General features: G+C 31.6%; 1 protein-coding gene across 1 annotated transcript; it reads right to left on the bottom strand.

The window, feature by feature from the left end:
- Positions 1-28,523: 28,523 nt before the first annotated feature.
- On the bottom strand, positions 28,524-66,099 carry LOC142320183 (arylsulfatase B-like). Its single transcript, XM_075357867.1, has 10 exons — positions 65,998-66,099; positions 64,065-64,217; positions 63,225-63,384; positions 59,236-59,462; positions 47,553-47,814; positions 42,083-42,240; positions 39,595-39,730; positions 36,597-36,788; positions 29,651-29,924; positions 28,524-28,965 (listed from the first exon to the last, which is right to left on the bottom strand). The coding sequence occupies exons 2-10, from the start codon at positions 64,176-64,178 to the stop codon at positions 28,812-28,814; spliced, it is 1,677 nt and encodes a 558-aa protein (XP_075213982.1). The 5' UTR covers positions 64,179-64,217; positions 65,998-66,099; the 3' UTR covers positions 28,524-28,811.
- Between the last annotated feature and the right edge of the window lie 5,990 nt (positions 66,100-72,089).

The raw sequence follows: 72,089 nt of genomic DNA, 5'->3' as shown, positions 1-72,089 counted from the left end.
CTTGCATTTGACAACATTGCACATAATTTATTTAATGATCTGGTTTCATATTCCATTTAGTTAATTTAGTTTCATTTAGTTTTGGTTCAGCATTTAGGAAATGCTGAACTACTGAAGAAAAAGCATAGGAATTAGCATTTAATTAAAAAGAATTATTCCTTTTCCAAGAGAGCCCAAAATGATAAAAACAAGAATACAATTAAATTTACAATGATTTTTATTGAATACAAGAATAACAAAGACAAAGAACTTGCAGTGCAAAGAATAATAATGAATTTACTAATTTTGCTAGTTGTAACAAAAATTATATTTTCAATGGCTACTCATAAAATAGATGGCAGAATACAGTATTCAGTGTTCTGTTAGAACTGAATAGATTCTCCATTCTGACAAAACTGACCCATAAAGCCCTGTTTCCACTGTTAACTACTCTCATGTTATGTGAATAATACTGACCCATGCATTTAAAATTATTTTAGACATATAATATTTTGAAAAGTCTTTAAATAACTACCAAACAGAATGGACTGGTTTACCCTACACTCCATCTACCTTTGATCTCTTGATTGAGGGTATTTTTTTAATGATACCATATATGTTAATTTATTGTAATTTTGAAAAAAATTAGTGAATTAACAATAAATAAAAGGACAGATTTGGACAGGAGTTTGATTTTTTGTTTGCTAATATTCATCAAGTGAAGTTCTAGTCTAGTTCTGTTTTCATTTCTGTTGAACAAAACTTTTTGTGTTGTTCTGGACCAGACAAACATTTTTGCAAACTATTTAGTATACTATATAGTAGTAGTTGAGTTGTAGTTGTAGTAATAGTAGTTGTTCTGAATAACAACTTGCTTGTGAAATTTTGCTGTAAATGATGATGAGATACTAATAGAAGCACTTTTCTCCAAAAGTGTTGCACAGTGTCTTATGGAGAAAAATGTATGAATCATATGCAATTTAAGATTGATACAATTGTTTTAAATCAAATTCTCTAAAGTATCAATCACTCAAATTTGATTGATTATTTCATTACTATACTACTACATACTAGAGTACTACTATATACTTTGCTGAAGCATACAAATCTTGTGAAACATTACGTAATATGAAACACAACACAAAAGTGGCTTACTTGATTTTATTTTCTCTATATTATCAATCATTACACTTCACTAAATTCTTAAATTCTTTCAACTTGCTCCTGTTGTTTTCCCTTCTACTGTTAACTATTTTTAATTTTTAAAGAAGTTATAAACTTCTTTTTTTCATCAATTTCTATATATGTTTCATCCTCAATTTTCTGACTGATGATTTTTATCATTTATCAAACCAAATAAATTCTCAATCATTATTCCGTGTATCTCTTATACCTATGTTTATTATGTATACAGTAGTATCTCTCTCTCTCTCTCTCTCATCATGAGATGAATCATCTCATCTGATCATTTCTGAACAAGATCTCTTCTTCTTTTACTGATATCTCATTTCCTTAAATATTGAACATTCCATACCCTGATTTTACAAAGGAATAAAAATTATTTTAAAAATAATTATATTCTACTATTAGAATATCTAAAGCCATTGAAAATTAAGTAGGGTGATAAAATATGTAATAATGAAATCTTAAAACGGTCAGAAACAAGATTTATAGTAACATTTTTTTCTAGAGATGATTTAGGTTAGTGACTATATATTAAGATTAAAATGTAAAAAACCTTCAGAGGAAGAATTTATGAAATCAATAGCTTAGATTGCAGGGTGTTGTTGTTAAGTTAAGGTTAAAAGAATTAGCTCAAAACAGAAAGAATGGAGAATAGTCTCAGACAAGTCAAAATATGTAATATTTTCTTTTCCATTAGTGCTCATTTTATTAGAATGTATATGCAAACTGCATTATTAGGCAATTTATTTTTAGGAAAGCAAGTGCATTCTTATATTTGGAAAATTTATGGTAAAATTTTTGCTTATTATTTTAATAGCTAAGGAAAATTTATTTCTGAAAAATGTGTAATTTTTTTTTTCTTATTTGATTAATAAATTTTTTCTCTTTACTATTTGCAGTCATGGGTTATACCATTACAGTGTGATAACGACTAGTGATGCAGACCTAATCTTTATGTGATATAAATAAAAAAATTAAAAAAAACATATTGAAAGTATACAGAAAAAACATTTATTAAAAGTATTTGAAATAAATATACCTAACACCGTTGATTTTTTCTTCTGTTACAGGTATGACATTGGTCACTCACCAAACAGATTAAAAAGTGTGGATCACTTGAACAGTGTTAAAGTAACTTAACTGATTATTGTTACTAATAATTGGAGGGAGAACTACTTACTTTGTTACTGATACTTTTTTTGGTAGTATGTTACATGTGTTTTTTACAGGTTCATCAGCATTTTTATTTTTTATTGTAAATATTTACATGTTAGAATAAATATAAGCACATTAGAAATAGTTTAAGAAAAATATCATGTTCCTCCCAGTAGACCCCTCAGTAGGTTATTTATTTTTATATATTGTTGTATGTGTGTTTTTCACGTTTTGCATGTATTTTATCTATTAGGTTAAACGTTACTTTTAACGTAATAGATAACTAGCATTTATTTGATTAATAACTCCCCTTCCCTTCCCTGTCAGAGAAGGGGAGAAACATGTCTTTTTTTTGTTACAGATACATTTAGTTTTTATTAGAATTAATTAATTTAAGTTGCATTAACCAGTGAGGAAATGTATTGGATATTTTTATTCTTTTTATGTATTTATATTTCAGGAGTAATTGATTTCACTTTAATTATTTTGATACATTTTAATCAATTTTCTACAGAGTATTTTAAGTTTTTCTCAGATATGGACAACTGTGGTATTTTGAATAATTGTTAAAAGGCAATTAAAAGAGTTATATTTAATGGTTAAATAAAAAACAGAAAATAAAGAAAAATTTTAAAAATCTGATTTCAGATAGAACAGAATTTTTAAAATATAACCTTCAAATCGTCAAGTACTGAATGACATCATGTAAGAATACAATTTTATTGTAATTAAGGTTATAAAGGACTTATAAAACATATCTCTATCACAAAATAAAAAAAAATTACTTTTGTTTAATAAGTGTTAATTTTTTATTTCTTAATTTTTGAGAAGTTTTAATGACATAGAAGTTTTGATTTGAAGTATTTTAGAGAATTAATTACACAGTTTAACTACTAGCAAGATGCCTATGCAACGATATTTTTTTATTTAAAATTTAATTTTGATTCAGTATTTCTTACTTTTTCATACTTTAAAGGAAGAAGATATGGATTCATAGAACATATATCTGGAAAGGAATGTTATAAGGGATATCGTGAAAATCTGTTTTTAGTTCTATCTTGGTAGTTCAATCTTCTTAGGAGTTCAAAGTTTTTCTAAAAACATATTTACTGCAAGTAAATAGCATCTAAGAAAACGTAGATGGTAATTCTCAAACTGTAGCCTGTTTAGCTAAAATTATAAAAAAATGTTCATTGTTCGGTTTGCAATAAACTATGTGGAAACCTGACAACCAGTTGGATTAAAGAAAGTAATTTTAAATAGTTTTGTTACTAAATCTTCTGGATCATCAAAGAACAGCTAATCTATGTTGATGCTAAACACTTTCTCATGCAATTACAGGAGTTTGATAATTAATAATTATTAACAGTAAGTCCTAGGTGTGATAGTAAACTTATCCCACATAACCTGATTATTCAATAACGCATGGAATTTTTTAAGGAGTAAAATCATGGAAATGGAATGTTTTTAAATAATTTCTACTGATCAAAACCACAAACAGTGAACTGGTCACTGTAGGTTACCTCAAGTTAAAAATGTTGGATGCAATTCACTTCATGTTGTGTTAACAATTTGTATTAGAATGAACTGTGTCTATAATGTCAATAACATAATTTATAAATTATATTATTTTTGTCAATTTTTTTTTTTTATTTATTTTGTTTTACAGTCACATGTGTGGTAATGTGTGGATATATCATCCTACCTTTTAAAAGTTTACACACACTATCAACTGTTAAGGGAACTAACTGAGAACTTCTTCTTTTATTACTGTTTTTAAATTTATTGTATTTTAATAAAAAATAAGACACATTTTTAATGATTTTTGTATTTTTATGCTAAATACAATATTGTTTTCTTTTTCTGAATTATATCGGATCTCACGAGTTATACAACCACCACTATAAATATATAAAATAAAATATTAATGGACTAATTTTAAGAATAAATTAACCTTTCTCATGTTATAATTATAAATATAATCTAACCAAACTTAACCTACGCTCACTAACCTTGATTAGCGAGCATAGGTTAAGTTTGGTTAGATTGTATTTATAATTATAACATGAGCAAGGTTAATTTATTCTTAACCCTGGAGTAGTCGCGCGGTTGACAGTTGTCACCCACCTGCCATTATTTAAGGGTTATTCCCTTTCCATAACCCCCACCATTCTGTCCCTTTCAGTATCTTTCAAGAAGACCCTATTGTTGGAATCTACATTGTCGTCGTTCAGTTTACCCTTCAACTAAGAAAGGTATTTCACCTCAAACTAGTTTGGTTGACAAGTGTCCCCCACGCGACCTTTTAAGTTATTTTACCGGTAAGTAATTTTTTCTTTAATAATTTGTTTTATGAGATAGATATTTATCAATTTGTTATTTTTCATCTATTTTTTTTTTCCTTCCAATAGAAATAATACCTAAACCCTATTTTATTTTTACATAGAACATGTCACAAACTAACAAAAGAAAAGTTGAGTACTCATCAGATCCCAAAATTTGGCAGCAGTGGCTCAAAGAATTATCTGATGAAGAGGAAGAAAGGGATCCCGAAGAATCGGATTCAGGCGAGATAGATCATCTAAGTAAGAGTGATCACAATACGAATTCCGAGCAGTCAGCTGATGAAGACGATGATTACGAGGGTGTCACAAAATTCATTTTACCTCGGAAAAGATGGCAAAACAAAATGGTTGAAGTGTTTACCTAAAAAAAAGTCAAAACCCGCTCAGAAAATATCATAACGCACCTCCCTGGCCCAAAAGGAACAGCCTCGAAGATAAATTCAGAAGTCAAATTACTTGACCTTTTTTTAGATAGCAATGTTTATGGGTTGATTGTGAGTTCAACAAATATTTACATAAACAATTTCAAAAGTAGATATTCACGAGATAGAGATGCCAGGACAACAAATGAAGTTGAGCTTTGAGCTTTATTTGGTCTACTATATTTGATAGGGAGTTACGGGATGTCCAGGACTAATGTTCAAAAATTGTGGGACAATTCCAAGGGAAACGGCATGGAGTCATGTTATCTTTCAATGAGTAGGCAAAGATTTGCTTTTCTACTGGGATGTTTACGATTTGATAATATGCATGATAGAGCTTCACGTAGAGAAATTGATAAATTTGCTCCAATCAGAGAGGTGTTTGATAATTTGAAATTGTAAATAATAACTTCCCCAAATTCTTCATTCCCATTCAATATATCACCATAGATGAGAAATTATTAGCTTTCCGAGGCAGATGCCCATTCAGGCAATACGTTCCAAATAAGCCAGCTAAATACGGCATCAAAACATTTGCACTAGTAGATGCTAAAATGGCATACACGTTCAACTTGGAAACATATGTGGTTGTTCAGCCGGACGGTCCATACCGGTTGAGTAATTCTCCAATGGACGTTGTACTGAGATTGGTGGAACCGGTAAAAGGATCCCACAGGAATATAACTGGAGACAATTGGTTCAGCAGTATTCCGACGGCCAAAAAATTGTTAGAAACTAAAGGGCTCACATATGTTGGTACCCTCCGGAAAAACAAAACTGAAATCCCCAAGGAATTTCAGCCAAACAAACACCGTTAAGCATTCTCGTCAATGTTTGGTTTTCAAGAAGACTGCACACTAGTTTCTTACTGTCCAAAAAGGAATCGGGCAGTTCTTCTAACCTCAACATTACATCACGACAATTATATCGATGAGGAAACAGGTGAGTTGTCTAAGCCTGAAATCGTAACATTTTATAACCACACTAAAATTGGGGTTGATTTACTTGACCAACTAATAGCGAGGTACAATGTGCAAAGAAATACTCGTCGATGGCCAATGGTTGTGTTTTTTAATCTCTTAAATATTTCAGCGATCAATGCACTTTGTATTTACAAATCGAGTTCAAAAAATAAAGTGAGCAGAAGTATATTTTTACAAAATTTGGCATGGGAAATGGTTAAACCACAAATTCAATATAGATCTACAATATTGCAACTACCTATTGAATTAAGGCGCCGGGCATGTATCCTTCTTGGTACTTCAATGCAAGAGCCAGCATCAACAAAAGGAAGAGAAGGTGCTAAAGGACGTTGCCATGACTGTGGGCGACACAGAGATAAAACCACAAGGAAATGGTGTGATAAATGTGAAAAGTGGATGTGCAATGATCATTTAAAAAGTGTTTGCCAAAATTGTTTTTAAAATATATTTGTATTTTGTATTAAATTTATTATATTCATAACAGTTAAAAATGTGTTTGCTTTTATAATAGAATCTACTTACGGTAAATTTGTGACTTTTACTTATACTTAAAAATGCTTTTGTTTGTTTTTACAATATATTTTTCAAGTTATTTCATGATTGTTTTTATTTATAAACCCTTTCTAACATTAAAGTAAGGCATAAAGATTAATAATTAAGTAATTAATTAAATTATAGGATACCAAAAACAAAATCATTCTGTGGGTGACACTGGTCAACCATGCGACCATTCATGTAACTGTTAACCACACGACTACTCCAGGGTTAAATTAGTCCATTTATATTTTATTTTATTTTATATATTTATAGTGGTGAGACCTATTTTATCTCTATTCCTCCTCCCCCCATTCTTCTCTTTCTTTTAGAAAGAGAAAACACTAGAAAATCAATATATTAAGAGTTTAATGGTGACTGTCAGTTTGAGAAATAGAAAAAAGAGGGAAAAGAATGGGAAAAGAAATAAAATAATTGAGAAAAAAATGAAAATTCTGCATATAAAATAAAAATACAAAAATGATTAAAAAAAGTGTACTTTTTTAACAATAAAAAAATGAATGGTCATCCTTGAACTAGACTTTGAAGAATCATTTTAGATAGATTTTGTTCATCTTGTCTGCTGTCAAGTACCTTCCTCATTTATTCCATTATTGTTCTGTTCCTTTATCCTTGAATCTGTCTTCTCCAAGGTATTTCATGGATTTTAGCTTGATGTCTGCTGTATCAAATATAATTACAAGGAAAATTTGATATTCCTTGTCATTATATTGATACTCATTATTCCACTAGTGATGGTGTGTCATTACAAACAAACAAATAATATTTGTTTATCATGTTAGTCTGGTTCATTTTCAGTTTACAAACATGTTTATAAAGTTCTATTTTCTTGCTTATGATGATTTTTTATCTTATGTAAAAGAAGAAGATTTCTGAACAACTTGCTTGTGAAATTTTGCTTTAAATGATAATGAGATACTTACAGAAGCACTTTTCTCCAAAAGTGTTGCACAGTGTGTTATGGAGAAAAATATGAATCATATGCAATGTTAAGATTGATACAATTTTTTTAAATCAAGTTCACTAAAGTCACTCAAATGTGATTGATTATTTCACTGAAACAGTTTCACTGGTTATGAGTGCATCATACATTGTTATAACAACTAAAGAAAAACGGTTATACTTGGAAGTAATAGTGTTTCAAGGAGACTGAAAAAGAAAAGAAGTGTAAAAAGATATGTGGGAGCTGCATCATGATAATTCTCTCTTACTTTCAGTGTCTCTTTTCAAGAGCTTTTGATAGTGTACAGCAAGACTGTTATATTTGAGCCACTCTGTTCATTTAATTTGGCACCTGCTAACTTCATACATAAATGCCATACTGAAAAGACATATATTCCAGATGACAGAAGAAATTAAAGGACATTTTTCTGTTGCTGTTACCTGAACATTAACACCAGAATAACACTTTCTGTTTATGTAACTGTCACCAGACATGTTTTATTTTTTGTACGATCAAGGGCATCAATTATGATTGGAATTTTGAATCTATTTACTTCAATTTTCATTTTCTTGAGCAATTTCAGCCACATTTTGTAGAAAATTAATCCATTCCTCATCTTTAAAAACAACCTTCTCAAGAAAATAATTGAATGTTTTTGAAACAGTACTTCTATGTACACCAAAATTCTTGATAAACCATTCAAAATCCTGGATCTGACAGATATCTGAGAAAATGTTTTTATTTTTTGTTGTGCACTTAAAAGCAGCTCATATAGTTATATCTATTTTAGGTAAAAACAAACTTGTCTAAAACTCAACCAATTCTCAAAATTTAAATGTTTTTGTATTGGTCACCGCCAACTGTTCTATGCTCCCTGCAGTCTATTACATTATAAAAGTTCATAAATGCAGCCATTTTAGTAATCGACAAATTTTTTTAGTACAGTAATTTCTAACTGTTAAATGAGCTTTAACTGTGGACAAATTTTAGTAAAGCATATTCTTTATTCCCTTAAATTTCATATTTTCTTATTAGTATCAGTAAATGAGTAAAATTTCAATAAATGCCGATGGAGATAACTGAAATAATTACTTTTTTATTCAAAAATACTAAGGAATTGACTTTAAAAAGACTAATAACAGTATTTTTTTTATTATTATTCACCACCCTCAGTGTGCTAACATTTTGTGCTGTTAATTTTATTCACTTTTATGTCTGTTTGCATTGGCATAATCTCAGTCCAACCTCTTCTACTTCTTGCTCTCTTTGTATTCATACTTTTAATTATAAATATTTCTTTTTTAAATTAAATGTAAAAAAATTTTATTAATGAATAACTTTTTTTTGTAGATCATCTCAGAAATGGGTGTGTGTTTAGCCATTTGCACAGTTCAAAAGTTAATCTTGTCTAATTTCAACCTAACCAATCCTAAGATAGTATTATTAATTTAAAAAATACATAAATGCAAATAATTTGCTTGGTAACTGAGGTATAGTATAATCATTTTGAAATTACATAACTTTTGTATGGTATTAAATGAGAGACTCCCTCCGTAAATGTTAAGTAATAATACTGAACCAACAAACATTTCATTGTTTTATAATCATACAAAATTTGTAAAAATATTTCATTTTTAATTATAACAGTATTATTCAAACATTTTTTTTTTCAACATTTTAAAATATTATACTTGAAAACTTCATCTTCACAAACAATTTTGCTGACTTTTTTAGCATAATAGTAATATCTCCACTTTTCATCCAGAAGGTTCTAGGGGGGGTTGAACCCTGGTTAGAATTGATATTTATAAGCTGTTACAAAATTCATATACAATGTGTTAATAAAATGTGGGAAACCTTAAATAGCTTCATTCGTTAAACATTGAAAAATGATCTATTTTTTGGTAAAAGTCTACCATTTGGGATGTACTGAAACCATTTTTGAAATTAGTGGTAAAACAATATTAAATAGCTTCAATTTGGTAAGGGTTGTCATAGCCTGAATTGTCATATGAAGGGTTATCATATGAAAGCCCCTAGTTGTTTGGGTGAGACGGTTTCATACTAAATATTATGTTCTGAGATAGGAGCTTCTACTAAATCTTATTTTTCTATGTTTAACATTAAAAAGTATTTTTAACGGTTTGGATATTTTATTATCACTTTGTTCATTGGTATATTTTTTGAGTGCTATTATGTATGACTGAAACTGTCTTGACGTAATTATTAAAAATATTTTACTGTAAAGTTTGCTCATTAGGTCGTTCTAGCGGTAAAATTGTCATTACAAATCAACTGTTTATCAGCTGACTATCAAAGTCAACGTTTTTAAGGTTCAAATACTAGTAAATATAAGCTACCTTTACTTGGATTTGAATCCTTGACATTGGATGCTGCTATTTTTTAGATTCTTTGATGGTCAGGGTTCAATTAACCTCACATCTCAGGGATGGTTGGTCTGAATCTGTACAAGACTACACCTCATTTACACGTCATTTTCATCTTCATCTCATTGGACCATCTCTTTGGACCATCTCATTTGGGGTTGCTTATTCTTCACAATTTGAATAGATATTGCAACATATACATTAAGACTAGAGAAAAACTATAAAATTTGATCTGGTTTGATGATTAAATAAAGTTTTATATTTTTAAATAATTTTCATCAATCAGGTCATAAAAAATTATACATAAATACTTAACTTTTTTACAGATTTTTATTTAATTGGAGAGTAAAAAATTAATAGAAAACATAAATCAGAATTGAGTACATCTATACAATTTGATTCAAAACTACTGTAAGGATTGGTTATCGATATACTACTAGAAGCATATATTTAAAAAAATGAATAGTTATGAGGATGAGCAAAGCTTATGGAAAAATTAAGAATTTACATTTTTCATCCTTAACATATTTATAAACAATATAGAATTATTTTATTTACTTATAGCAGCATGATCAAGGTTTATCTAATAAAGGAAACTAATAAAGGAACGATGAGAATGATGTAGACTAATTCAAATCATTTTACCTCAACATCACTAATAAACTACTATCCACTGTTCAAAAAATAAAAAATAATAAAACAATGTCATAAATTAAAATGTTTTTAAATTCATTGTCCAATGAATTAATATAATTAAGGTAAATTAGATAATTTTTAATTATAAATGTATTGTTTAAAATTCAACATATCAGGAAATAATCAGGTTTAAAGTTATCAGGAAAAATGAACAGGCTTTTTTTGTTCAATGAATTGTAAGATAATTAGCACAAAAAAAATTCATAAAATATAAACATAAAAATAGAGTAAAAATGTAGAAAAAATAGCACATTATTACAAACAACAAAGAACTATAAAAATAAGATTAGATTTAAAGTTTATGCCTAAAACAGCATAGATTTACATGATGAACTCTTCAACAGAAGATATAGCAAGTATAATTTAAGAAATGGAGGATTAAATAAAACATATTAAAAAAGTGATTTTTTTTTTATATAACAGCAGTAGACTGGAATATCATAGCAGGAACAGAACAAAAATTTTGAAACTATTTAGAGAATTTGAGCTAAACTCAAAAAATAAAAGAGAATTAGGAAACAGAATTTTTGTATAAAGAATATACTAATGTAATCGAAAAAACCTTAAATAAAAATCATAAAATATGATATAAATGGGAGAGCTATAATAAATATAAATAAAAGTATCAGATATTCTGTACCATCTTTAGGCAGAAATTTCAAAACCAAATTACAGATTGTAAAATGTATTATAAAGATTGTAAAACTCAGATTGCAAAGTGCATATCAATTCTGATACAGTTTAGTAATGATTAAAAGTTCAAAAAACTAAAGAAAAGTTTATGAAATAAGAGATAAAATACATCATACTAAAAGAAGAGAAATATGTGGAGTTAAAAAAATTTGCACACAATATATGTTCAGGTCTAGAAGTTTATATATCATAATTGTGTAGTAATAAGAGAGAAATCATACTGAATAAGAAAAGATTTTGGTCTAAATCATTGATTCTCAACTTTTTCTCCCACCGCCCACAATGAGAATCAAAAATTTTCTAGCGCCCCAAAATGTTTAAACTTACCACCTGTTAAAAATAATCATTGCAATTGCTATTTTTAAAATGCGCTCTTAAAAACAGCAATTGCAATTATTGTTTTTAAACCTAGTATATCCTATTTCTGAATTGAAACTTGCATTTTAAATGAGAGAAATTAAAATGCAAATTAAATGATATTTGTAAGTATTTTTATTAAAATTGCTTTCAAAAAAATTACAATTGTATTTATGTGGTTATATAACAACAATAGTGATAGCATATTCAATATAACAATACAATAATTAAAACAAAGCTTCAATTGAAAAATTACACTTGCATTAATGTGAAGGATGAATCTGATGTGCTTTTGCCTCAATTTTCTGTGGGTCTTCTCTACCACCCCACTGAAGGTCACCAGCACCCACAAAGGGGCGTTATCACCCACTTTGAGAATGAATTGTGTAGATGAAGAATAATGTTGGTGGAAGAGAAAACTAATAGTTGACTGAATGTTTAGAAATAAGAATAATAAAATCTGATAAAATGCAAGAGGAGGGGAAAAATTGATTTTTACCCAATAGAGAAAATTCTATAATCTGAATTCAACAAAGATTTAAACAAAAATAAATAAATAAGAATTGATATCTTAACACCTGGACTATTCTGCTGCCTTGGATATGTAGTATTGAATAGACTGTACATACTATTACTCATAGACATCATCAAAAACATATTTAAACATATAAAGAAAAATCTAATCTGCTTTCAGATTACTAGAATAGTTTATACAAGAATAGAACAAGATGTAGAAGCTGTAAATTAGATTAAGACAGACTTGGTTTGGCAAAAAACATGGAAACACAAGAAGGAATTTTATCACTCTGATTAATTTTATAAGGCATTCTAAAAAAAAAAACTATTTATATATATTAAAAACTTTTTCAAAATTTTGAATGATGCAGAATCTTTTTTTTCTTTTTTTGGTAGCAAAAAAATATTTAAAATAAACAAAATAAAAAAAAATGTATGATTTTTATGAAAATCTGGTTGTTATAATAATGAATTGAAAGTGAAGATATAAAAATTTATAAAACAGAAAGGAACAAGAGAATAATATGCCTTGTCTCTCCCTTTTAATTTTAAATTGATTGTGGAAGAACCAATAAAAAACTGGAATAAAAATTGAGAGCATAAGACAGTAAAATGTTTAAGATACATTGATGATGTCACTTAACTAAAACTGGAAATGAACTAGAAGAAAAATAAATTATAGACAGATTTTACGAACAGAAATTCAAATTCAAAATTAAATTGAGTAAAAAATGAAGATATTGTTTAGGTAGTAAATTTAAAATTATACATAAATTAATGAAGAAAAGAACTTGAACAGGGATTTAAAAATTAGAGAAATTTAAACATATTTATAGGGAGTGAAGCATATTATGATACTGAATCAAATATGATTATGAAAATCATAAAAACAGTAGAAATTTTGAAATCTGATGTTACAAGAGAATGTTGAAAATTCAGATGGATTGGTAGAATATGAAATGGAAAGGTTTCAAATTAAAGTGTTGAAGAGAGAATTTTAAGGGAGATGTTGTAAAAAGAACAAGATTTGGTGACCATATATTAAAGTACTCAAGCATAGTTTGTGCATAAAAAGAAATTTTGTATTATTGATTGTAATTCTGGTAATTCTTGAAAATATCCATGTTGATGCTAATGCTTTATGACAGCAAAATACACACAATAGTAAAAACAGGATAAAAAAGAATAGAGAATTTTGGAACATGGCAATACAGGAGGATTTCGAAAATTAGATGTGTCTGTAAAATCTTAACAAAGTGGTTTTAATGGAATCTTCTCTGACAAAATCTTTTAAAGATCTAGAATAATGAACAGTATGTTAAGACATCTGATTTTATTTAATTTAAAGATAAAAAAACTTAAAAAAATAAAAGCCATAGAGGAAGACATAGATTGGAAAACATAAGATTGAAGTTGTAATAAAATCCTTTTTTTATTCCCAACTACTTTTTATTACAAATAGAGTAGCTCCATTCCAATAACACTGTAGCTTTTAAATACAATTATAGATGAATCATAAAAGTATTGTTAAAATGTAAAGACAAGAAAAAGTGATATTGACTTGCAAAGAAAAGATAATAAAAAAAAAATTCTACATTTCCGATAATTCTTTCTGCTAAAGTGATCTTTCAGTAAGCCAACAGCCAAAATATCACTATTTTCAAAAGTAACTACATTTAAATTCTATTAATAAAAAACCTAGTACAGAGTAAAATACTTTTGGAGGATCCCACATCCTCAGTCATGATTGAAATAATTTGGTTATTGCATAATAAAAAATAAAAATAAATGCTAAGCTGATGATAATTGCATATTAATTTATAAGAGTGCTGTTATCTGTTACAGTTTTATGAGAATGTCTCCCTCTAACTATCTGATGGTTTATCAAACTGAAATTTTGTTTGTATTTATATATGTAATATTTTTCTAATATATTTAATTTTTTGTCATCTTTAATAATTTCTAATATTTCTAAATTTGTGATAATATAAGAAATAAAATATTTATTGTTTATTAAATGGTCTGCCATATTAGATAAAACTGATTTATTATTTTTGTAAATTTTGTAATGTTCAAGAAATCTAGTTTTAAATGATCCATTTGTTTTTGCTATATACTTGTAAATAACATCACAATCATTAATTTTTTCCCCTTCTCGCCTGAACCAGACCCACAGTTAAGTATAACACAACCCAGGGGAGTGTCCAATACTCTAATGAGCACCTCCCCATCTACCAGTTGTACGTCCAGCAGGACAGGTCGGCCAGTATTACATCGGCCAAACATTGCATTTAATTTTATAAATTCCACACAGATTGTTTATTTTATTATTTTTATTTTTTAAATATGCTATTTTGTGGTTATTCTCTTGATATTCTGAACTATGGTTTATTTAATATAATTTAACAGTACAGAGAAATAATATGAATCTTCAAAAATACTAATTACAGTAAAGTAATATACTGTATGTTTGTAAATACAAATATATGGAAACTGAATGGTAAAATCTTACTCCTCATATCTCAAAACAAAGGAAATTGAATTTCACCCATTCAATTAAAATGTAATTTTCTTATATATATATATATATATATATATTATTTTAGGACTGTGTATAAAATTTGTTGCTTGAAAATCTCAAAAAATACTACATAATTTCATTGAAATTTAAAAGACTGAAGTCGTTCTTTAGTTATGCTCAATTTAAGGTCGGCAATAGACACGATAAATTGAGGTTGTATTGGTGTATTTTTCATACGCGCTTGTACAGTGAGTCACACTGGTGAGCAAGTTTAAACTTGAGGCTTGTGTTTAGGGTCTACTGATTAAAATATATTTTAAGATTAAAAAAAAATTTTACCTCTTTTAGTTTTCCCATTTAATGTATGTGTTATAAAATTTTTGCACAAAATATTATACAAAATTGAATGTATTTCATAGAACATATATAGTTCTTTATACTCTGAAAATCAGTGCATTTCTGACTGCAAAGTAATGATAGCATCGGAAAGAAAGTCAGTCTTCATTTTTAATTTGTGTTTGCAAAAGTTAGACATCACATGTTAGCTAAACAATTCTAAATTCTTTCAAATTCTGAATTCCAGATTTGTATGACTTCAAATATTTGGGGAACAATGAATGTTTTAATGATCAGTTTGTTTCCCCCATTCATATACTACTACAGATTATTTTGTATATACTACTTTCATTATATTTATTTTGTAGTTTTCTTATAGAGATATTTTATTTGCAGTAGGTGTACTATCTAGATAGTATTCTACCTTATCACATTCATTTATAAATTTATTTACATCAATACCTATAAAATTATCTGTTTTATATATTGTCTAGCATCTTCAGCCTAACACCCAATTGCAATGTCAGATGAGAAATTTTTTTCAGTATGTAACAGATGCTAAGCCTGACCTGAATTAAAATCACAACTTTCTGACTAAAAAAAGAAATACTGGTACTGTCACATAGACCAGCAGAGCTTTTTACATTTTATATTTCTTACTATAATTTTAAATTAAATTTGTTATGATTTTGTTGTTTTTGTTTACGCATACATCTTTTTAATATATTATCTAAAAAGTCATCACAACCATTTGGGTTTGCAATTAATATAACTAGTTTTAATCGTTTAATCATTTACTGTTTCCTATTTCTAATACACATGTATGCCTTATCAATCATAAAATATGTAAGTTTTATTTAACCATGAATGATTTGAGCTTTTTAACTGGTTAGATTTTTATTTGCAACATACAAGAACATGGATAATAAAATAAAAAAAAAAACATTGCACAGAATTAGTATCAACAAATTATTCATCAATCAATAAATTAATATGCAAATTAATTTATTATAAAACAGGTTAATAAATTAATCTTTTAAATTAATATGTTTATTTGTTTTGCTATGGGAAAAAGTTTTTCTTAAAATCATTTTAAGGGAATATACGAGTATATCTAAAAACAATATAAAAAAAAATCTAATGTCTACCATTTATTCAGAAAAAATTGTACTAGACATATTTCAAATGTAGTTTTATAGCCTGGTATTTTAAATAACTTGAAGTAATTGGTAATCACAACTTGGCTGAATCAGTGGACACAATCAGTTCCACTTCTAATCAATAAATGGATGTGTAATGAATAAATTTAAGTAATAAATATTGAATAATTAACAAAACTAGGAAAACAAAAAAAAAAAACAAGAGATGCAATTATTTTAAAACAGATTTTTATTTGTCTCATTTTATTTAATATACTCTACTTTGCCTGGATGATGCCAGCACATCAGGTAATCTTTGGCTAGTTGTTGACTTCCTACTCATGGATGACTTCAGACTAACAGAGCATATAGAAGAAGTTGAAGTTGATTCTGAAACATAGATACAGCACAAATTAAGCTCACTGCTGATGTAAGTTTTTAAAATTAATAACATAATTTCAGACATCAACCACTTTATTTAATACCTAAGCCCCCTCCGTACATAGCCCTCTTATTGGCTTTACCGGAGGTCATATTCAGTACCTTGACAATGACATCTTCTAGTCAAGCCTCAGCCAGGATGCCACTGATGCGAATGCCGCAAGTGACATTCCCATCGGTGTCCTACTAACATAAACTCCAAACAAAACACATCTAGCCAAGTCTCAAACAAGACTGATTGACATTCTAAGAACGAAGAAATTGAACTCTACCTACCCGAAAGGTAAAAGTGAGTTCGTCACACAACGAATCATAAAACAGAACACAAAAACACTAAAAAAACATAACAATAAAAATAAATAATGTAACATTACAGTAACATAAAACATAACTAATGAAAAACAAACAAATCTATAATCAAAGAGAAACAAAAACAGCAACAGTTTAACAAACCATAAAACAAAATAACAATAAAACCAAACATAAACACAAAGAAGGAAAGTTCAAGTGGAACATTACCCCTTCAGCGATCTTTTTTTCGCCAAATATGTAACAAAACTCTTTACGATCAAGCATTCCATTGGCTTTTCCAATTAACACGGAGATCAAATGTCGACCCGATAATATCAAGCCGATAAATGGTCTCTGCGCGCATTAAGTCACCTAGCACATTCATGTACATGATAAGCCAACAATAATCCAACAATCTGCATTACGGACACATACCAGAGTCCGCCAGGCCGAATTTCTGTAGTCTCCTGAAAAGCGCTATGCCCTGAAAGAAATTGCGTCACATACTTGTTTGGCTGTACCTAAGCGGTGTCCCGCAAATCAACAACATTTAGAAAAATCATGCGTATAACACCCACATTCAAAAGAACACACGTCTTTTGAGCGTGAAAACTAAACTGAATGTTTTCAGTTTTAATAACAGGCACGGTATTAGCCGTCGTAGTCCAAGCTTTATTGTGACAGCTCTACTTTCAGACATTTCTTTCATTCCTTAGAATGAACTGCTGGTATGAAAACTCTACTCAAAATATACAATATAACTGCTTTAAATATATCTTGGATAAATGTGTGAATGATCAACAATAATAATCAGTATTATAAGCGTTGTCTACATCAGATAACACCACCTAATTCATTGAAACTTTAAACTGTAGAAGAAAGTTCTTTTGGTGAGTCTAAGGAAGAAGGATGACTTTAGGGGGAAAATTAGACAAGTGTTCCGAATTCAGTTCTTTAAAGTGGCAGAGTTAAAGACATGTTCTATTAATTCAAATTAATTTACTTACCTTTGATTTTATTTATTTATTTACTTCTAAATAAAAAAAAAATTAATTGGAAGTGTTCATTTCATTTCTCTACTTTTGTATCAGATTATTTAAATTTTATGGTAAAATATTCACAATTCTTTGCAAGTTTTATCAGTTTTTGTGGTGAACATTGTAATAGCATTTGAACAAAATATGTTTTGTTAAAAAATGTTCTTTTTTGTCTGTTGAATTAACATTACTCATTAGAAATATATTTTGGTAATTCCTTTTAATAAACTAAGAAAGATTTAGGAGATATGCGATTATAAGATGGTTATCATTGTTCTACAAAATGACATACAGATTGCACATGTAAAGTTGAAGTGCATCTTTTTTGTATGGGTATGAGAAATTCGTTTCATCCCCGGATATTCACCTAGTTTATATTTTTATTCTTCAAAGACATACAAACATTAAAGAAGTTGTAATATTTTATTGAAAACCCTTCTACTTTAAATGGCTTTTGTGTTTTAACTGTTCTCAAAGTTTCTTACAAAAACTGGTTTTGTCTATAAGTAATAATGTTAATAATAATCAACTAGTTTTTCCAAATTGTGTCACTGAAAGGAAATTTCAATGTGTCATGGATTTTTTTCTTTGTGATAAAAGTAACGGCTATAAACCTAACACAGAATGTCAATTTTAAAATTGCATGATGTGCGAATCTAAATTCAAAATTTGACATTTGATGGAACTATTTCAAATATTTGCCATAGAAAATTTTGAATGTATGATTTCTGACAAACCATTCATTTGAATCAATAGAATAAAGCACAATGTTTGTTACATTAGACTCTCCACACAGGTAAACATTAGGCTGTAATGCTCTGACAAACATAGGGGTTAATTAATCCAATAATGGCATTATTGATTTTAAATATATAGAGACAAGTGAATTTGAAATGAAAAAATTTTAAAAGCAACAATGTATAATATATTATTCCCGGTTTTATATTTGCCAAATTGAAAAAAAAATAAAAGTAATTACAAAATTAAAAAATACAAAATAGTAACAAAATAATTTTTTTTTACCTTTAGGCCTGCTTATTTGCTTTTTTCCCCATCCTTCAAATGGCCCCCACATCTGATTCCAAAGTGGCTGATTCCGAAATGAAATCTTCCAATCCATCTCTGCAATAGATAATGGAGGATGCTTTACTACTGGCATTAGATGCTACTAACCCAGGTGATACAGTGAGTATTGCATGGGGCAGCTAAAGAGTTTTCCCACTCTTTTAGAGGCCTCCGAGCTTTCGCGGGCTCTATTGATGTTTGTCTCTCCCTCTCTTCCAGCTATCATCACGTCGTCGTCTTCCCTTATTCCCTCTGTGGGGATTTTCTCTATTTCAAAATTTACCGTCAGTGCATTATGTTCAGAATTCTGCTGTTTAGCTTCAGTTTCCTTCACCTTTTGACTGGTTGAAGGTAGGATCAATTTTTCAATTGGTCATTGATTGTACATTTGACCATGTTCGCTAGAGCTGGTACCAATTCAGGGATTACGACTTTTGGTTTAAAGGAAGCTGCAGCAACTTGAGGATAAGACAAGACTTTCAGTGACTTTCCTAGCTTCAGTTCAGAATAGTTGACGTTTGGAATGGTTTTTATCTCTTAGATTGCTAATTTCTTGTTATAAATCAGACAGTTTTGCGATCTCGCAGAGTGATGAATCAGCTCTGCAGATCCCAGCACGGCTGATTTAATGGGTCACCATAAGGACAGATGTGTTTTCTGATGCATTGCGCCACTGCATGTTCAAATTTCTGATATCCAAAACACTGAAATTGAGTCGGAATGAATGGACAAACATCTGTTTATGAAAACCAGACTTTATTTTTTCGGGACATATGGGTTTGTTAAATGTCAAGACATGCGACATGGAGGGTACATTTTCAGGATATATAGGTTTGTTAAATGTCAAGACATGCGACATGGAGGGTACAACTTCAGCATCCTGTGTTCCTCCATTGCATCCTGTGTTCAGTTGACGACATGCTACAATTCCTTGTCCATAGAGTTCCTCTACAATTTCATCTTCTGTGCTGTTCACAACTACATATATATATATATATATATATATATTTATCGTATACTCCCTTGGAGGTATTTAGCGTAAATCTAAATATTTATAAGTCCCATCTTCTTGGCCTTGAGTAGCTGTTATTGTAGGCGTTGATGGTTTCAACAAACAGTCCCATAGCAAACTTCCTTGTCTCCCCAACAGGTTCTCCTGCAGCTTCTTTGATCCATAAGGACTGATGTTAAAATTTCCTTTCCTCTTTATCACCAAATACTATGGCAACGCTTTGCTAGCATTTTGGTTGAAACTTAGTTCTCTCCTTTTTTTCAGTATGGCCAAACTCAACGCTCCTTCACTTCGCTTGAGAAGCCAAAGGCTCTCTTGGATGAACGTTTTTATGTGGACTCTCTGCCTCAAAATAGTGAAAGTTAAAGTTTCCATGAATGAACTGACACCATTCAATATGTCGCAAGGTGCGGGTGAAGAAGCAATTGGATATGCCCAGGATCTCCCAGTCAACCGCCTCCTACAGATTCAACCCGAGTCGGGGAGTCAGGTACTATCTGACCTGCTTTACCAATACCCTAGTGCTCACACATATTAGTAAGAGCTCCAAAATACACTTTCCCATGGGACAATCCCTGCCAAGAACTGAAGTAACTGATTCATGTTGAATGGTGCAAGACTTCGGCAGAGCAAGCTCACATCAGCTCATCCGAAGCCGGTTTCCATTACTGGGAAAATGCACTCCATGTCTTCACTCTGCTCAATGGTTGGTAAAAATGGATCACGGTCATGCTTCCCAGAAACAGCGCTAGCACCGTTAATGAGAAGCACAATTGCGACCAGCTTGAACAATCCTGTACTCCACAGGGAAGCTTCTGAGTAAAATCATCCCTCGTTGACCGAAATAGGTGAAAGTATCAAGTATTATGTCGTTGCCCGAACCGGACGTGTGTGTAGATGTAACTGCATGGAAATGGGGTTTGATTTTATTCAGGGTATTATTAGTATTATAACTTTGAGATGACGCACATCGACTGCTTCAGTCATTTTGTCCTATGAGAATGGAAATTTGTAGCATATGAAAAATGCTATGCCTGATGAGGATTCAAACCTGGGACCACCAGAAGAAAGGCTGAAATGCTACCACTCTGGCGTGGAGGTAAGCAAAAATTAGTGTTCCCCTTGTGGGATTATTATATTTACTCCTAATTGGTTAAAATACAAGTTATAGATTTTTTTCAGTAGGTCTCTATATCTTACACTTAAGATGAGGGTTTTTAGTGAGTGTTAACTTTTTATATAATAATAAATGTGATATAAAAGAAATAAGAATACAAAACTCCTATGGAAATATTGAAGTAGTAGGTATTAAAGTAATGTAGATTGAAATAAAAATAAGTTTAATAGAAAGATGATCATACAACTTTTACATACAGTATATATTTTTCTTCTGTAAACATACTTATTTTAGTTATAATAAAGTCTACTTTTTTAGATAAAAATAACAAATTTATATAGAAAAAATATTATGCTATAAAACTTGTTTCGGTGCTTTAAAATATTTTACACACCTTAACTACATGGGATAGCAAGAAATTCTAAGATGTGGAAATAAATTATGAATACAAATAGTTAGCATTTGATTAATGTAATATTTTTAAATAGTCAATTAAAAAAAAACTGTATACCTAATATTTTTTAAATTTTCATTTTGTCTATATTGTAAAAAATGTATCTGCGTAATATTTACTTATCTTTTATATAATCGTAATTTTAATTACAGTTATAAAAGAATCTGTATTATTTTAATGTGTAAATTTTTTTTTGCAAATGAAATATATATAACTGATGATCAATTAAAAAAAGACAATCTCTTAATAAATATATTTCTGCAATTAATAATAGAATTATTAATTTCATTGATAATACAAAGAATATTTAATAATCCTTGTTTTTTACTGCAGGAGGCTGGTTGCAACAGAACGGAGCCACTTGCATACAGCTTACTCTCCTATGAAGATGCTACAGGATTTTTTCAGTAGCAGAATCATTTCTAAATGCTTATAGCCACCAAGATCTATTGATCTGACTAGACAAGAATTCCTTCTGTGAGGTTACTTAAAAGAAATTGTCTACCGAAGCAACCCACACTCCCTACAAGAATTGAAGACAACCACATTACAAATACAATCCATTATTACAAACTAACAGTTAACAGCTAACAAGAGTAGCCAGGAACATGGTTAAATATTTGACAAATATATAAAAGTGGATGAACATCATTTCAAAACCTATTGTAAATTATTACATGAGTCTTTGACAGTAACTCTTATTTCTAGACTAAACTAAGTGATAGGGCCTTTTTTAAGTTAAATAATCTGAATAACAAGATTTAGTGTGAAGTTTATTTTGAAAGACTATACTGTTTATAAAGAACTTATGAACTGTATTACAATTATAAAGTAGCAGCAAGGTTCAGACATGTACTCTGAAATAAAAATGGTACACGTGTTTTGAAGTGTTTTTAATTAAATTTATCAATATCTTGTTTTGATATGTGGTATTATTTTTTTTGTGATCATAATTTATTATTGCAAAGTTAGAATTGTTTTTAAAGTTATTATTAATGTAAATAACCAATAAACTAGAGTTATTGCCACAAGCTGTTACATACATAAATAAGATGTAATAGATATGTTTTATTTACATATATAAATAAAAATTGTTAAAATATATTTATCTATAGTTATATTTGCTCACATTGTGTAGTTAATTTATGATAGACAGGTGTTAATCCTTTTATTTTAACAAAACTAAAAATTGATAATATAACTACCTTTTCTTTTCTAAGCATACATTTTTGCAAAGAAGTATGACAAGAATTACAACTTTTTAGCTGCAGCATCTAAATTCACCTGCACAACAGGTGCAGCCACCATATACTTACCACCATATACTTAGAGAAGCAAGAATGTTATAAAAAAAAAAAAAAAAAAATTATATAACCTTATAGATCCTGAATAAAATTAAATAACTTGACACTATATCAACTGTAATAATTTTATTAATGTTTCACATAATAATTTAATAATACTGAAAATATTGCAATGAAGTAAGACATTATTGAAATTATAATAATAAATAATATTGATATAGAAAAATGATTTGTATTAAAACAGATATAATTAACATGTCATTGTTGTAAATGTAAATAAAAACTAATACCCAGTTTGTCTTTTGCTATTGACCAAGTGAATTTTGTGCACGTGCACATTGATCTGTGATGTATTTAATTATTTTTTTCCATTATCTTATTCATCAAGGCAGGTAGTGTGAATCAAATTTATACTAGATTAGAAATAGCTGATATGCATTTAATATACAATCTCACATATTGCAACACCTTTGAGACAAGACGGCTGTGTCAGGAACACATTCCCAATCAAGTGTTATCTTCTCCCATAATGTTTTCATCCATTCATAGACAGCTCAGAAACAGAGGAAGCTTAAAATCTGAGATCTGGAAAGCATGGTAAATAAGCACAACCATGTTTAATATGTACACTTGATTTCAGGTAAGGTGTTAGACAGAATTGTCTAACCTTCACAAAAAATACTAGAGAGCTGGCCCTTAGAGTTCAATGTTAGGAATACAACAGTTTGGAAGGTTTTGTATGAACAGCAATCCATACCTATCACCACTATCAGTGAATACAAGCTATTTTATGTTGAGATTATACTCACCATGTTCAACTATGCCAGTGGATTATCCGAATATGTACTAATCCACATTTTTTTAATGATATTCTCTTTACCGATGAAGCCAAATTTACAAAATTGGCCAGCTTTAACATGCACATGTGATTAATTGAAAACCCTCATGCCATTTTAGAGAACCATCACCAATATCAGTTTTAAATATATGGACTGGTATTCTGGGTGACCACTTATTTATCTATTTTTTTACATAAAACACACAATGGTGAAAGATATTTACATTTCTTGACAGCTGATCTTCCTTCTTTACTTGAAGGCTTGCCACTAAATTCTCATAATAAAATGTGGTTCATATTGGCTCATTGTATATGACACCCCTTTGGATACCATAAAAGAATTGAAAGCAAGAATTCTAACTGGAATTGAGAGAATCCATCAGACACCTGACATCTTTGAAAGAGTCTAGCAGTCAATGAAAAAACTCCTGACTGCATATATTTTGAATGAAGGCCACCTTTTTGAACACTATAGTTTCTTTTAAAAATATTTTATTATTCGATTTTTTGTTTAACAAAATTTAATTTAAAAAAATTCCAGTTTCTTTAATAATCAGTGTCTGTTCATTAAATAAAAAATGTGTCATGTAAATTATTTTTCAATATTAATATTTTATTGTAATATTTTGGATATCTTTAAATTATTATAATTTATTAAATAACATTAATAAAATTATTCCAGTTGAGATCATGTTGAGTTATTTAATTTGTGAGGAAATGAAAATTAGTTTTTTAATATAGAGTGCCTCACTTCAAGAATTTTTGCCATAACTATGTTACTTATGAACAGATTTGAATAAATAAGATGTGATTATCTTTGTCATGAAATGCTTAACATTTTTTTTGTAAAATATAACATTTAAATAAACCAGCAATTGTAAAGATATTATCAATTAAAAGGTTTACCTGCCTGCCATTTTTGAAATGGATTGAGGGATCAGGTTTATTATTTTTATACAAGTAAATCTCTAGGTACTCTAGCAATATATAAAAATTCACTCTATACAATTAACTGTTCCTCAGAAATAAATTATGTTAAAAATACAAACTGGCAGACAGCTAGTAAACTAAGTATTTCCAGACATAATATGTTGACAAAGGTTTTTTCATTTCAATGTGGGGAACCACCCCCTGATTGAAACAGTTTTTATAAACATTCTGTGTATAAAATCAGTTATGTTAAGACTGAAAATCTAGATCTTTTTTTAATGAAAATTCAGAAAGCACATACAACATTGAGAATGTTGTAAATATATTAGCATGTACATCAATACATCTACAAGTTCTTTTGAACTGAAGATTTAGAGACAAAATCTTTCTCCACTGGAAATGTATTGATTTCAGTTTAGCCTTTACTGTAACTTAAATGTATATAAAATTATCAACAGACATTGCCTCATGAATTGATAATATTATTTTTCAAGATTCTTTACCCCAAGGATCATTTAGACATCCAAAACATTTATCGCATATATGTCTGCTCCTGACATATGGCATCTTAACATCCCAAGTAACATTCCCATTTCTTACCTTGGGAAGATATAGAACATTTTCAATACTACAGCAGTACTTCCTTAGTAATATCTCCCTTTTTGTAGAAGAGAGCAATTACAAATAAGCCTAATCTCAGAAGAAAACAGAAAGACAACATACAAATCTGAAATATGTTTGAACTCTATATCTGTTTTTAAGCTTTAGATTTATTTTGTTCATTGGATAAGCTTAAACTGTAGGATTTAGTTTTTTGAGTTTCTTTTTTTTAATTTGTATTGGAAATGCAAATTTATGAGATATTTATTATATTTCCTTATCTCTAAATAAATAAAAATTTAATAAATTGATTAAATGATAAGCTTTAACAATTCTGGTACATTTCTTTTACTACTCACAATTATTATTGCTAGTCATATTTACTTTCTTTTTTTATAACTGTGTCTGTATTTTTACTTTATTCTTGACCATAGTGATCAGTTATGAAGATTATTTTAAAATTGAACTTATGAAAAGACGAACTAAGCCAAATTTAATAAATATATTTCTAAAATATTACTAGAACATTTTCATTTACCTTGTGACCATTTTCAGTGACTGACTGAAGATGTATTTAAGTTAATAGTTTTAAGTAGCAAATCTGTACTGTGTTCATTTTGCATAGGCCTTTAGGAGCCTTGATAATTATTAAAACTTTTTAATTAAAGTATTAGAATTTTCAGTTTCTGTTAAAGGTAGCAATTTTAAAAAGTTTGAGATACTCTTTAATAATATGATTGAAAAGTATATCAATGTATTTTTTTGTTTATTATATTATTTTATCAATTATAGTTTACATACTTTATACTGATTATTGAATTAGCATCTTGGTTTTTGTATGCTTTGTTTAAAACCTACTCATTAAAGTAAATATCTTGTGTGATATTTACTGTCCTGTTTTTATGATGTTTCATTAAAGATGATTTCATTGCCAGTAGTATTGAATCAACTTAATAAATAAACAGTGTCTCAAAATGCACAATTAATCATAATAATAACCCGGGGGGGGATCCCCCGTCCTAAAGGTGGCGGATAGAGGAAGGCCCTGTAGATAAACAGGGTAGGTGGTGTTCTTCAAAGGCCCACCCGCGGACCATAACAGGTACTTTAAGTCCAACCCGCGACTATTTAAACTCATTTACTTGCTCTGTTTTATTAAAAATTTAAACTTTGTTGTTCACTATAGCTATGTTCTTTTGACCATTTTTTATCCTTGCTGCTCTCTTTAATAACTTGAATTATGTGGACTTTCTGTGAATTGTTATACTCTTTGTTGAATTGTACTTTGTTCAGACTTTTATTGTATTGTCTTGTGAGTAATCATTAGATTCTCGCTTTCACATTATTATTATTCTGTACAATTTACTTATAGTTTCATTTAGGAAAGTGATTGTAAATTTTTTTAAATCATGCTTCAAAATTATTAATAATGTTTATTTATTATTTTTATACTAAGTCAATTATGTTTATTTCATACAATAGGAAAAAATGAGCGTTATGGGACAACAATTGTACCCTTCTTGAATAACTTGTACAAGAAGGTGGTGATATTCAATAAAATAAATTGTGCTTCAGAAGATATGAAATTGTTAATTTTTCAAATATTCACACTTGGGAAAAGAGATCCCACATGAGAATATCATAACACAGTTCCAGCATACATACATTTTTATTTAATTTGGGGTTTGATATTCTTGAGGATGATCTCATTGAAATCCCAAGGCTTTCAGGAATACAGTGCTAACATTTCTTACAAATCTGATTCAACTCTTGGAAAATAATCCAGTAGCAGAAGTTGCTTATGCATGATGGTCCACCAGTTCATTCTACTTGTAATGTTAGAGACTATTTAAATAATACATATATTAATAGATTGGTGGAAACAGATGAGTAAAATGGCTATCAGACCATCTAGTTCGGAGCTGAATGAGGTTGTTGGTTTCTTCTGAAATAAGAATCACATCATAGAAGCTGCAGTGACTATTTAGATAAGTCCTGAGGTTATAAGACGTGCAAAAAGAGCGTGGATTTGTTATGGTTAATGCAACATTCAACAAAATGGCAACCTCTTTGAACAACTGCACTGAATGTATGTCAGTACCTTTAATCATTTACAAATGCATTTGTAATAAATCACTTAGTAATAAAAGTTATTAATATCATTTTTTTTTTTTTTTTAATTTAATTTCTTTTTTTTAATTTAAACATTTTGAGACTAAATAGATTTTTCCAGTTTCTTAGCACTATGAAGATTTTAAAATTCTAATATTTTATTTTTAAAATTGTAACAATTTGATCTGTTTTTTTCATTTTTTTTTTATTTATGTTGAATACCCAAAACTTGATTGAATAAGTTTTCTATTTACTTGAATATTAAACTGTCTTTGTTTACATGAATTACTACATAATTAAATTCTCGGTTTAAATAATTTCAATATACCACCATTTTTTTCTTGAAGTAGAAACAGAGAGAAATGTTTTACTGACCCTAACTAACAAAAAAAGAATTTTCACAAATAAGTATATTAGGAATATTTTTGGTTATATTAATACCACAAACAAGTTACAACATACAGCTTACTATTTTTTAATCAAATTTCTCTGAATAATGATCACTTTGAACAGATTACTCAAAAAGTTGCAGTTTTTTAACAGATAATTAATCCTCAAGACTCTCCGCTCTCTACCTTTGTTAAGAATTAAAAGCAGGATATAGGATAGTTCATGTTAGAGGATTTTCAATAGAGTTTGGCATGTATCACATGCATCACACCACATGCAAACAAATTCCCGGGCTCCTGATGGCAGACCATTTGAAACATTATATCAAGATATAATGTTTAATTTCCTCTGAGGAAGAAAATTACTTGTATATGTGCATAATTGCACATGATAAACAAATTTATTTAAATTTAAGAAAGCATTTTTTTATAAAATTTCTCCCAGCTAATCAAATTTCAATGGTGATGTTTAATGATGATTGCAGAATGAGATGAGAAGGCACTGGCCTGAAGTTTAATAACATTGTTGCTTCACACGAGTCAAACCTCAATAGCTTTCATGGCCTTAAGAACTTTTGGACAACAAACACATTCAATTTTTTAAATTTTCAACAATTAAAATCAGTTTTCAAGAAAATATTGACAAGATGTTTTATTTATATTTTATTTAATTTTTCTATTTTTATGCACAAAAGTATATTTTATTTATAATAAAAATCTACATTATTGTAGTAAGAGTTTACATTAATATTTAACAATAACAACTTAGAAAATTGTAACAGTTACTATTTAATGGCTCTGTATTGCATCTTCATCCAAAAAGATCTTTTCATCTATTGTCAGGTTTTCCAACAGAATTTTTTTTTTTCTGAATAAAGGCAGTTAATTTTTTTTACATAATTTATATATCATTTACCTAATAAACATATTTATTTACCAAATACAAAATATATTTTTTCTCTAAGGTACTTAGAGACAATACAATTTTAATTTGTTATTAGAATAAGTATTACATGACTGATGATGATATCCAAGGAGTCCAAGTAAAGTTGTATTTTCTAGGATCAGCATCTGCTTCATCAAAAATGACTGGTACTTGTGGAACCAGAGTACTATTATATGTACTGTATAAGCCTTGCATGTAAGTTGCTATTGCAGTATAACTGTAACACAAATAAAACATAATAATATCTTTTAATTATTCCTTATAAGGGTTTTTTAACCTCTGGAATTACCATTAGGTATTGCTTCAGAGGATGAGATTAATAATTTGTAGTGTGTGAAAATGCCATGCCTGAGCAGGATTTGAACCCGGGGCCTCTAGATGAAAGGCCGAGATGCTACCATTTGCATGGCGCAAATGGTAGCATCTCGGCTTCCATGGCGGAAGCTGGCATCATTGTAAGGGTTATTACTCTTAAATAACTGAAAAAATATCTCTCATCTAAATTAAAATAAATGTCATATTTGATAATCAATATACAATCTGTTTTATTTGTAGAACTCAAAAATTTAACATAAATCAAAATCAAAACAAATAAAACCAATGATATTTTTTGTTGCCCATCATGTTTTAAACATAGTCATATTTTTTAATAACATTGATATGTATTCAACGTTTTAGCTAGATCAATGTTTAAGTTATTGTAATTGTAAGTTTATAGACACATGCAAAGGAAATATACTTTCATACACGTAAGTTTTCAAAGTTTACAGTTAATGATAAGAAGAAAAAATGTGAGTATTAAAGAAATTTAAAATTACAGTACTCATTTTCCTGCCTAGGAGAAAGAAATAGATTTTAAAAGGAATTTATATAGTGGCAAGAGTTATTTTTTAAATACTTACTCATTAGATGTAAATAAATCAGTCTGTTCACATGGATCATTTATAAGATCAAATAAGCAAAATGTTTGACATTCACTTAATTTTTCTGCTGGTGCACAGACAAATTTTGATTCAGCACGTAACTTAACAACCAAATTTTCATCCACTTGCTTTTTTGTCACTTGCCTAAGAGCTTCATTAGCATTACTTAATAAAACATTACTTATATTATAAGATATTGGCAGAGAGTCTTGTAAGGTTCGAATACCATTTTCTGCACCATCAGGAGCCTTACCTGAAAAATAAGGTGAATGATAATAAAATGCAATCATTTGATAATGATCTTAAAATTAAAATAAGCTGATTGTGAGCTGTTAGAAAGTGCAATGTCAAGCAACTGTTTAAAAAATACACATCTAAAAAATACATCCGATTAAAAAATTACTTTTTAATCATATAAAAAATTTTTTTTATTAATAAAACAACAGAAAACTGCAATTAATTTTCTTAAATATAAAATAAAGTTAACAGTTATTACAATATGATTAACTGTCTATTATGTCTGCTTTTTATATATATATATATATATACAACCCTACCATTTCCAATTAAAATGTTTAAGTTGTCTTGATGGAGGCTTGGGGTTTGATTGTCATAAAACAAAAAAAACTATTGATGTAGAAATACTTGCTAAATCTCATTTTTTAACTTTCTTGTTGTTAATCAGTTATTAAGAGGTGCTACAGATCAATTTCTAAACTAGTTATAAATAAAAGGTCTACAATTTTTTTTTGTTCAGGTTAGCCTAAATTCTTTTTTATATCAATTTTTTTCAAAGTCCTTAAAATAGTCCATCACAATCTGACCCTTTCCATTTAAACGTTTTAATTGAGGGTTTATGGTGGGGTGTTGACGATAGAAAGAAAAAATTGTTTGTATTAGGAGCACTTTACTGTCTATAGCTGTATTGCTGCTATGTAGCAGCTATAATTAATTAGAGAAAGTTTATGAATAGGTCCAAAATTTCAGTCAGTTTTTTTGCAAATGTTGCTTTACAAGATCCCCAGAATCCAAAATATGAAAAAACCATAGAAATTTCAGAACATCTCATATGTATATTAATATCTTCGTACTGGCTTAACATAAATTTTTCAAACATTTCCTTCTTCAGTTTCATTGTTATTATTATATAGAAATTTCATCCTCTATGAATCATGAGACCTTGCCGTTGGTGAGGGGGCTTGAGTGCTCAGGGATACAGAGTAGCTGGACCGAAGGTGCAACCATATCGGAGAGGTATCTGTTGAGAGCCAGACTAAGGAATGATTCCTGAAAGAGGGCAGCAGCTCTTTCAGTAGTTGTTAGGGGCGTGAGTCACAATGACTTAAACGGCCGTATCAACATCACTCAGTCCTCTGAGTACTGCGCAGCTGAAAGCAATGGAAAACTACAGCTGCTTTTTTTCCAAGAAAATGTGGCTCTCTGCATTTTCACATAGCAACAATGGAGGCGCCTTCCTTGGTAAAATATTCCGGAGGTAAAATAGTCCCCCGTTCGGATCTCCGGGTGGGGACTACTAAGGAAGGGGTCACCAGAAAATTAAAAAATAACATTCTACGAGTCGGAGCGTGGAATGTTAGAAGCTTAAAAAAGGTTGGTAGGCTAGAAAATTTAAAAAGGGAAATGGATAGGGTGAATGTGGATATAGTAGGAATTAGTGAGGTTCGGTGGGAAGAGGAAGGCGACTTTTGGTCAGGTGATTTTAGAGTAATTAACTCAGCGTCAAATAATGGGCAGGCAGGAGTAGGTTTCGTGATGAACAAGAAGATAGGGAGGAGAGTGGAGTATTTCAAAACGCATAGCGATAGAATCATTGTAATAAGGATAAAATCAAAACCTAAACCGACAACGATTGTTAACGTTTATATGCCTACAAGCGCCCATGATGATGATGAGGTAGAGTGTGTATACGAAGAGATTGATGAAGCAATTAAACACGTAAAGGGAGATGAAAATTTAATAATAGTTGGAGATTGGAATGCAAGCATTGGAAAAGGCAAGGAAGGAAATATAGTGGGTGAATATGGGCTGGGCAAAAGGAATGAAAGAGGGGACCGACTTATAGAATTTTGCACGAAGTATAATTTAGTAATTGCCAACACCCAATTTAAAAATCATAATAGAAGAATATACACTTGGAAAAAGCCAGGTGATACTGGAAGGTATCAGATAGATTATATCATGGTTAAGCAAAGATTTAGAAATCAACTCGTTGACTGCAAAACTTACCCTGGAGCAGACATTGATAGCGACCATAATTTGGTGATAATGAAATGTAGATTGGGGTTTAAAAACCTGAAGAAAAGTTGTCAGATGAATCGGTGGAATTTAGAGAAGCTTGAGGAAGAGGAGGTAAAGAAGATTTTTGAGGAGGACATCGCAAGAGGTCTGAGTAAAAAAGTTATGGTAGAAAATGTAGAAGAAGAATGGGAGAATGTTAAAAAGGAAATTCTTAAATCAGCTGAAGCAAACTTAGGCGGAATAAAGAGAACTGGTAGAAAACCTTGGGTTTCAGACGATATATTGCAGCTGATGGATGAACGTAGAAAATATAAGAATGCTAATGATGAAGAAAGTAAAAGGAACTATCGGCAATTAAGAAATGCTATAAATAGGAAATGCAAACTGGCGAAAGAAGAGTGGATTAAAGAAAAGTGTTCAGAAGTGGAAAGAGAAATGAACATTGGTAAAATTGACGGAGCATACAGGAAAGTTAAGGAAAATTTTGGGGTACATAAATTAAAATCTAATAATGTGTTAAACAAAGATGGTACACCAATATATAATACGAAAGGTAAAGTCGATAGATGGGTGGAATATATTGAAGAGTTATACGGAGGAAATGAATTAGAAAATGGTGTTATAGAGGAAGAAGAGGAAGTTGAGGAGGATGAAATGGGAGAAACAATACTGAGATCTGAATTTAAGAGAGCATTAAAAGATTTAAATGGCAGAAAGGCTCCTGGAATAGACGGAATACCTGTAGAATTACTGCGCAGTGCAGGTGAGGAAGCGATTGATAGATTATACAAACTGGTGTGTAATATTTATGAAAAAGGGGAATTTCCGTCAGACTTCAAAAAAAGTGTTATAGTTATGATACCAAAGAAAGCAGGGGCAGATAAATGTGAAGAATACAGAACAATTAGTTTAACTAGTCATGCATCAAAAATCTTAACTAGAATTTTATACAGAAGAATTGAGAGGAGAGTGGAAGAAGTGTTAGGAGAAGACCAATTTGGTTTCAGGAAAAGTATAGGGACAAGGGAAGCAATTTTAGGCCTCAGAATAATAGTAGAAGGAAGATTAAAGAAAAACAAACCAACATACTTGGCGTTTATAGACCTAGAAAAGGCTTTCGATAACGTAGATTGGAATAAAATGTTCAGCATTTTAAAAAAATTAGGGTTCAAATACAGAGATAGAAGAACAATTGCTAACATGTACAGGAACCAAACAGCAACAATAACAATTGAAGAACATAAGAAAGAAGCCCTAATAAGAAAGGGAGTCCGACAAGGATGTTCCCTATCTCCGTTACTTTTTAATCTTTACATGGAACTAGCAGTTAATGATATTAAAGAACAATTTAGATTCGGAGTAACAGTACAAGGTGAAAAGATAAAGATGCTACGATTTGCTGATGATATAGTAATTCTAGCCGAGAGTAAAAAGGATTTAGAAGAAACAATGAATGGCATAGATGAAGTCCTACGCAAGAACTATCGCATGAAAATAAACAAGAACAAAACAAAAGTAATGAAATGTAGTAGAAATAACAAAGATGGACCACTGAATGTGAAAATAGGAGGAGAAAAGATTATGGAGGTAGAAGAATTTTGTTATTTGGGAAGTAAAATTACTAAAGATGGACGAAGCAGGAGCGATATAAAATGCCGAATAGCACAAGCTAAACGAGCCTTCAGTAAGAAATATAATTTGTTTACATCAAAAATGAATTTAAATGTCAGGAAAAGATTTTTGAAAGTGTATGTTTGGAGTGTCGCTTTATATGGAAGTGAAACTTGGACAATCGGAGTATCTGAGAAGAAAAGATTAGAAGCTTTTGAAATGTGGTGCTATAGGAGAATGTTAAAAATCAGATGGGTGGATAAAGTGACAAATGAAGAGGTATTGCGGCAAATAGATGAAGAAAGAAGCATTTGGAAGAATATAGTTAAAAGAAGAGACAGACTTATAGGCCACATACTAAGGCATCCTGGAATAGTCGCTTTAATATTGGAAGGACAGGTAGAAGGGAAAAATTGTGTAGGCAGGCCACGTTTGGAGTATGTAAAACAAATTGTTGGGGATGTAGGATGTAGAGGGTATACTGAAATGAAACGACTAGCACTAGATAGGGAATCTTGGAGAGCTGCATCAAACCAGTCAAATGACTGAAGACAAAAAAAAAAAAAAGAAATTTCATTACACAGTAAGTTTTCTTTGCCACTGAATTTAATTTGTAAGGCATGGTTTAATTTCTTTCTTTGTATAACTTTTTTTTTGATACATTATCCATGATTTTCTCCTTTTTCATTTTGATATAAACAAAATGAATTTTTCATTCTTAAAATGAATATTGTGTGTTGTTAATTTTCATTGTAAATTTACATTGAAAACTAAATTGTGATGTTTAATAAATTTGTATTGTATAAAAATAATTTTGTAGAAATATTTTATTACAAAAATGTTAAAAAAGAATTTGTTAAGTATCTTTTGAAACAATCTTCAACTTTTAACAAACATACAAAAATTATATACACTTATTCTACTGAAAAATAAGATAGAAATTGTTTATCTTAAGGTTTCACTATTGGAAAAAATTACTGCAGGGCTGCAGTGTTATTTAATAAAAACCATACAGATAGCCTTCACCTATCATGCAAAGAATTTTTCAAGATGCAGGTGTATGCTTCTTTGACAAGCTGGCACAGTAGAAGAAAGAATTTGCTTTATCAGGCCAATACATTTGAATAAAAGAAAAAAGTTGTAATTATAGAAGTAAACCATAAATTATCTTGTCAATACAATTCTGGAAGGGATCTCAAAAAATAAAATATTCATATGATATTGCATGAGGAAAAAATGCGACCAACAAAGCAAAATTTGCGTAAAAGCATTACCAGGAGATCTACAATGCAGATCAGAGTTTTTCAGGTGTGCCCTGTGACAGTTTCTTTGAGACAAAAAAAAAATGGCAAAAGTTAATCATTTCTAGAGTCTGTTTTTATCAAACGTGGGCAAAGATGAAATTGTACATTTAAAGGCATGTTAGTTCTCAAGAAATAACTGAAAATCAACATAAAGGAAAAAGTTTTTTCAAACATAACACCAATTTCTTTTGTCACACCAAGTAAAATAAATTTTTTTTTTCAAATTAGAATGTTCATTTTGGTCAATCTGGGCTTCATTTTTTCAAATTATAATTCAGTTATTTGTATTAATAAATTAAAATTAATACATAAATTTGTTCAAATTTATTTATATTTTTTCACCTATAATAAAAAAAAAATTGTTGTCTTATTTCCTCCCAATATATTAATTAAATATTGTACATAAATTAAATTGTTTGGAACTTGACAATTGTTTCTACAAAAGAATTCCAACATTGGAAAATTTTAGAAGTTTTTTTTAAAAACTAATAAAAAAATCTCTATTTTTTTTTCTAATTCTCATTTTTCCATTTTCGCTCTAAAAATACTAAAATATAAGTATTCAATGTTTTCATAATATTTTTACTGTGTCATGTAATCTGAAGGTGTATCATATTAAGAGGGTGACCATTTAGAATGGAATCAGAGCAATTTTTTATTACATCATACTTTTATCTCATCAAGGCGATTAAATTTATATCTCGGTTATAGTTTCCTTTTCAAATATATAGATACCACGTGAACTTCTCTCCTCTCCTAGCTTCCTAAAGACCTCTTCATTTTCTAATTTATCAATTCATCTAATTTTCAACATTACATTTCTACTTTACAATCATAATAACTAGAACTTAGTTATCTTTTCAACTTCTCTTATAGACATGTTTCACTACCATTAACCACTCCAAAAGTATATTTTTAAGAAACTCTTTCTATAGTTATTGAATGTTTATTTGGCACTTTACCAGGCTTTTTTTCTATGAAAGTTCTTCTGATTTCTATCTTATTTCATCTATTTGTAATTTTATTGCCTAATAACAAAATACCATTATTTCTAGTATATTGTATCCCCCCCCCCCTATCATAACTTAGGTAACTAAGTTACCTAAGTGATAACTCCTCATTATCATACGTTTTGTCACACTTCAATATCTTTGTTTTAATCATATTTATTTGCAAGCTGAATTTTTTGCTAACAATAAATCCCCAAATTACAATAACATTTTTTTTTTTAATTGTAGGAATTTTTTCTTGTGATCATCTACAGAACAATACAGAATCCTGTTGCTTCTAAGTGAACACAATCGGCAATCTGTTATCCTACTGCATGTATGCAGTTTGTTATAAATTATTTATTCTGTACCTTCTTAAATATATGACAGAACTAGTTCTTTGTCAGTTTTTATTTGTGTCTGAAAAAGAAGTAAAAGACATGCCAAGCAATAATACACCCTTGCAGGTATGTCTGAGCTCATGAATACTTGGACCTAGTCTGATTGCCAGTCTTTAGTCAATTGATAAAAATTCAAAATTCTACTGAAATGTCATTTGATGTTTATAACAGTAAAATAATAGAAGTACATAAAAATTGCTGAAAACTTTTTTAAAAAATCGACAAAAATACCACACATTTTTTATTAAAAAACATTTGTTTTAGTGATTTTTGAAAACTTTTTGAGTTTTAAAAACACTGTATGACATGAATATAAAAATTAGAATATAATAAAAGTAATAATTTTAATTTATTTCCATACCAACTATAATCTTGTACGTTCCTGGTTTTCCATTTGCATCATTAGTGCTCTTCTTAACAACCAAACCACCATAATAATTACGTCTTTCATTAATATTAAGTAAAATTTCTTTGCGAGGTGATTCTTTGTTTTCTGTAATTGTTGGCCACATATTTATCCCATCCAGTTTACCTAAATCTTTCAACTTACCTCCTAGAAATAAACAGATTTTATTCACATTTATGTTTTCAAAATTTAAGTTCGAAATAATTACTTTCTGTTCATAGATTTATTAGTTAAATCTTTTTTAAACTGTCATATCACATGTATTATCACAAAATAAAAGATGTAAAAGAAGCTAATGATTAATAGTTAGTTACTAATATTAAATATCTAATAACAAAATTTAGCCTACATTATTTTATATAAAAAATGTGCTTTGAAAGTACAAAACAGTTTCAAAAAGCCAAGTGTAATAGATACAAAGCCAGTTTGTAATAGATACAAACTGCTGATACATCATATCTTGTGCCTACATGTAAAAGAAAATAACAAAAATCAAATCTAAATAAATGACATCATGCCATACTTTTCTCATTCATTTAATAGCCAAATTACCACTAAGTTAAACAATTTTTTAAATTTATGCAATTTTATATATTATAAATAATTTATAAGCCATATCTTAAGGCATCCTAGAATAATCAGTCTCTTTTATATTGGAAGGACAAGTAGATGGGAAAAACTGTGCAGGCAAGCAATGTTTGGAATATGTAAAACAAATTGTTAGGGATGTAGGTTGTAGGGTGTATACCAAAATGAAACAACTGGCACTAAATAGGGAATCTTGGAGAGCTGTGTCAAACCAGTCAAATGATTGAAAACTAAAAAATTGTAAAAGTATTCTCATTTAATTTACAAATAAACTTAATAAAAAGTAGGATTGATTAAAAAAAAATTAAGCATATTAGTCAGAGGAACTCTCTGTCTAGCAGTGGTTGTGAAAGGATGTGTTTTCAAGTGTGTGTACCTGAATATCATTTCCAGTGTTGTCACCAACATACCATTAGGACGCCCAGTCCAGCCAGCGATAGTGTTATATTTTTTGTCTGAGCTTCCGCAAAACCGAATAAGTTTAAGCATAGTTTAATTTTATTTTTACTTTAAATAAGAGTCTAACAATTAGTTAAATATGTAGATTTGATTTTTAGGCTTACAACAAAGTAAATATATTACTTTCTAACTATTTTATTTAGTCATTCACTGATAAGAGACTTTTCCAGGTTTAACCATCCTATTTTATTAGCAATTTATGCTAATGTAAGCCATTATCTACTTAATTTTTATTTTTTTTAAATAAGTTAATTTATTGTTTTTGACAAATTAAACTTATACTAGTGTTAAAATTTAGATATAATTTTTTATTTATTTTTTTATTAATTTAGACTAATGGCTACTAATCGCTCACCACCTCCTCATTCTCCATCCCCGGAAATTTCCGGCGGAGAGTTTCTAACATTGGAAGCCCGGAAAAGGGCCAAGCGTGAGGCGTTGGTAGCCATGGACATTGAGTTCATTGAGCCAACCACAACCGAGGGCGGTCTGGAAATAGCAGCCGCCACCATGGAAGTTACAGGGGAAACCCCCTCACAACCACCGGTCGAGAACCCGGAAAAAATCCTGCCCATAATGTTGGACTGCTCTAGGGAGTGTCCTACGTTGGCTTGAGCCATATCCACCGTAGTCCGCGGGCGCCTGGTCGCAAAGAGCACCGGGCTCTCAATAAGGCTGCAATTAAGCAGCGAAGGCTATTTCCGGGAAGTGCAGAGCTTTCTGCACTCGAAGGGCATCGCCTTCCACACAAGCTCCCTAAGGAGAGAGAAAGTCGTGGTTCGGGGTATCCCCTTTGGGCCACCTGCGAAGAAGTGGGAGAGGAGCTCTCCTCACTAAGCTATGACGTGGCGTCAGTGAAAAAGCTGACCACAAGGGACGGTAAGGAAACCCCTACGTGCCTTGTGGCACTTAAAAGAACGCCAGCTACCAGGGGCATCTACAACCTGGACAGTATGTTTTACTGTAAAATAACAGTGACGGCATTCGTGTCACGAGGGGGCCCCCTTCAATGCCACAATGCCAAAAGTTCGGCCACTCGTCGAACTATTGCTGCAGGGCACAGTTCTGCGTCAAATGTGGTGGTGACCACGAAACGACGTCTTGCCTAAAGTCACAAGAAGAGCCCGAGTTGTGCGCGAATTGCAAGGGTCCTCAACCGGCAAATTAAAGGGAATGTCCTTATTACAAGGAACACTTGGTCCGACAGAAGGGCACACCACAAAAGTCCGTGAACACTGGCGGGCGTAGGTGGGCGCGGGTCACTAGGGGGGTATCAAAACCCCAGCCGCAGGTTCAGCCCGCGGCTACCCCAGCCGTGGGAAAAGAGGCGCCACCTCCTCCCACACCGCAAAAGCCCCAACCGGTTTCGTCGACCGAAAAGGTAGCTGCCACAAAACCGACCAAATCCAGAATTAAGACTATCCCACAGGTGACAAAAGAACCCAAAAATTCAGGAAAACCTCATTGGGTGATCGCCAATACTTAAACTGCTGCTAAACCCGCAAAAGTTCCCGAGGCTCGGCGCCCTCCAAAGGTGGCGTCAAAAACACCCAGCCGCCCCGGCGGAAAAAAGCCGGAAGCCGCTTCCTCGAAGGAGATCGCCGGGGAGCCCTACTCTAAATACAGATTCAGTATTAGAAATAGAAAAGTGAAGATTAATTAAAAATTTTCTATAAAAATCATCAAAATTTTTTTATAAAAATCAATGTTTAATAGTTGAATAAATTAACTTTTCTCTAATTGTAACAACTAGTTAGACAGTACACTAAAAATTAATTTTTAATATCATAAAATTAATATCTACATTACATTGGCAATGATAATTCAATGCAAATAATTTAACATGCATTATCTGTATAAGCCTAATGAAATATTAATCATGACTCAATAGTGACCAAATTGTTACCTGCAGCACTGTATAAAGTTGGTAACCAGTCTGTTACATGCATAAATTGTTTTGAAACAGAAGATGTATTTTGAATGAGTGGACTCCAAACAGCAGCTGCAGTCCTAACACCTCCTTCCCAAACCGTAAACTTCTCCTGCAAATTTTTATTGCAGTTGTTTTATAAATGCTGTTATGATATGATAAAGGATTTTTTATACAACTAAATACAGAATGGAAATTAAACATTAATTAGGAGTCATAAGAATTGTAGTTAAGATAATATTATATTCTACAACTAAGAACAAATATATAATTATTGTGTTATAAGTCTTAGTGAATGATTACGTTGTGAATGACAGCTAAGAACAATGGTATCTTAAATGAATTGGTTCTAACTTGTTCATGGCAACTGGGACAATATTCATTGATTAGATGTAGATAGTTCAAATGTTGCACAACTGGAAAAAATGGATTTTCGACATTAAAAACATGTTCTTGATCGGAGAATAAGATGAAAATAAACATTTCTGAGAAAACTGTGCTGATTTGTATTGTATATATATATGTCGCACTGACCTACCAAGAAGTAACTGTATTTATGTTAAATGAAAAGTTTTTAAATATACTGTATTCCAGTAGCTATTTTTCATTCTGTGCTAATAAATAACTCTATTACTCAAAGAAGACTGTACTTTGTTAATAAAAATGTGAACTGGTCAGCAATCAGTCTGCAATGCACATTTTCTAGTAACTCTGTAACAAATACCATAATGGAAACCCCAGCAGAGTAAGATTCTGGTACCATTATCAACAGATTAGACTATTAATTGGAGACATTATGAGGTAATTATGCAGTTTAAAATTTTTCACTTTCTGCAAAAACATTTTTCCTCATCAGTCTCAAGTAAAGTATATTTCTCAGTTTTTCTTTACATTTGATTCTAATATGAGGTCAATGAATTCAAGATATAAATAACATTTATTTTAGCCACCTAAAACTTTTCTTACCTATAATTTATGATACGTAAGCGAATATGATCTTCACAGTTTTCTGTGTTGGCCTATCTGAAAAATCTAACACATGGTGCTCAAAACAACCACTACTTTGAATCAGAAGTATAGAGCTCTGTTACTCTTGGTGGTCCTCTGAACTCAAGTATCGTAATACATATCTTTAATCATGTTATATCAATTGTTATAAGCTATTGGGGTAAGTACTTAACCAATCATTAATGATAAATTATATTGTTTAAGAATCACCAAATATTATCAGCAGCAACAATTTTGATTTTTATAATAATTCTTTTTTACATTGATTACCTGATTTTTTTAGAGTTTGATTGAAATTTGTCTCCGGAAAAAAGGTCAACAAGAAAAAGAAATATTTTTTATCAACTATATAATCCAGCATCTTGCTTTGACATTGCAGCAATGTATTTCTTAATCAGTCTCCATTATCTTTTAATGAATTGTAACTTTTATTTGACTAAAGACTTTTTTATTAAAAGAAAAATGCATTAAGTACACAGTTCTAATTACATTACAGAACTTGAAAAATACCATTATTAAACATAAGACAGATTAATTTACACTGGCTCAATCTGAAGAAAAATCAAATCACTAATCAAATCAAATCAGTATTGCTATTATCATCACTAGTTGTAAAACTTGGCTAAAGATTGGTGTCATCTGTGTATATATAAGAACTGACTTAAAAAATAAAGACATGCTTACATGCTTTTGTTCAGATTCAACAAAAGCATGTAAAATTTCTTCTTCATTCACCTCAAATTCTTGTTGAATTATAAAAGGAGAATGCTTATAGATTAAAAACTCTCTAGAAGGTTTATAATAGAAAAAATATATATATATAATTTGATCTTGGTTGAACAGTAATATTAGTAATCAAGACTGTTGGAACATTTTTATCCTAGGAATGATGACCATTGAGACAACTGAAACCCACATGTGTTCAGGTATTCAAATTAAAGCTTCTGAATAAAATAAAACAAAGGTAACCTAAAATAATTTTAACACAAGATGTATAGAGTTTTGTAAAATAAACAAATAAAGATTAGAAGATGAATCTTCAAATTTATTGCTGAAATACATAAAAGACACACACACACACATACAAGTATACAATGTCCACATGTAAACAAGTCAGTCATTTGTAATACAACAGTTGTTCCACTCTGAAAAATAATATTCACCTAAAAGACTAATACCCTTTTATTCACCTTACAATTAGGACCAGAAAAACCCAGTAGGCCTAATTTTTAAACGCAAATGGGACTTGTAACCCAATGGGCCTGAATGGATCAAAACACATGTAACCTGTTAGTCCTGAAAGGGTTAAATTATTGAACAGTCTGCATATGCCAATGTTTAAATATTAAAAAAAAACCCTACTTATTTTAAAATTTAACTTTAAAAAGATAAAGTATTAATGATAGTCCATAATTTTCTTGGTTTTATATCAAAAATTAATATTTTTAATACTTACACCTCTGAATGGCTGATTGTTTCCCCAATTTGTATAACCAATATTTAATGGTGAACCATTATCTGATAAAAACACAATTATGCTATTTGATAGCAGTTCTGTTTCTTGCAGTGCTTTTAACACTTCACCCACTGAGTCATCAAGTTTAGAAACCATAGCTAATAACAAAAATTAATAAATGAGGTAGAAAAAATAATAAAAATAACAAAAGTATTTATAATACATTTAATAAACAATAAAAAAATATTATTTGTGCCTCCTTCAAACCAATAATTTATAAGATTAATAAATTTTCTTTTTTCCAAAATTAATAATATATAATTTCTTAGTAAACGATTTATGCACTATTACTAATGTAAACATTTATAAGAGTTCTGTGTTAATAAAAGATTTTTAAGCTAAATATCCTCCTCTATGAATCATGAGACCTTGCCGTTGGTGAGGGGGCTTGAGTGCTCAGGGATATAGAGTAGCTGGACCGAAGGTGCAACATATCGGAGAGGTATCTGTTGAGAGCCAGACTAAGGAATGATTCCTGAAAGAGGGCAGCAGTTCTTTCAGTAGTTGTTAGGGGCGTGAGTCACAATGACTTAAACGGCCATATCAACATCACTCAGTCCTCTGAGTACTGCGCAGCTGAAAGCAATGGAAAACTACAGCTGTTTTTTTCCAAGAAAATGTAGCTCTCTGCATTTTCATTTAACAAAAATGGACGCGCCTTCCTTGGTAAAATATTCCGGAGGTAAAATAGTCCCCCTTTCGGATCTCCGGGTGGGGACTACTAAGGAAGGGGTCACCAGAAAACTAAAAAATAACATTCTACGAGTCAGAGCGTGGAATGTTAGAAGCTTAAATAAGGTTGGTAGGCTACAAAATTTAAAAAGGGAAATGGATAGGGTGAATATGGATATAGTAGGAATTAGTGAGGTTCGGTGGGAAGAGGAAGGCGACTTTTGGGCAGGTAATTTTAGAGTAATTAACTCAGCGTCAAATAATGGGCAGGCAGGAGTAGGTTTCGTGATGAACAAAAAGATAGGGAGGAGAGTAGAGTATTTCAAGACGCATAGTGATAGAATCATTGTAATAAGGATAAAATCAAAACCTAAACCGACAACGATTGTTAACGTCTATATACCTACAAGCGCCCATGATGATGATGAGGTAGAGTGTGTATACGAAGAGATTGATGAAGCAATTAAACACGTAAAAGGAGATGAAAATTTAATAATAGTTGGAGATTGGAATGCAAGCATTGGAAAAGGCAAGGAAGGAAATATAGTGGGTGAATACGGGCTGGGCAAAAGGAATGAAAGAGGGGACCGACTTATAGAGTTTTGCACGAAGTATAATTTAGTAATCGCCAACACCCAATTTAAAAATCATAATAGAAGAATGTACACTTGGAAAAAGCCAGGCGATACTGCAAGGTATCAGATAGATTATATCATGGTTAAGCAAAGATTTAGAAATCAACTCGTTGACTGCAAAACTTACCCTGGAGCAGACATTGATAGCGACCATAATTTGGTGATAATGAAATGTAGATTGGGGTTTAAAAACCTGAAGAAAAGGTGTCAGATGAATCGGTGGAATTTAGAGAAGCTTGAGGAAGAGGAGGTAAAGAAGATTTTTGAGGAGGACATCGCAAGAGGTCTGAGTAAAAAAGATAAGGTAGAAAATGTAGAAGAAGAATGGGAGAATGTTAAAAGGAAATTCTTAAATCAGCAGAAGCAAACTTAGGCGGAATAAAGAGAACTGGCAGAAAACCTTTTTTAAAGGTTTTAAATTTTAAAAAATTAGGGTTCAAATACAAAGATAGAAGAACAATTGCTAACATGTATAGGAACCAAACAGCAACAGTAAATAATTGAAGAACATAAGAAAGAAGCCGTAATAAAAAACGGAGTCCGACAAGGATGTTCCCTATCTCCGCTACTTTTTAATCTTTACATGGAACTAGCAGTTAATGATGTTAAAGAACAATTTAGATTCGGAGTAACAGTACAAGGTGAAAAGAGAAAGATGCTACGATTTGCTGATGATATAGTAATTCTAGCCGAGAGTAAAAAGGATTTAGAAGAAACAATGAACGGCATAGATGAAGTCCTACGCAAGAACTATCTCATGAAAATAAACAAGAACAAAACAAAAGTAATGAAATGTAGTAGAAATAACAAAGATGGACCACTGAATGTGAAAATAGGAGGAGAAAAGATTATGGAGGTAGAAGAATTTTGTTATTTGGGAAGTAGAATTACTAAAGATGGACGAAGCAGGAGCGATATAAAATGCCGAATAGCACAAGCTAAACGAGCCTTCAGTAAGAAATATAATTTGTTTACATCAAAAATTAATTTAAATGTCAGGAAAAGATTTTTGAAAGTGTATGTTTGAAGTGTCGCTTTATATGGAAGTGAAACATGGACAATCGGAGTATCTGAGAAGAAAAGATTAGAAGCTTTTGAAATGTGGTGCTATAGGAGAATGTTAAAAATCAGATGGGTGGATAAAGTGACAAATGTAGACGTATTGCGGCAAATAGATGAAGAAAGAAGCATTTGGAAAAATACAGTTAAAAGAAGAGACGGACTTACAGGCCACATACTAAGGCATCCTGGAATAGTCGCTTTAATATTGGAAGACAGGTAGAAGGGAGAAATTGTGTAGGCTGGCCACGTTTGGAATATGCAAAATAAATTTTTAGGGATGTAGGATGTAGAGGGTATACTGAAATGAAACTACTAGCACTAGATAGGGAATCTTGGAGAGCTGCATCAAACCAGTCAAATGACTGAAGACAAAAAAAAAGGTAATATGTATTATCACTAACTAAATAATATTACTCCATATAATTACATGTAATAACTGTACTAATTAAAATAATCCATAAATAATTTTGTATATTAATTTATGTTATTCATTAATATAGCAGATACTAACACAAGTATATATTTATATATATATATATATATACTTGTATATATAATATCAAGCAGACTTTAGACCTAACAGGTCCTGCCCGGAACAGATCTTCAGCCTGAAAACGATAATCAAAATTAAAGACAACAGAAGCAAACCCATGATCTGCACATTTGTAGATTTCAAAAAAGCCTACGACTCCGTAGACAGACAATCTCTTTTCCAAATTCTAGAAGAGAGAGGACCAGGTCAGAAAACTCGAAGATTAATAGAACAAACATTAACTGGAACTAAATCTAAAATAAAATTTATGGGCGAAATCTCAGAACCCTTTGAAATTAAGACGGGTTTGAAACAAGGGGATGGACTCTCCCCCCTGTTATTTAACATAACATTGGACAAAGTGATGAAAGAGTAGGAAGATATACACTCAAATGGCAAAATACTGGAAACCGATTTCACTGGGATTCACAAAATTAAATTTAAGTATTCCTTACCTGGCATTTGCAGACAATTTGGCAATCCTTGCGGAAGACGAACGGACTGGGATAAAACAAATAGAAACACTCAAGGAATGTGCAGAAAAAGGTGGGACTACAAATTTCGTTTGAAAAAACAGATTCATCTGTTTCAGAATAGAAATCCCAAATTTAAACACAAAATATGGAGTAATAAACAAAGTCCCTCGCTTTAAATTCCTTGGAGAATTTATTACGCCGAACAGCTCTGAGAAACCAAGTCAATTAGACCGTCTCCAGATCAGGAAAGCTCTACGTTTAGTACAAAATCTCTACAACAAGAAATCCCTCTCGCGCCAAACAAAAATCCAGCATTACAACACAGTTATTAAACCCACAGCATTATATGCCAGTGAAACATTGATCTTAAATAGGAAAACCGAAATAGAGAAATAAAGAAACAGGAAAGGAAAATTATAAGGAAAATATTGGGACCGACAGACTGAAGAACGATACAGATTACAACCGGACGAAATTGTTGAATCATACTCTAATTAACTTAAGGAAAAGACAAACGAAATTCTTCGGACACCTTTACAGGCTACCGGAAAACCAACTGACCAAAAGAATAATCGCGTACTTACATCATTAAAGTTGCAATCCCATGGCTCGCAGAAACACGAAAAGATTTAGAACACGCCGGAATTACGCTGGAGAGGATCATAGAAACACATACAGAAATAAAATAGATAAATGGTAAGTTAAACCAGAAGGGCCGAAGCCTAAACAACATCGTCCGAAATGGTCTGAAGAACGGAAGAAGGCCTTTTCTGAAAGAGTGAAAAAATTTTGGAGGGAAAAGAAGAATGCCAAGCGAATGAAATATGAATCATGAATGCTTAACGTCTTCCATAGGGAAGTTCTCGACTTATAATAATAATAATAATATATATATATATATATATATATATATATATATATATATTATTATATATAATAATAATATATATATATACATTTTTGTGCAAGTATAATTTTATTACCATCAGTAAAGATCATTTTAGTAATTTAATTATATAAAATTGGTTTGAGCAAGCTGCGCAGATCATCCACTTAAATTATCAGAAAAAATATTATTAATCTATTTATTAAAAAATAATTCGTACACTGACCAACTGCAGTTTTTATAGTAACTAGGCCATAATAAATTCATAGTTGGAGTAAAGTTGTAGCAGAAACTTAGAAAAAAATAAATAATAATCCTAAGAAATTTGTCCAAGTAGAAAATCTGTTAACTATCAGTTATATCAGACAACTGTGCATGCTCTAGAATGACGCAGATATTGCGTAGTGGATAAAGAAAAAAAAATTACCATACACAAATTTAATAATTCAGGATATAAGTACACTAAATATTTCAATGCTGAAAGATTACAGAAACAGAAAACAATATCAAAGAAATCAAATGACTGATGACAAAAAAAATATATATTTTAAAGCAAAGAATTTATGACTGCTTTCACACCATAACATTCTAAACTGTCAACTGATTCTTTTATTCAGTTCTTTTGATACCTATCTTCTATTTTAAATCTATAATTAATATGGCTAATTCAATTTAATCCCATCTGATCTCACAAGCTCTAGAAGCGTTCTAGAATATTGTCATACAGTTCACAAGTGTATTAGCCAAGTCCCAATTCTTGTCTTCATCAAGTAAAGTTTTGTTTAGTTTTATCTCTATATTAAAATTTTTAATTTTGACTAATAATAATTCTCAATATTATAGCCATTTACAATGCCTATACAATAATATACAATACATTTATTATTATTATTATTATTAATAGCATATAATATTAATATTAGCACTAATATTTGTTCAATCAGCCAATACAACTCATATAAATTAAAATCAATCTTTAAATTGGATTATTTTAGATTGGATAGAATTTACTAAATCTAAATCCATGTGTGAAGATAATTAACCCTGACTAAAAAGTCACAGAAAGACTTTGTGTAGTCTGACCAAGGAGTACAAACTCAGTAGGATACTGAAAAATAAAGATTAGTTTCATATTTCAAACTCTTACCGGCGTATGTCCTACGATTTGCATCAGGAATATGTCTAAATTTATCTACAATCTTTTGTGGTGCCTCTAACCACTTCCCTTGATTTCCAGCATGAACTGCAAGATGTGCTAAGTACAAAAATAGTGGTTTCTTTTTATCATGATTTTTTATCACTTTTACTGCTTCCTCTGTAAAGACATCAGTAGCATACTTTCCCTGATACTCCCATGCAGGTTCTAAATTTCTTCTAAAATCCAAACCACCATAAGTGTCATTATCTCCCTGAAAGTAAATTTTATTACACTTAAAGAATTAGTTTCATTATATGTTAAGAAATATATATATTTATTTATTGAGAAAAAAATCTTTCATAAAGAATTGCTTTCATTGTATATTATTAATAAAGATTATTTTAATATAGATGAAAAAATTAAATTAATTTCATCTTCAATTATTAGACTACTTATAAAGTAATTAATATTTCAATGACACATTTTCAATTCTAATATTTTCTACACTATAGTAATTTTAAAATATTGCATATTAAAATTTTACAACTTACTGACTTGGCCATCATGAACCAAGCAAGTTTCAATTTTTCGTCATTCAATTTAATGAAAATAATATTTTTAAATGTTTGCAATAAAATTAATGTTTTTTGAACGAAATGGATTATCATATACAGGGTCTATTTTGGCCCACCCAATCAAACTGAATGATGTTGTAGGGGTGCTAGTGAACATATGGTTAAGAAATGCATATGAATTATTAAATCACTAAGTTTCCAAATTTTTATTATTTTTCAAGTTTTAATGTGTCTGCAGGTTTCAATATGATGTATATAATTAAAAATTTCTGGATTAAAATGAGAAAACATGTCTTGAGTCATTTTTTTTTATAAACACAAGTATCCAGTGAAGACATTTGTTGACTGTATTATCATAAATACTTGTTCATTATCATTATTAATTTATTAAAGATTATACGAGGTGTGTGAGTAAAGTAATGAGACTGACTTTTTACTTACCAAAGTTTTTATTTTTTTCATACAACAATATTATCCCCTTCAAAGTAGTTCCCTTGGGCAGCTATACACCGGCGGAGTCTTTGTTCCCACTTCTGGTAGCAGCGCTGGAAGGCTTCAACTGGTAGGGCTTTTAACTGGTCAGTCACAGTCTTTTGAATGTTCTCCAGAGTTAAAAAATGACGTCCATTTAAGACATGTTTCAATTTGGGGAAAAGGAAAAAGTCACAAGGACTCAAATCAGGTGAATAGGGTGGTTGAGGAAACGTCAGAATGCGTTTTGAGGTCAAAAATTTCCTGATGGAAATGGCCGCGTGACCGGGGTGTTGTCATGATGAAGCATCCACTTGTCTGCAATGTCTGGTCTCACGCGAATCACTCTTTTCCTGAGCCTTTCAAGGACACCTTTGTAAAACACTTGGTTAACAGTTTGTCCTAGAGGAAAAAATTCTTTATGCACGTACCCTACTGTCAAAAAAGCAAATCAGCATGGTTTTGATCTTTGATTTGCTCATTCGACATTTTTTCGGTCGAGGAGATGACGGAGTGTGCCATTCATCGCTTTTGCCGCTTGGTTCCAGGATCGTACTCAAATACCCAGAATTCATCACCTGTGGTCACACGATTGAAGAATTCTTGGTTATTGTCAATCCTCTCAAGAAGATCAACGCACACGTTTCTTAGATTGTCCTTCTGTTCCGTTGTGAGGTTTTTCGGCACAATTTCGCACAAACCTTTCGCATGACCAAATCGTCTGTCAAAATTTGATGTACGGTGAAAGTGTTTAAATTTAACTGTTCACTTATCATCCTTATTGTTAAACGACGGTCTGATCTCACAAGAACCCTCACACGCTCAACGTTTTCATCAGATTTTAAAGTTGAAGGTCTCCCTGAGCGAGGTTGAACTTCAACGGGTTCTCGGCCTTTCAAAAATGATTTGTGCCAGCGGAAAACATGTGCTCTTGATAAGCAATGTTCCTCATAGGCCTGTTTTAGTTTTTCAAAGGTCACACTCATAGATTCCCCAAGTTTAACACAAAACTTGATCGCACAATGTTGCTCTAAATTCCGATGCTCCATTTTCGTAAAACACAAGAAAAACACAACTTGAAGGGAGTTGAAACGTACTGAGCATGTAGAAGGGATGAACAAACTGGTCTAGCACAGACTGGTAGACACAGGGTTGCCAGATCGCTCGCAGTGTTACCAGTCTCATTACTTTTCTCACACAAATCGTATATTAATGATTGTAGTAATAATATTATGAATCAAAAATACAAACACTTTGCTTTCTTGTTAAGTCTTGACAAAATGTATTATTTTGGAATTTATTTCATCATCAACATAAAATTATTATAGAATTCACATTAAATAAAAATATATTAAAATAAAATTTTATTAAACAACCAAGTTGGTAATATAAATTAAAATTTTCTATCACCACCTTGTAGATAATGAAATGATGTCATAACTTTAGAATAAGTGTTCATAACAGTTTAGCTAATATTAGTATTTTATTATTTCCAAAATCCTTATTATTACCCAGTTTTCTTATTATAAATTTTTTTTCTGAATTTTTACGGGCATCGACTGCTAGGATCATTAGCCCTCGTCACATTCTTTAAAAGAAATTAGTATCACCATCAGGATCTTCATACGTAAGGGTGTAAAGGGCCCTTACATTTTATTTAAAAGCACAACCAACATAAAAACATTACACAGACAAAACAACACTTCTGGGATGTAAAGGGCCCCGATATTAAAATTTGAGATAAGGTTCTCAAAAAGACCATGAAATTAAAAATACAACTTATCAATACCATTTCTTTCTTCTACCTGTCTCGTTTATAGTTTGTTTAAGCACCCTGGGGGCGACAAGAATCGCCATGAAGCAGTATATTAGTCGCGCCAGGATGCCGTGGCAGTTGGTTCCTTATAAACAAGCTACAGGCATCCATTGCGCTTACCCATAGCCTCGCGCCCTCAGTTTACCCTTGAGGGTCCCCCATGTCACTGCTCTGGGTGTGTCCCTTGGACACACCCCGAACTCCCTGCTCAAGAATGCAGACGAGCCAGGATGGCCTAGGCAAGAGGGCTACCTCCCGTCACTACACGTGCCACGCTTTGAGTCTCCCACATACATAAAGAATTCCACTTAGAGTCTTTAACACAGCTTTAAAAATTTTTCAACTTTTACAAACTTCTAAAAAGTCCACTGGCGTGTAAAAATGCAACTATCTTTTCTTCATTTCCATTATCCAGATCAGCAGTAATGTCACTTCTTAGACGGAACCTCTTTCTGAGGTCCTCATATATTGTACACTCTTCTATTAGATGCTTAATTGTAAGTGTTTTATTGCAAACACCGCACATTAGTCTCTCTTCGCCGGTTAACAAATATGAATTTGTCAATCGCATGTGACCGATTCTAAGTCTGGTCACAGCTACTTGTTCACGGCGAGTCAACTTAAAGTCGCTTTTCCATTTATATGGAGAAGTTTTCACTGAGTTTAATTTTGAATTTAAACTCCTCCAATCAGTATTCCATTTGTTTCTTACTATGTTCGTCAGACAGTTTTTAACATCTGCCACTCTTACAGGAAATGCATCCAAATTATCGCAGACTGTTGCCTTTCTGGCAGCTTCGTCTGTGCTTTCATTACCTGTAATACCAGCATGCCCCGGAGTCCATAGAAATACGCATCGCTGTCCTCGTTGGTTTAGAACATACAAAATGGACAGGATGTTTGAAATTAGGACATCCTTAATGTTTTTGTTCCGAACTGCAACAAGTGCATTTAGAGAATCGGAACATATTAGCACTCTCTCTTCGCAATAGTGTTCTGTGTAGCGAAGAGCTTCTGAATGGCAGTAAGTTCTGCCATATAAACACTGGCAATATCTGGCAGTTTCCAAGAATGGGCTTCTCCATTTACATATATGGAGCATCCAACACCATGTTCGGTTTTAGAACCGTCAGTATAAATTCTAATATATTCTTCATAACTACTGACGGTTGCCAAAAATTCCTGTTAGATGATCACTGCTGGTTTCTTTTTTATTTCTCCCTGAGAAAGATCCAACCTTGTATTTACCGCTGGCAAGAGCCAAGGCGGTATTTCTCTTGTGGAAATTGCAAGAGTCTCCGGAATAGCAATTTCGTATTTTCTTCTTAATTCGTGGTACCTAATTCCGGCTGGTCTGGAATAGGTAGCACGATGTTCGTATAATGCAGCCATAGGATGATTATTAAGAAGTTTGTTATTTATATGGGCAGGAAAAGCCCATATATTTGCTGCGTATCTTAGCAAAAGGATCTCTCTTCTATAATGTAATGGCAGTATTCCGGCTTCAGACATTAGACTAGTCGCCGGACTTGTGCGGAAAGCGCGTGTTGCATATTTTATTCCGCTATTGTGAATAACGTCTAACTTTCTTAAATGCGACTTCCTAGCGGATGAATGTACAATACATCCGTAGTCGAGTTTCGATTGAACCAATGCCTTATACAATCTCAATAATATCTCTTTATCAGAGCCCCAATTAATGTTCGATAAACATTTAATAATGTTTAGGGCTTTTTTGCATCTAACACTCAAGTCCTGTATGTATAGTCCCCACGTAAGGGATTTATCCAATACTAGTCCTAAACATCTCACGTTTTCTTTATATTGTATTGGATCATTGCCAATTCTCAACATAGGACTTTGATGAGGAATTCTCTTCCTACAGAAGTGTACACAACACGTTTTTTCTGGTGAAAATTGGAATCCATTATTCCTCGCAACTTCATTTAGAGCGTTGATCGCCCGTTGCAATTTGTACTTCACCACAGCAGTCTTGTTGCTGGCATACACAATTACCAAATCATCAACATAGACGCTTTTGCTGATTTCTACTGGAATGGCTAATATCAATTTATTAATGGCGATGGTAAACAAGGTACCGCTCAACGGCGAACCTTATAATATGCCATTTTTCAACATTCTTTCAGATGAATATTCATTGTTGACACGTACTTGGTCATTCATATAGTTGCTGAGCAATATTGGCAGATTTCCACGAATGCCCCATTCATGTATCTGGAGCATTACTGCATGTCGCAAGGTCATATCGAAAGCCTTCTGAAGATCAAAGAAGACTCTCCGACACAATGTTTTCTTGTAATAAAGCTGTTATATATAATATTCTCTATGTTGATCATTTGATCGGTGGTAGAGTGGTATTGTCGAAAACCTGCTTGATATGGTGATATCAGGTTTTCTTTTTCTAAAACCCAGACGAGTCGATTATTAATCATTTTTTCGAGTATTTTTCCCATAGCGCACGTCAAGGAGATGGGACGATAGCTATTGGGATCTGTTAAATTTTTATTTTTATTTGGTACTGGAACAACATTCCACTGCTGCGGGTACATTCCATTCCGCAATATTTGATTATACAGTTCTAATAGTTTGCGTTTTGCATTGGTATTCAGCTGCCTGATCATATTATAATGGATTTCATCCGGACCAGCAGCTGTGTTGCCTGCTTTCTCCAACGCTTTCATGAATTCTTCTATTTTAAATGGTACATTATATTAGTAATTATACTCAGTACGGAAATTTAGTAGACCTTCAAGTTCTTTTTTCGCTCGAAAATCTTCTTCGTAGTTAGCCGTTTTGCTGGCTTTCTCGAAGTGAATGTTTAATAACTCTGCCATTTCGTTTGGAGTGTCCTTAATTTCGTCTTCATCTTGAAGGCTAGTTATAGGTGAAAAATTTTTACGCCCACAAATCGCCTTTCCGCCAAACATCTGATGCAGTAGTGGTTCTGTCGATGGATGACACGTATTGCTGCCAGGATCGTTTCTTCGGGTCTATCATGAGACGTTTTGCATACGCCCTGTATTTCTTAAAGGCAATAAGATTTTCTAGGGTTGGACGTTTCTTAAGGACATTATACGCTCTTTTCTTTCTTTTAATAGCTTCACTTATTTCATCGTTCCACCATGGAATGGGTCGTTTCGTAAGTTTCCCAGATGTTTTGGGAATGAATCTCGATGCCGACTCAAGTATCGCATTTGTTATAGCGTCGACATCGTCCCCGATAACTCCAGTTGTTTCAGGGAGGATTGTTCTAGCCGTGAAGCTCGTCCAATCTGCCTTTTCAAACAACCATCTTTTAGAGATGGGATATGTTTTTCTTGTAACATCAGTTACAATTTGCACCGGGAAATGATCGCTTCCATGCAAATCGTCTAAGACATGGAAGCTGTACCTCGGTGCTATCGATCCGCTCATAAGTGCAAGATCTGTACAGGACGTCGACCCATCTCTGGTACTGAAAAAGGTTCCTGACCCGTCGATTAAAATAATAAGTTCAGAGTTCATCAGGAACCTTTCCAGTTCTCTTCCGCGGGGATCTACTCGATCCGATCCCCAAAGAGAATTATGAGCATTAAAATCACCCACCAATAAGACAGGTGGGGGAAGCTCTGATACTAATCGCGCTATGTCATCCTCCTTCCAATCAAAATTCGGTAAGTATATGCTGCAGACAGTGACCTGAAGCGGACGATTCATTCTAATGGCGACTGCTTATAGGTTTGTATTTAGAACAACCGCTTCAGTGGTAGCTCTGGTCGATGTTAATATGGCTACTCCACCTCTAACTCTAACATTTGGCAGTTGATCGCGCCGAAATATGTCATAACCTTTTAATTTAAAATTTTAATTTCGGCTGAAATGTGTTTCTTGCAGACATATACAAATCGGGTCTACATCATGTACCAAGCGTTGGAGCTCATGGATGTTTGAAGAACATCCATTGATGTTCCATTGTACAATCGACTCGCTAATTTTAAATTAAATTATAGTCTGGGTTTGCCTTTCAGCCATCCCTTTTTTCTTTTTTCTCCATACTACGAACAGCATCGTGTTCGCGGAGAACGTCGTCGCCCGGTTCCAGTCTCCGAATCGGAGACAACAGAAGCCGCCGAGGACGACGGGCATGCATCGACGCCGGTTTCAGGCGCCGATTGAGAGGCGGCAACTTGGCCAACCCCCGACACGGGAGCAGCACCGGTCACCACCTGTGGAAGGGGGGATACTTGCCCCCCTTGTGTGGATATTTGTGGCCTCTGTGGTTTAGAGGCCACCTCAGTTGCAGGAGGCTTGGCAGCCTCCATAACACACTCTTTCTTCTTATCCTGAAGGATCTCGCTGAGACGGACTTGACATTCTGGTTTGCCGTCCGTTTTCTTCTCTACATGAGCAACTTTCATTTTTATAGATTTATCTTCAGCAAGCTGTACCACTATCTTTGGCTTAACAAATTCTTTGCTGCTGAAAGGCTTCATCTTGTTTTCGATGATCCTTTCAATCATGTTAGCCAAAGTAGGCGCAAGTTTGTTTATAATTTGTGTCTCATCTACAGCAATTGGAGCAGGAACAACAGCCGCAGCCTGAGCATAGGTTGTTGTTGCTCTAGGTCTGCGGGCATTTACAATCTTCTTTGCTTCGATGTAGCTGACCTTTTGCAGGGTTTTTACTTCCTGCCCAGCTACCTCGTCTTTGTATACAGGACAGTTCCTGGATCTACAGGAATGCTGTCCTTTGCAGTTGATACAAGTAGGAGGCTCCTTACATGGCTCTCCATCATGTACTTCGTCACCGCACACGCATATTTGCGGTCTCTCACATCTAACAGCGGTGTGGCAAAAGCGTTGGCACTTAAAACATCGCATTGGTTGCGGGACAAATGCTCGCACGTCTAATCGGTGTATGCCCGCTCTTATCTTCTTCGGTAAGGTTGACCGGTTAAAAGTAAGAATATGAAAGGCTGAAGGTAGGACTTCGCCATTCCTTCTCATGTTCAATCTCCGACACTCTAATACTCCTTGCGATGCTAATTCTTCCACAATTTCCTGCTCGGTGCAGTTAAGAAGATCCCGACAGACCACAACACCCCTTGAGGTGTTAAGCGTGCCGTGGGGATCGACGCGTACAGCAAAATCTCCTATCTTTTGGAGCCCTAGGATCTTCTGAGACTGTGCATCATTCACAGTCTCCACATGAAGTCCATTAAAGGTTTTTCTTATTTCTTTCACAGGGCCTCCAGCACATTTAGTTATTTCCCGACCAATGAGAAAAGGACTCATCTCGAGAAATTACCATCCTCCTTTGTAATGACCAGATATTTAGGCTTTGGAACATTACTATTCTTGAAAAAAGCTTTTTGTAAGCTTTTTCTAGCTTTACATTCAATTTTCTTAAACTCCACACTCTTTCTCCGTTTCGCCTCAGGCGAAACGGCTGGTTCTAAACGAGGGTGTTTTCGTGAACCCTCTGCCACGTTTGTTTGTTCAATATTCATGAACCGTTAATCCCTTCTGTAGTAAGGCTAGCCGCCGGGGTACACCCCCACTCTAGGGCTACCAACCCTGGAGGTCCGTTCCGGTACTCCGGTGGAACCGGCATATGTCTTGGCAGAGAGCGGATGCGCAGTCTCTGCACTGACTCCAGGCCCCTACACACGGAGGTTTTCAGGGCTCCCATGCCCCGAAAAACATGGGCACCTTAACTACATGCTTGCCATCGCGGGGGGCATGTGGACAACGAAAGGCCTCCGTTATACCAGCAAATAACTTCGACCGTGGCCGCCACATCGCCAGCTCTAATGGTGGTATCAATCCATGTCCTTAATCGTTAATAAAGTCGTACCTGCAGGTGGCCGCGAAATGTAAGGTTAGAAACGCCGGTTAGCCAGCTATATGTAATGTACGTAAGTACAGCTGTTGCCGCCCTGGACGTGGAACATAGATGCTGTGTTCCGGACGTGGGGATTATCTACCTCAGGGCATAAATTATTATTATTATTAATAATAAGTTTCTCCTTTGATTTTTTCAAATATTTAATTAGTCTGAAAAAGAAGAGAGAGCTATATGCTAAATTTAAAAGTAGAAATGTTGATGAATACAAATATCCTTTGACTCCATGAAAAGGGTAAAAAACATTCTGGCTCGAGATAAAATTAAGAAGTCCCATTATGCAGAAAGTAAACTTTACACAAAATCTAAAGATTTTTTAAGTACATAAAAGCATTTACAACTGAAGCTAAATCTATCAGGCCTCTTAATGTTAATAACCAATAACTATCGAATACACAAGAACTGTGCACACACTAAGTTGACTACTTAAACAAAATTCAATTTACCAAATAGATAAAGATTGTGGTTACCATAACATTGTTGAAAACAATGATCTAGTAGACCCCTCAGCAGTTACAACAAAACACCTCACCTAACTATAAAAATACTAAACCCCAGTCTTTTTGGCCCATAGGCAAAATCTGTTTTCAGAGTTCACTCAAAAGTGTTTGAAAAAGTAGTTCATAAATAATTTACATCAGTTTTTTAAATATCATATTTAAAAAATATAGTCAATGTCCTTGAATTATATAGATGATGAATTTCTTAGGATCTATTGTAAATAATAGAAACAGAATAAAACAGTTTATTTTGACTTCCAGAAAGTATGCGATACTGTCCTTTATAATTCTGCTAAAGAATTAAGCGACTATGATAGCACTAAATCACTGTTAAAATGAAAGATTAAATCCTACCTGTCTGGTAGAACTTTTAAAGTAAGAAAAAAAATTATTATTTGTTATTGTGATTTCCAGATTGTTTCTATATTATTATTGTGGGTTTATATTTTATCATTTGTACTCACATATTTGAAAGTTTACCAATGAAGATATGTTTTCCATACCTTTTAGTTATTGCAGTGATCTGAAGAAATAAAAATAAATGAATAAACAGAATGATATGAATTCCTAATGTGGACTGAATTGTTATGACTACACAATGATAATAAATTTTAAAATGTAAATCATTTTGTTATTTGGTTGTATCAAGACATTTTAATTAATGACAATGTTATTTTACAATGTTCATTTTACTTTACTGATTTTTATAAAATTTTATCTAAGTATGATTTTATCATAATTGTGTAACTTGTAATTCATTTTTCAAGAAGTCATTCTCAAAGATAATACACTTTGGTGCATGTTTTTAAACTAGCTATTATTATATTTTATCTAGTGTTTATTATTTTTAATATTGTGTTTAATATATAATTATTTTAAAATTTTAACCAGTAGCAGAATTTTTTTTTCTTTTTATAATTCATAACTTCAATCCTATCCAAGTAAACTTGAACTTCAATCCTATTCAAACGTGATTGTGAATACTTAGAACATGTACTGAATGTGGAATGTGATTTGCATTTTAATATTATAAGTAGTATAAACAGATACGTACATTACATACTGTAGCAAATGTATTTAAAAAACACTGTAATACGAGGGTTATTTTTTCAAGGTCCGATCGGTCGCGAAATAAAAACCCGCGCAAAAATCGGATGAACCTTTGCGCATATGTGTTGCGCAGCATCTGTAGTATGGCCTTCAATCACGACGCGTCACTTGGTTTGTTATAAACACGCAGCTAGCACGTAAACATATCTACAACAATAGCATCTCCCGCCAAGTGTGAAGTGCGTGCGGTAATTCGATTTCTTCAGGCTGAGGGGTGTAACGTAGCTGAAATTCATCGACGAATAAGTAATGTGTACGGTGAAACTTCAGTGAGTGACAGCAAAGTGCGGCAATGGTGTAGGAACTTTAAAGCAGGACGTACAGATGTTCATGATGCAGGCGGTCAGGGAAGGAAGCGAGTATCAACTGATGATCTCGTTGAGCGAGTGGATGAGGCAATTCGAGAAAATCGTCGGTTCACAATTTCTGTATTGAGTGATTCGTTTCCTGAAATTTTAAGGTCAGCTCTCTACACCATTGTGAGTGAGAGACTTCAGTACCGCAAACTGTGTGCAAGATGGGTTCCCAAGATGCTGTCCGACCATCACAAAACAATAAGAATGGACGCCTCTCTAACGTTTCTCCAGCGCTACCACAATGAAGGAGAAGATTTTTTGAGCAAAATTGTCATAGGGAACGAGACGTGGGTCCATTTCGAAACTGAAGAAACAAAAGAACAATCCAAACAATGGATGCATTCTCATTCTCCCAGTAAACCAAAGAAGTTCAAGCGGACCTTCTCCAACAGAAAGTGTATGGCTACTGTGTTCTGGGACCGGTTCTCTTTTCTGGAATTCATGGAACGTGGCACGACCATCACTGCAGCCTCATACTACGTGACTCTTCAACGTCTACGAAGGGCAATTCAGAATAAACGGAGAGGAATGTTGTCATCGGGCATTGTCTTTCTCCATGATAATGCTCGGCCGCACACTGCAGCTGTAACAAAGAAGCTCCTGCAGCGTTTTCGTTGGGAAGTGTTTGATCACCCACCATACAGCCCGGACTTGGCTCCATCCGATATTCACCTCTTTGCTCACATGAAACGCTGGCTAGGAAGATAACATTTTGGCACAGACATCGAGCTGCAGACCAGCGTAGAAACATGTCTGAAAATACAAGCGGCTCCGTTCTATGACGAGGGTATTGGAAAGTTGGTACCACGCTACGACAAATGTCTAAATCGGAGTGGCGACTAGTAGAGAAATAGCGTAACTATGTAAGTACTTGTTACAAATAAAAAAGTTTTTATTTTCACTGTGGTTTTAATTTCGTGACCGATCGGACCTTGAAAAAAAATAACCCTCGTATTTTACCTGATCTTCTAGGAGATGATCATAGTAACTGATAAAGCCATTGTAGTATCCAAGATGGCTATCAAAACCTCTTCGGACAGGAGTACAGTCAAATGAGTAATGGCCAAGATGCCATTTACCAACCATTCTTGTTGAATAACCCAATTGTTTTAATCGATCAGCTATTGTCTTTTCGTTTAGTGGCAAAGTACGCCTTTCTGATGCAGAAAGCGGTGAACCTTGCATACCTGAATAACAAAACTCAAAAGTGTTATTTGGTATTATGATATTTTTCATTACAATAATAATTTATTTGCACAATTAGTTCTGAAAAATAATTTACTAATTGTTTTCAACTCCTTAAGAATTCAGTACAATTTTAAAGGTAACTGCAGTTGTCAAATATTCACAGAAGTTAGTCTAGGAATACCTTTAGCTACTCCAGATTTATTTTTATGTCCATCATTAATATTACTTACTTTTTAAAACTGGTGAAAACTTGCACAGACATTTACGAGAGTCGGGCCTCCCACAACCGTTAGCATTAGGAATAAACTGGATGAAATTTACCAGAAAATCTTAAAACTTAAAACAATTCATATACAGTCCAGATTTATTTCCCTGTGAGTTCTTTTTGTTTGGACCTTTGAAGGAGGCGCTGAAGGAGATTAATTCCAGAGCAATAGTGAAGTAGAGAAATTGATGCGCAATTGCCTGTGACACATCCTAAACCTTTTATAAAGAAGTAATTCACAAGCTCCTCACTTGTTGGAAAAAATGTATAGAACTTCAGGAGACAACATATAAAAGTAATAAATATGTTTTGCATTTTTGTTTTTTCCTAATAAATATTTAAAAATCTCCTGTTTACATTTGACTGAAAAGTTTTAAGTGAAAAAATTCATGAAACCTTTTCACTGTAGAAAATTAGGAATAATAATCTATTTAGAATGGAAAGATAAGATTACCGTAAGTTTTGATAGAAATCAGCCAGTCAGGGCTTGCTTTGCTTGCCCTTCCTGTCTAGGACCATCTGAACCCCCGTTGTGAACATTATTCTCATGGTTGTGAAAATAATACTGATATATAATTAATAAAGTCTAATTAAAGTCTAGGTATAATTATTAAAGAAATGCACTCTTCCTCTGTTTTCCACATTCTTGTCATAGAAGCTTTGATATCCCCTCATATCCCCCAAGGTGGCTAGGCCCTCGATGAATGCCTTAAAACCTTCCCTGGAATAGAATAACATAAATATATCCTGAAAATTTGAAAGCATGGTTGGCTGGTTCTTGCATGATGCTCTGATAACCCCTTTCGATTATTTTGAAAATTATCAAGTTTGGTGCAATTGACAATTGGTACCATCAGGTCACTTTTGGTCCTGTATTAGAATATAACATTTGTTTTGCTCAATTTCATATTAGCGTTATGCACACATGCACACACACACATTCTCACTCTCTCTCACTTACTCACACACAATTTTTTTTTTAATAGTATAGATCTTTCTTTTCTTCATAACCATTTTCCTAGTCTCTTAACAACAACCTAAAAAAACAACCTAGACTCTTTCTAATAACAGTTTAGTGTACTTGTTAAATATAATAATGCATTCCTCATAAAAAATATTGTAAAAATACATAATCCGTGGATAAAAGATTCTCTTGTTTTTACCTACAGTTGAAATGCCATTTTTTTCAGGTGATTGTCATATTGAAACCAGCTGTAGAAAACTCTCAAAAATATAATCTGTTATACAAAAAAGAATATCCTGACTGATTCACTGACTCATAATCAACGTACAGCCAAAACTATTATAGATAGAGACTTGAAATTTTCAGGGTACCTTCGTATCTTTAATTAGGCGTGCATTAAGAAAGGATTTTGCGAAATTTTGATTTTAAGGGGTTCAAATCGATAAAAAACTAAATTTCGTGTTAACAACGCTATTTGTTGGACGTAAAAGCAACATAAGCTATACTAAATATTTTACCATTCCATTGCAATGTTTCCGATATGAGTGTCCGCTATAGACTAAAAAACTACTAGACCGATTTACGCGCGGGGAAGAAGGGAGAAAGGGAAAAATCGGAAAAGGGAAATAGGGAAAAATCGATAAAGGTAAAAAGGAAGAAGGCAAAAAGGGAAGAAGGGTACAGCTGTATTTCTGTGTTTAAAAATAATGAAAAAAGTTCATAATAAACATGTGTCCGAAAAAGGTTTTTTTTTTAAATTAGGAATAACAAAGAATTTTACCATGATTTCTGCTTAGCAGCAAAATGAACCTATACCGAAATTCATCAAAAACCAACTGGAATCGAAAATCACGGAAGAAAGGGAAAAATCGGAAAAGAGAAAAGGGAAAGACCAAAAAAGGGAAGATGGGGAAATGGAAAAAATAAAAAAGTGGTAAACGGGGAAAAGGATTAAAGGGAAAATGAAACGGAAGGGGAAAAAGATAAAGGAAAGATGAAGGGGAAGGGGAAAAGGGAAGTAAGGAAAAGAGAAACGGGAGAAGGAAAGGGAAACGGGAGAAAACGGAAAGGAGAGCCAAGCGAGCCATGACCCTGATTGTGACGGGAAGCGCAAGTAACCATAGAGCACGTGTCAAGCCGCGATGGGGATGCTAAATTTGGGATTGTAATACATTTTTTGTTTATCTTTATTGGACTTTTATATTGAACTATTTTAATTCATTCATAAAATGTATTGGTCTAATAAATATTGTTAAATTTTCTTATCTTCCTTTTTTTGTTTTCCTTTATTTAAGTTTTGGGCAACAATTCACTGTTTATCGTATATTCCTTCAGTAGTTTTCATAAAAATTTTTATTTACCGTTTTATCAGGATTTAATGAAAATCTAAAAATAATACTTGATTAATATTTTTTTATTTATAAAAAAATTAGTTTGCTATTAAAAAAGCATTGTGAGTGGCTACATCTACATTGTGGGTGAAGTCGCGAAGGGGGCCGCTAAAGACATAAAACAGAGTTCATGTATATCCATTAACTAATTTTTTTATGTCATATAATTAATAAAGTTACAAAATATTTAAATCCATTATCACAAAAATGGGTAATTTTTACATGATTATGTTCATTCCGTTAGGTTTACTTCAAATAAATTGAAATTCTCCACAGTAATTCAAGAAAAAATAAATTAATATAGTATAAATTCATAGTTGTTAAATCCACCTTCTTCTTTTGCAATAAGTACTACAGTACTAAGTATCTTAGTAGTTGATGATGCAGTGCTAACATCAAATCTAAAGTATTTTAGTTATTACTCATACAAATTACAAAAAAAAATGTTAACCCACTCTTATTATTTACACAACCTTTATAATCCCTACTCCCTGTTACTATCAAAAATGCTCTAACTAAAACTAATTAATTCAGATATAGTAAAAAAATAACCATTACTTTTAAAAGCGGTTGTTATACTGAAACCACCGGTAAAATATTTTAAAACATATTTATAATGATAAATAAAACTCTATTTTTAAAAATACATTACATAATATTTTTTCATGGTCTTTTAAAAGTTAATAAAACAATAAGCAGGATAATTTTTATGTATAATTTTGTTAACTCTCACAGGTTTACTTCAAGCAGATTGAAAATCTCAAGCATAATATACAAAAAAAAAGTTTGAATACTAAAACCTTTAACAGAATATTAAGTATTTAGAGGCACATAATGCACTCCACTACCAGTGTTCATATCTAGAGAACTTTTGTTATTACTTCATACAAAGTTAAAGCAAAAAAAAAGAATAATTCAAAGACAAATTTTCATTATTTAAACAACCTTTAAAACCAACTACTCCTGTTACTGTTGAAAACCTTTACCTAAAAGTTATTCAGATATATTATTATTTCATAAATTAAATGCTACAGATATAATAAAAGCTTTTTTAGCAAAATCTTCAAATTTGATAGCAACATTTAAGGTGCGTACTTCTGTAACTCCTAGTATACATTTCAAATTATAGAAAATTACAAACCTGTATGAATAGGGTATTTTCCAGTCATTAAAGCAGCACGTGTTGGTGTGCAAATTGGTTGTACATAATGATTGTTTAATATTACACCGTTATAAGCAAGTGCATCAATATTTGGAGTTGGTATCTGATCTGAACCATGAAAACTTACGTCATTCCAACCCTAAAATAAAAATATTTGGCACTCATAATCCAGTCAGAAACATTCACTTTCATTTACTATATATGTTGTTAATTGCATTTTTAATTGAACTGATTGACAAAAGAAGCATCAAGTCAGCATGAATCAGAAGCATTACAATTTTAGTTTTGTCATACAACTATACAAAACATAAAATTAAAATTACAATTATATTCTTCATAAACATAAAAAAATACAAATATATTATAGTCAGTTAAATTTTATCAAGAATTGAATTTTGAAGGGAAGTGGTTGCATAACTTCCTTATATGAAGAAGCTATTTGCTTAGAAGGTTGAACCCCAATAAAGCTTTGTATTATCAAATGCTACGCAAATTCCATATCAGACTCTCATGAAAAGAACCAAGCATTTATGTTAATAAAATTATCTACAAAAAAGTAAAAATAAAATATATTATAACCAAGAACGTTATAGGATATATCAATTGAGACATAATGTACACTTTTCAAAAACTGAATAAATATACTAACCAGGCAGCTATATTGTCATTTTAAAATCTTTTATTAGATCAGTTTTATTAACATTAACTTTTTTTCTGAATCTTAATTTTTCTCAGTTGCAGAATAAAATTAACTTGTCTACCTCATGCTAAGACAACATAAGAAGAATAAGATACACTCTAAAACTTTACTAAACTCACCATGTCATCAGCTACTATAAATATGATATTTGGTTTAGATTGTGATTTAATTAACTTTGTTTCCGACTGAAAAATTAAAAACATAAAAAATAGCACCCATGGTTGACCAGCCATCTTAAATTATTTCTATAAATTCTCTACTTTTTAAAACCTCTGAAACAAACATAATAATATTATTAATAACAGTAGATCAAAAAATATTAATAGAAAATAATTTGTTTTTTTCAATAGAACTGAAAACATTCTTATTTATATGTGCATGTGTGAATGCATGTATGTGAGTTACATTTAAAATCGACATTTAAAATCATAAAAAGACTTTAAAGTTTTAAAATGTATTGTAGTATTAATATTATTAAATTAATGGTAGAATTACTAATTGATTATTCAACAGTGAAGTTTATTTTTAGTGCCTTTAATGTTATATTCACATTCAAGGTTTTGACCTTGAAAAATTTGCAGTAAATTAACTTGCAGATTTTTCGTTCAGTACTGGTGATTCTTAATTTTGAGATTATTATTTTAAAAAAGAATGTTATGAATGACCTTTAATAAATCAAAATGTATTATATGAGTAAATTTAACTTTAATATAAAAGTTGATGTACTTGTGTGTGTGTGTGTGTGTGTGTGTGTGTGTGTGTGTTGCCTCATAAATTTAAAAATGGTTGCAAAGATTACACTAGGATGTAAACTTTCTATTCTTTAAATCAATGAAAATCAAATAAAAATGCATCAGTAGACTAGTATTATGATAAATCTGTTCTTATCATAATACGAAATATTTCAGGAGGGTAAAGGAGGTACAATGATAGTTTTACTAAAGAAATGCAAGTAGCAAATACAAAATTATGGGTTCCTCATCTAAATTACTACTAATATAATTAAATTTGTTTAAAACCTTAATTTTTTTTAACAATTTGTGCATTTTCCTAAACAATAGATGTATTTATTCTTTAATTTCACCCTTCTATAAAAATGAATGATTAGTAATTGATAATTATTAATTTGGAAACACTTCTATAGCCAAAATTGTTTTGATCTGACTTCAAAAGCACAGCCATGTATGTACATTCCAAGACTATCACTAAAAGAAATTAGTTTATAACTGAATATGAAATTTTAAATCGAAACTAAAATTTAATTTTAGATCATTCACATAAGTTACACAGCATACGATCCTTTCAGTATTTAAGTCAATGTGTATGCTACCTGCCTAAATTCAAGTTTGTTGTGCTTTATGTCACTTCATTAAAAAGGCAAAATATTCATAATTAACTGATAAGTAACTGCTCGTTCTTCGGTCCTGTGTGTTTAGAGATTTACAAAATGAACACTTCCCTGAAATCGTAGAAATTTTAGTTTGACAGAGACATTTACATTGACCTGATTAGGTACAGCAATAAAGATGAATTTGAATTTTTACTTTAAACATCAGTTAGTTTGTAAATAAACCTTTTTCTAGATCATATTCAGAAAACGTTATTTGAAAACTTAAAGTAGAGTGGTTTGAAGACATAATCCAATAAAATATGGTATTGCTAAGCTCAGAATTATAAAAGTTTGTGTTTTTATTGTCCCTTTTTCCTGATTCACTGAGCTAAATATACTATTTCATATAAACATGTAAATTCATCTAACACCGAAATGGGCGCAACATTTAGCTTTGCAAAATAACAACTTCATTTTGATTATTGCAGAGACAGACTGATTATTGACTTCATTACTCTCAATTATAGTAAAACTCTGATTCCTAATGTCTCTTATCCTAGATCTAATTTCGCTTTATATATATATATATATATATATATATATATATATATATATATGACAACCCCCACAAAAAAAATAAAATCATTACTGATACACTAAAAAAAGAAAATGAAAATTATTACATTAAAAAATTTTCTTAATATTAACAGAAATATACTCACCGTTACAAATTAAAAAATTTACTCCAATTATATTTGCACCACAAGATAAATTTAAATGTAGCAGTTGAAGTTAACAGTGCCTGATGGTAGAGACAGTAGTATGTCAAATATAGGTCTGGTGGCCTATATTTATTTTCTACAGACTGATACACAAAGCATAAGTGATTTGTTTGTTCTCCCTCTCCCAGTGCAGTCATAAATTCCTAGTTATACTTTATAATATATCTGTGTATGGATAATGTAATTTATTACAGGTTGATTCATTATTCTGATTTTGTTTTATTTTAGTCCTAAAATTGATAAAATTTATTATATTATTTTTATTCAAATGACAGAATCACTTTGTTTATTTTCTTTTATTAAAAAAAAATAAAAATAAAAATAAAAATAAAAATAAAATTATAAAGAAATTGGAGTTTAAATTCTTATCAGCCAAAATTATTTCATGTACTCATACTTTATGAAGATGACTTTGACAGAAAGCTGGAATTTTCATAGGAATTTATTGTATGTTATGAGTAAATCCTCAAATCAGTAGCTCATCAATATGGTCTGATGAAGGTTGCTCCAAACAGGATGGCTAGAAACATTATTGTGTGTTTCTTGGTCTGATAAAAATCATTTCATAATATAGAAAAGGAACTAAACAAACGCACCTACAGTTGATGTTTAATGTTGGTTCATAAAAAAGAGATCTGGAACCTCACTTCTTGGAGAGAAGTCAATTCATAACATGAATATTTTGAGATTTTATTATTCTTCAGGTATTAAACAACCTATTTCTTTAATTTGTTTTAAAATTTGTAGCAGCAAAGTGGAGCTATTCCTCACTATGCTCTTCATGTTAAAAGACTTCCCCAGTCAGTTTTTTCTTTAATTGATAGAACATCTAGGAACAATAGATTGATCACAATTTCATGTGATTTGATGCCTTGAAAATTCTTGTTCTAGAGAATCAGACATAGTGTTTTCTTTAAATTACACAGTATTTAGCTTGAGGCAGTATACTGCCTCAAGCTAAATATTAATTAAAAGTATAATGTTGTTCAAAAATCTTTATGCATTATAAAGGATGCATGATGACATTTTGAACACATTCTTTGATGGGCATTACATATGTAATCATAAAACTGTTTTTTGTTTAACTTTTTTATTAGTAATTAGGGTAATTGACTTTAACCGATGCGGAACATTGATTTCATTAAATACTGTATTGAATAGATTTCACTCACAAACACAAGAAACAAATGAGGACATTACACAAAACAGAAAATCAGATTTTGCAAATCACCAATCGATAGAGATCACACTCACAAAGACATTAATTATAAGATCCAAACTTTAATTTAGCACAAACATCTCTATATACTCAAACAGTATGATATTTAAATCCTAAATTTTACAAAAATATTGCATTTAAAGAATAAATACACCATATTGTATATATTATTCAGTTATGTGTTAAAGGGGTTTTCCATATTAGTGACATAGATAATGCTAATTAGATAAAAATGATCTTTTGAGAGAATGATTTCACTACAATTTGAAACCAAGTCGTTTATAATTTCTTATAATTTTAAAGTCACCTCATTCATTATTCATCATGCTATTTAACAAAACAACTAAATCTTTAATTTTCAAACTTTAAAATGCCTTGTTAATTTTTTTATCATTAACTTATTAATTGGTGTTTTTTTCTATTTTTTAATTGTGTTTTGTAAGTTAAAATCTTAAGTATTTTATTGTTCTCAGAATGGTAAACTCATTTATCAACATAATTTCAAATAACCTAATCATGGTGAAAATTGTTAGAGTAACTAAAAATTCACATTTATTAAATTAATAGAAAGATAATTCAGTCTAAAGAAATAATGTACCTGGTTTGTATTCCCTCTACTAATAATGAGATACCTTTTTTAAATGAACTTGAAAAGGACTTAAAATTTAAACTCCTATAATATTAAATGACATATTAAGAAGATTTATAATATAATTTTTTTTTTATATATATGAATAAAATTATAATGGTAGTTTATTACATATTAATAGTCCAGTCTCTTTAAATAACTTTAATTTTTATGATTGTGTCAGTGACAGGGTGTGTTCTGTTTAGCCTCTGGAACCACTGTAAGGAATTACTTCAGAGCTTCAGAGGATGAATGAGGATTATATATATGAATGTAAATGAAGTGTAAGTCTTTTACAGTCTCAGGCCAACCATTCCTGAGATGTATGGATAACTGAAACCCAGCCACCAAAGAACACCGGTATCCACGATCTAGTATGCAAATCCTGGAATGACTCATTACTGAATGTAGCGACATTGCTGCACAACAACTATGTAAACCAACATTAAATGAATTTACAATAGGTAGTCAAAGCAGTAGAGAATCACATTAAAACTATTGAAACCATTTTTTACAAATTTTAAGTAAATTAAAATTAATTTTAATAATCTTTACAAACTAAAGTTCAAACTCAGCTAATTATAAAACATCATGTTGTATGTTGACCAGGTAGTGTAGTATTAGAGTTTGCTGCTCTCTCATTAAAAAGTCATTGATCATTTTCATCAATGTATCTTCGCAACGACTCTTTTTCAGAATGTAAGTGCCTGTCCATAAAAAAAAAAGTGTCCTACTTTGTTTTGTTGTACTAGTAATTATTATTTATAATAGTAATAGTTCCGTCAAACTTTAATGAAATTTAATTTTTTAACCGGGAACAAACTTGCTTGCACAAGGTTTATAAGTAAAGAGTATTTCGATACATATATATACGTAAATTACAAATTTTATAAATATATACGTAAGAAACCTACAACATATTAATAAATTTGATGAAACTAACGGTAGCACTGCGATTTAAGATGGATCACATTTTTGATAAAAATAGGATTAACATTAATTTCGTAGGAATAAAAACGCTTCTGTGGCTGCATCTGTGTGACAACATGTTGGATCATGTCATTGAACTCGTGGCTGTTGTAGTTTTTCTGAGAAGCGAAGAGATCGGCTACATGGGCATTACGTCAGTCTCCTGTTTGAGGTGACACTCTTTCATTTTTTCTCCACTACCCGAATAGTTTTAAATTTCTTCACTTCGTTGTCTAATTGCGGACAGAACTCCAACACAAGGAAGGTAATGCTGCCTCTATGTCAATAAAAATGGCCAAAACAAATTTACAGTCGGCGCCTTCCACCTCGACAAGAGCATTTAAGATGCAATCCTCGGTGCCAATCCCTTCCATGAAGCCACATTGGCCTTGATTTCGAAAACCGTTCATATCGATGTTTTCCTGGAGCAGTTCCACAACCAACCTTTCCAGCAACTTGCCGATTACCGGCAAGAGGCTGATAAGCCGATAAATGCCAACCTCACTAGGATTCTTTCCTGGTTTTAACAGCACCCGTACCAAAGCTATCTTCCAACAAGTCGGAAAGCAACCCCAGCTAATGCACCCCGAGAACAGTCTGAGAAGTGGCTCTCTTATGACAGGCAGATGGTGAAAAATACCCGGGTCAAGTTGGACAATCCTCGTCGCCTTTCTCAGTGCCATTCTAGAAATCTCTCCGTCTATATTGAAGAGATCCACAGCCCGTACGCGAGGGAATGGTGTCTCACCCGCCCAGATGCCGACTTCTGCTTCATCTTTCGGAGCACCTGGAAACAGAGTATCCAGGAACGCCCGGTATATCACCACAGATGTTAAAGTGTGGTCTCGACCACACTTTTGTAATCCCTGTCAAAAGGTGACGCTGATATCTTTGCCTAGCGGATCTAACTCTGCGCGCAGCAGCTAAGGTTAGAGGACCACCATTTTTTCCCGAGTTTCCGCCTGCTACTACAGACTGCACCACGGAAGCGGAGGTCATTACGGCTCCGGGCACTCGCAGATCAGCGGACTGGCCACGACACAGAGATCCGTCCATTGGCCTAGGCCGCCGTAGGACCCTGTCGCAACCAGTCTTGATGGCCCGGCCAAATTGTTCAGCCACCAATTCCACCTCCTCCCTGTGCTCCATGCACCACTTCAACCCTTGTAATACAGCCGTGCAATCGCGTTGCAACCTGTTCTGATCCAGGCCCTTTAGGTTATAGCGACCCGAATCTGGAGCTCTTAGACCGCCTTCGTAAGCGATCTCATAGGTTATAAGCCTACGATCTTTCACACTGGCCCCGGGTCAGAGAGTCCAACTACTTGTACTTCTCAGCAAGTCACCCGTGGCGTAGTCATCAAGTCATCAAGGTGACGTATATGTAACTTTCCCCCAGTTCGCAAGAGAAATTTGGCGGTTGTTCTGCATCATTAATCAAGTAGAGGTTCTTGGCGTATACAACTGTTCGAGACCAGAGCCTCTCGGTTCACTGGGAGGTGATCCCCAGGCGGGGTATCATGTACTTTTTCAAGCAGTTAAAGAATTCAGTTGAAAAGAGAAATTACTAATTTATTTATTCAAGTAGTTTCAGTTTTTATTTACAGTTGTACATTTACACTTGAGGGTTTTATTTTAAATTTACAGACTGTTTCAATTTTTTCAGTACCATAGAAGATCATCTACTAATAACTTAATATTCAGTTAGTAAATAATGGGACTTTTTTAAACATAAAATTCATATGCATCCTGAATTACATGATTTTTAAGATACAATCTGCTAATTTAGTAAGATGTAAACGTATAATCTTTTCAACTTAAGTTTAATCAACAAATAAGCAAGAAGAAAAAAATTAAATTTTCCTGGATAGGAAAACAATTTATGTGCATAATTAATTATTTACAATTTCAAGATCTGTAACTTCCTTGTTTAGTTATTAAATTACATCTTCGATATAAGATTATTTTTAAAATAAAAGAATGGTTAAAAAATGAATCTATTGATCAATTATGGATAAAAAATTTGAAATTCCTGGGTAGTTAAAATTCATATACAAACTTAGTTTGTTAAGATTTCAGGTACCATTTGCTGCATTCCTTATTTAGTTTTCGTGTATGAAGTTATTTTGAATGCCAAATTAAAAATAACTATTGAAAAATCAAATATTCTTAAATTATCCATGACTTTATATGTAAAAATTTAAAGAAGATTAAAAATTAATAATAATTAAAAATTATCATTTTGTTGTTTTTTATGCATTTTCTTTTAAAAATTGGTTTTAAATTTATTTTACTTTGATTTTTTTTTAGTTTTATGTATGTTCTTTTCAGTTATGGGTAGGCCTACCTCTCATAGGCATACATTTCTTATTTTGTAGGTTGGCTTAGAAAAGATGTTGCTCACATGAAAAAAAAACACTGACAAGAAACTTAACAAAACTAAAAAAATGAATGCAGAGAAATAATGTAAAGAAACTGCTACTGTTTGGTTCTGTAGAATGCAGGACTACAAATTAATTTTTCTAACTAATTTTCTTAAATCTTCATTTAAAATATTTTGAATATCAGAATGAAATTTAGCTGTGTTATGCTCTAAAACCAATACTAAACAAATCAAAATAATGTTTTATTTAATTTAACATACATACAATGTAAGTACAAATTAGCATGCAAAAAAATATCTTCCAATCTTTTTATATAGAATTGTAACTTTTCATTTAAAAAATTTTCTATTAAACTTATTTGGAAAAAATTATAACAGGACCACCAGAAGAACTTTCCTGTGCAATAAAAAGAATCATTGAAATTGGTCTATTTAATGAATAATAATTAATATTTAATAAAATTCAATTAAAAAACAATGAGATGGTCAAATTGAGAAACTCCTCCTTTTTTGTAGTCACTCAAAAATAGAAATTCAAATCTTACAAATGGGCTGAAATATTTTAATGTAGCTCTATATATCAAAACCATACAATACTGACAAAACATTTGTTTACGAAAGAAACAAATAACTTAAATGAACTTACTTTTAAAAAAAATAATGTTCACTTCATAAATCCATTAGTACTATTTTTTTTTCATTTATTTTTTTTTTAGCTTTTTATATTAGTTCAGAAAATTTTCTGGACAGACATAAACTTTTGATCTTTGTTACGGATAATAAATTAGAACTCGCATCCAAAAGGAAATTTAATCTTGGGTACTACAAACTCA

This window comes from Lycorma delicatula, chromosome 2 (assembly GCF_047948215.1).
Source record: "Lycorma delicatula isolate Av1 chromosome 2, ASM4794821v1, whole genome shotgun sequence".
Classification (NCBI taxonomy): domain Eukaryota; kingdom Metazoa; phylum Arthropoda; class Insecta; order Hemiptera; family Fulgoridae; genus Lycorma; species Lycorma delicatula.
This window is presented reverse-complemented; position numbering and strand designations above follow the sequence as displayed.

Coding starts and splice junctions, on each gene's coding strand:
- LOC142320183 (XM_075357867.1), bottom strand. CDS start 64,178: ATGGCTGGTCAACCATGGGTGCTATTTTTTATGTTTTTAATTTTTCAG. Junction 39,731..42,082: donor ACAATCAGCCATTCAGAGGT/GTAAGTATTAAA, acceptor AAAAATTTGCAG/GAGAAGTTTACGGTTTGGGA. Junction 29,925..36,596: donor AACGTACAAGATTATAGTTG/GTATGGAAATAA, acceptor CTTATTTTTCAG/GTAAGGCTCCTGATGGTGCA.